Below are 72,089 nucleotides of genomic sequence, written 5' to 3'. Positions count from 1 at the left end.
AATAGATCAAGTCATTGGAAATCCTCAAGATGGAGTATTAACAAGAGCTCAGATTCGTGCGAAGAATGAGGTATTAAATACTCATCAAGAATATTGCATGTTCAATGTTTTCATATCTAAAATTGAACCAAAGACAGTTAAGATGGCAATGGAACACTCGGATTGGGTTGTTGCAATGCAATCAGAACTGGTTGAATTTGAAAGAAACAAGGTTTGGAGATTAATTCCTAAACCTGAAAATGTTTCGATTGTCGGGTTAAAATGGATTTTCAAAAACAAAACCGACAAAGATGGAAATATTGTACGAAATAAAGCACGTTTAGTTGTAAAACGATATTCACAACAAGAAGGAATTGATTATGAAGAAACCTTTTCCCCTGTTGCAAGACTCGAGGCTGTTCGAATATTCTTAGCATATGCAGCTCATAAGGATTTTGATGTCTATCAAATGGATGTGAAATGTGCCTTTCTCAATGGAGAACTTGAAGAAACTGTTTACGTAGAACAACCTCCAGGTTTTGTAAATGAAATGCATCCTGATCATGTATATATTTTAGATAAAGTTGTATATGGGTTAAAACAAGCACCAAGAGCATGGTATGCAACTCTTACCATTTTCTTAAAACAGTCAAAATTTAAGCAAGGATCAGTTGACCCCACATTATTTCGAAAGAAAGTTGGGTGTCATCTGATGCTTGTTCAAATTTATGTTGATGATATTATTTTTGGCTCTACTGACCCTGCTTTGTCTAGAGAATTCAAAAACATGATGAAAAGCCAATTCGAAATGAGCATGATGGGTAAAATCAATAATTTTCTTGGCTTAAACATATGTCAAAACAGAGAAGGCATATTCATCAATCAAGAGAAATATACAAAGAATTTGCTCGAAAAGTTTGGAATGACAAATAGCACGAACTTAAGAGTACCAATGGCTATTGGCACAAGGCTAACACCTTCGTTAGAATCGCCTCCAGTTGATCTTACATTATACAGGAGCATGATAGGTTCATTGCTTTATCTTACTACAAGTAGACCTGATATCATGTTTTCTGTATGTAATTATGCTAGGTATCAAGCAAATCCTCGAGAACGACATTTAACAGCTGTGAAGAATATCTTTCGTTATCTCAAGGGAACAATTTCGTTAGGATTGTGGTATCCTTCGAAAACAGGATTTTTCATTCAAGCATTTTCAGATGCAGATCTAGGAGGGTGTACATTGGATCGAAAAAGTACAAGTGGTGGTTGTCAATTTTTGGATGGAAAGTTGGTTAGTTGGCAGTCGAAGAAGCAAACGTGTGTTTCGATCTCTACTGCTGAAGCCAAATATGTAGTAGCTGCTGCTTGTACATCACAAATTATTTGGATTCAAAGTCGGTTGAGGGATTATGCAGTGAATATGAAAAAGATTCCATTGTACTGTGATTCTCAAAGTGCTATACGCATTTGTCATAATCCAGTACAACATTCGAAAACTAAACATATAGCTCTTCGTTATCACTTTATCAAAGATCATGTGGAAGATGGAAACATTGAAGTTCAGTTTGTAAAAACAACTGATCAGCTTGCTGATATTTTTAGAAAATCGTTGGATGAAAAATCGTTTGTTCGAATTTTGACAGGTTTGGGAATGATTGAAGCGAGTTCAGTTCCAGGACGGATTTCGAATGTATAGAAAAGGCATGTTATACAAATGTGTCGATTCAGAGGCAATAAGACGCCATTCAGCGGTTACTGTTCATAGTCAACGCTTCGACACATTTCGAATTCAACAATTTGCATGTTGGCTGTGTGGTACAAAATTTTCGTTCGTTTGTCAAATTTTTGTAAGGTTGTCCAATTTTCGTTAGTTTGTCAAATTTTCGTAAGAATGGCGAATTGTAGTTTGTTTACAAATTTTCGTTTGTTTGTAAAAATGTTTTTCGTAAGTTTGTATTTTTGTTATCTTTTCGAAAATTCAAAAACTCCAAAAAGATTTTATTTTCGTTTTGTTGTTATCTTTTCGAAAAATCAAAAACTCCAAAAAGATTTTCTTTTGTTAATTGTTTCATTTTTCGAAAAATTCACAAAAACTCAAAAATATTTTTTTAGAAAAATCAGAAATATCAAAAAGATTTTTGTTATTCTCTTTGTTTCTTTTTCATTGTGCAGATAACACGAACATTTTTTCAAGGGTCATGCTTATGTTTCTATGGGAAGGTAAACTTTCGTCAACTATGTACTAGTTAGGTTGTCCCTAGAAGCATGCTGCAACATGTTGACCCAAGCCTCCGTAGACTCAATGTGTGTTTACGAAAGCCTTAATGAATTTTTTCATACGAAAATTTCTTCCCAAGTCAGGCTTATATTCACATTAGTCGATTGAGCTACCTTACTCTTCTCACATGAGTTAAGAGTTATCTGTTTTGTCCGAAAATAACAGAGGTACAATTCGTTCTTCAAAACCAATCTTTTTCATCACAAAATTTCTTACACTTGCACACACGAAGACATATATCCAAGAGATATTTGATTCAACCCATCAAGATTTAGATATATCAAAATTTTGTGTTAGTGATCTGACATCATGAGGCTGTGATGAAAATGAAACCCAACTTCATATCTTAATAAGGAATTGACGGGGAACTATGTTCCAGATTTGACGAAACATTTGTTTCCGTACCATTTTTTGAAACTCAAAATCATATTCTATTCTATGCGTGATCTTGATCAAACTATCGAAACCCACGATGTTTGTTACCCAACAGGATCCAGAATAAATATTTTTTTATGAATATGATTTCTGATCGAGTTTCATTTGCTTTCAAAGTTACTATTAACATATTTCAAAGCATACTTGTCACTGACTACACTGGTCATACAAGTAATTTCTGTTACAATTACTCACCTTATGTTTAGGATGATATGTAATGAAATTTTAAACCACCCAATAAGCCTAACAAAAGAAGCCCTTCGATACTTCTCTACAAGTATTCAATTGTAATTCACGGGAACATACACAAGCAGTTGATTATCTCTCTTGATAATTAATGAAGTAACCTTTGCCCGGGGTTTCTCTGCTTTTGTGTCGAAATGTTTGACATCACATATCCAAATTTTCGTTAATTTGTTTCTTATCTTTTCTTTGGCACACAGCACACACGAAATCCTTGAGGTTCTGAGTACTACCAACTCAGGCTGATGATTTCGATAGTCTAGCAAATGACTTCGTCTCTAAACCCAAAGACGAAAGAGCTTACCCTCCATCCGAGGGTTGATGACGGTTACTATTCCTTGAGGTGACACGAACAGACTGTGTGAGGAGACGTTTCCTGGTTTCAAGGCGATGTGACAGTTACTTTTTGACGCATGGCAACTTTATTGGTAGACTGGTGCGACTTTTAAGGTGCCACGTCAGATCTCAATCAATGCCTATCCCACGTTCAATTCAAATTAAGGGTTACATATAAAAAGGGCATTTACGGGTTCTTTATCTTTTTATGCACACAAAAGAACTCAAATACCCAAATTCTCTCTGTTCTTCAAAGCTTCTAAACCCTAATCATGGCTGGCGTTGATTCTACTTCTCGAACAACTGAAGACATCACTTCTCAACCGATGATGTAGATTCAAAGCACCAATTATCAAGTGGAAGCAGATGTGTGTTTGTATCCAGAAGAATTGAAGATGCTAATTGTCGCATTGAAGAGTTTTGTTCTTTCCAATGCGATGTTCAATTCTTTCTCAGTTCCTCTCTCATGGATTTCTCAGGCAGGATCCACTGCTACTTATAGCAAAGCAATGGATATCATCACCTTTCAACTGGTGAATGACAAGAAAATCCGTTTGTCCAAGAAGATCTTTTATCAGATTCTGGATATTCCCAATTCTCAACTTGTTACTGATCTCTCTTATGCACAAGTTATTCACATGTTTAATGAGATGGGTCATCAACCCCCACTCACGAAGATTAGTGATTTCAAGAAGTTAGCATTGCCAACTGTTTGGAATTTCTTGTTTGGAATTTTTCTTCGATGCTTGACAGGTCGAAGTGTTGGTTTAGACACAGGTCGCATGGAGGTTTATGCGATGGTGGCAGGATTGTATTATGATATCTCTGTCGACTACTCTACTCAACTATGGAAGGAATTCCAAAAGAGTGTCGAAAACACGAATGTGGTTCAAGGAATTTCGTGTGCTAGGTATTGGAGCTTAATCCTTGGTTATTTCTATGATAAAGAAGGAATTGCTGTCCCTGCTGATGAAGAAAAGGCTGAGTTTCTGAAGTATTACTTCCCAAAGGAAGTTTCTGATGATATGGAGGTATTCACACACATTGCTCGGATTCCTGATGCAATGTTAAAGAGGGTTGAGCCAAAAAATTCAGTGTTGGTTGAGTACTTGAAAACCATTAATCCAGATGTTGAGACTGGAAAATTATTGTCGAAAGAAGAAGCTGGTCCTTCCAAGAAGTCTAAACGTTCTAAAAAGGATGCAAAAGCTACACCATAGAAGCCAGTGCACGAATCAAAGAAGTCTCCTGAGAATATTGTGCACGAATCCACGAAGTCTCCAAAGAAGCCTAAGACGACTGAAGTGAATGTTTTGACTGTTGTCATCAAACCGGTGGAACCTGTTGATGATACAGTAGTGGCAGAGAAAATTCCTTCGAAAACTGGTGTTTTTCGACGATTGAAGAAAAGGACTAGGGGTTCACGAAAATCTTCTGATGGTGTGTTAAAATCTTCTCCTTCTAACGTTCGTAAACTACAACTCTTTCATCGAGGAGTTATTTTTCGAGAGGTTCCAGCTCCTGTTTCACCTCTGTCCAAGAAACGTCGAGCTGCAGATATGGCCAAACACATTTCAAAGAAGAAGAAACGGCAACACAAGTTGGTAATCCAAAAGGAGTCTTCCGAAGAATAAGTAGTTCCTGACACACCAGAACCAATTGTTTCTCAATGTGTATCTAGTCCTGAGCAGACTATTGTCATACCACCGAAGTCTCGTTAACTGAATCAAATACTGAGGAGGTTCGAACTTCAGGCATTTCTACACACGTATCTGATACGGATGTCAATGTCAACATGGGTGAGGGAGAGTCGAACAAAGAAGTTGAGGCTACTACTCAAGGTATTCTTGTATCTTCAATGGCAGATACTTTCGTGTCCTTACCTCCTTTTATTATTCCAAATACTACAAGTTCCCCAACCTTTGAAAACATTCTTCATCAACCCTTTACCACTCTTTTTCCATCTCAATCCACTGATTCACCCAAGATTGATTCGCCTGTTAAAACTTCACCTGTTGTTGAAACGGATACTGACAATGAGGGTTTTGGAGGCACATTTGAAGATTTACAGTTTAATGATGAAGAAGATCACTTTCCTGATCATATGTTGATGACAATGAAACAATTCAAGATTCTCAACAAGAAATTGAATTCTATTCTTCAATCTTAAGCAAATTTGGGGAGTAATTCATCTATTTCTAATATGGAAGTTGATAGTATGCTGAAAACTTTTGAAGCAAAGGTGGTGAGTAAAGTGTCTGGAATGGTTCGAGATTCAGAGATTCGACTCTTGGAGAAGATTGATCACAATGATCAGAATGACGAATTAAGAGTGAATTCTCTAATTTTGATGTTTAAAGGGGAGGTGAAAGAATTCAAGAATGTGGTGAAGGAACGACATGTATTATTCGTTTAGGATGTCAAGAAGGTGAGGGAAGATGTAAATTTGCAAATTCAAGAGCTTCGCCAGGATATGCAAAAGGAAATCTCAATTGTGCAACGGGATTATGCTTCGATTAATCAGAAAGTTGACATTATTTGTGATGCTGTTTCCAAATATGTCAAGTTGTACGAAGATTTGAGTCCTCAACTTACTCAATTGTCGACAACGGAAAATCAACGCTTTGTGGAAGTGCTCAATCTGCTGAAGGAGCTCAAAGATTTAACTGTTAAATCAGTTTCACCTCCGTTGATCACTCCAGACTTTTTGTCTCAAAAGTTTGTTCATTTTGAAGCTCTTCTACACAAACAACTTGCTCCTCTTTCTCATATTTCTAGCCTTCTTCCAATGAATGCCCCGCCTGTTTTCACAGGGGTGCAAGGGGGAGAAAAGGAGGTTGGTGGTACGAAGGCTAGTGGTGAAAATTTGCATGCAGATGCAAAGGTTGTTGGAAAGGTGTTTTCTTCGAAGATTCCGATAACAAAACCAATTTTGTCAACTGCTGAGCCAATCATTTCGACTGTTGTGACAACAATGCCAATATCAACGAAGCCAATTTCAAGACCAATTTCCAAGGGAATTGTGATTGCGGAAGTTGGCAGCAGTTCGAAGCCTAAGGAAAGTGTTAATAATTCCTCTGTTAAAGACAAAGGCAAAACTGTTATGGTCAAAAAGTCAAAGGAAGAAAAGAAAGCTGAAGCGGAGGCTGAGGTTGAAAAGCTCCGAATTGTACAAAGCATTATGCGTCTTCATGCCAATGATCCACCTGGGATGAACAAGGGTGATCCTTCAAAGCATTACAATTATGAGTCAATAGAGTCGAAAGTTGCATATAACCATATGTATGCTTTCGAAAAGAAGCCAAAGAAAAGCTACGTTGTTCACAACACTGATATGAGTCAATTGGATTTTCCCATCAATGAGATGATGTTCATCATGGCTCAGTACAAAATTGCTGAGAAATTTGATAATGATGATGAGTACACATACATGAAGATCAAATTTCATGCTGTACTTGGAAAGCTTCCAGATGAGATTTGGTCTCTGGTGAAGATAAAAAAGGTAATAAGCATAAAGCGAGATGTGTTGTTCGAAAATATGATGCTGAATCTTCGCTTTATTGTTTCGAGGGAAAATGGGCAAGTGTGTGGTTTTTTAGTAGCTGATTTTCCTTTAATGAACTTGTATGATCTGATACAAGTTGCATTATTACTAAAGGATAAAGACGCTTCATATCTTCGAGAAACTGATCCTGAAGTTTTTCGACTTGGGTTGGCTCACATCAAAATTTTTATTGACAATTATTATGAGTGTTTAGCACTTACTGATGTTGAGTTAGCTACAACAAAGGGATTGACAGTAAAAGTGCCAATGGAACTTCCTTTAACTCAACCTGAGTTGAAGAAGTATGCAGACGGAGAAATATGTTTGAAGCCATTTGGTATGGTATTTGCTGGGAAAGATAAAAATGGGAAGGCGAAAAGATTCTTGTTTCAAGCTTCCAAAGTGGAAAGATATACAACATCCCAATATACGAATTTCATTGTTCGTATGAATAGCTGCAAGAAGAATAACGAAGGAGATAAGAAGGAACTGAAGAAGGTAATCTCATGGTACACTGAGATTCGAAGGGTTATGATGTATGCTATACAGATACTCTTGAACTGACGAAGGTCGACATGATTACAAAGGGGGAGATTGTTAGGGTCGAATTATGTTGTAATATGTCGAATTATGTTTTACCCTTCGTATGTTTTGTAAAGTTTATTTACTAAGGTGTATTTCGTACGAAGCTTAATTGTCAATGCCTTAGTATTTTTTGTATGCTTTCACTGTTCCTATAAATATGGAACTTTACTAGAGTTAGATAAGAGTCATTTACAGAACCTGTCTATTTTCTCTGTAAAAAAGTTGGAAGCATAAATGAGCAGAAACCAGATCATATTTACATCGTTTCTTCAATCTGCATTCGTTTAACTCTGATTTTGATTAATACTTGATTCTACGATTCTTCAGGTGAGTATCTTAGTATCGAGTTCCACGACTACCTCCCGGAATGTGGAATAGTTTCACAATTGACGCCTCCTAGGACACCACAACTTAATGGTGTGGCTGAGAGGCATAATCGAACCTTGTTGGACATGGTTCGTTCCATGATGAGTCGAGCTTCACTTCCAATCTTTTTCTGGGGGTATGCCTTATAGACTGCCGCTCACATTCTTAATCTTGTCCCGACAAAAGAAGGTTGCCAAAACGCCTCATGAGATGTGGACAGGTAAGTTTCCCTCGTTAGCACATATCAAGGTTTGGGGTTGTGAAGCTTTCGTTATACGAGAGACTCACGACAAGCTTGAACCTCGAATTGAGAGATGTATTTTCATCGGATACCCAGAGAAGTCCTTTGGATATTTGTTTTACAGACCAAGTGACATCGTGGTCTTTGTAGCACGAAGGGGAGTCTTTCGAGAGAGAGATAGCTCATGTGCAAAGAGGATAGTGGGAGTACCATTGATCTTGAAGAAATTCAAGAGTCAATCGATAAAGGAACCTCTGAAAATACTAGCACTCAACCTGAGGAAGAAATTCCAGTTGAACCAATTGACGAGTCATTACCTCTTAGACGTTCTAGTAGAGTTAGAATGCCACCCGAGTTTTATGGTTTCCATATTACTATAAATGGTGATACGTTTATCAGTGACAATACACTTGTTAAATTTGGATGAACCTTCTAACTACAAGGAAGCCATGGCAAGCCCTGAGTCATCCAAGTGGAAAGAGGCAATAGATAATGAGATCAAGAACATGTATGACAATCAAGTTTGGAATTTGGTTTACAATGTATCAGGTCGTATGACATCAGGGTGAAAATGGATCTTTAAGAAGAAGACCGACATGGATGGAAAGGTACACACCTTCAAATATCGACTGTTTGCAAAGGGCTTTACTCAAACCCACCGATTGACTATGATGAGACCTTCTCGCCGGTAGCTAATATTAAATATATTAGGGTAATGCTAACGATAGTTGCGTTTCATGACTATGAAATCTGGCAGATGGATGAACCTAATAACTACAAGGAAGCCATGGCAGGCCCTGAGTCTACCAAGTGGAATGAGGAAATGGGCAGCGAGATCCAATCCATGTATGACAATCAAGTTTGGAACTTGGTTGACAATGTATCAGGTCGTAAGGCAGTTGGGTGCAAGTGGATATTCAAGAAGAAGACCGACATGGATGGAAAGGTGCACACGTTCAAGGCACGACTGGTTGCGAAGGGCTTTACTCAAACCACGGGGTTTGACTATGATGAGACCTTCTCACCAGTGGCCAAGATCAAGTCTATTAGGGTTAAGTTTGCCATCGCTGCGTTTCATGATTATGAAATCTGGCAGATGGATGTTAAAACCGCTTTCCTTAATGGGAAGTTGGCTGAAGATGTTTACATGAGTCAGCCAGAGGGTTTTGTGGATGGAAAGTACCCTGAAAGTTAAAGCGTTTGGCTTATCTAGAGGTGCAGATGAATATTAGGTATATGTTAAAGCTAGTGGGAGTATAGTGACCTTTCTGGTTTTGTATGTTGATTACATACTTCTTATAGGAAACGACATTCCAAATTTGCGGGAGGTTAAGTCTTGGCTTGGAAAGTGTTTTGCTATGAATGATCTAAGAGAGGATGCTTATATTCTAGGGATAAGGATGTTGAGATACAAGAGTAAAAATCTAATTGGACTTAGTCAAAGTACATACTTAATTAAAGTACTAAAACGTTTTTGTACGGAAAACTCCAAGAAGGGAGAACTGCCTATACAGAGTAATTGTAACAGCCCAAAAACCCGAACAAAAATTTTCATTTTGAAAATAGGAATACAATCATAATTTGTTCACAAAATCCATTACATCATATCGTATCAAATATCAGAGTATCAAAAATAGATAATTGCAGAAAAGCTGGAGAGTGAATGTTGCGCAATCAAGTCGGGCCCTTCCCCTTAGTACCGAAAGTACCTGAAAAGACCCAAATAAACCGTAAGCTAGTGCTTAGTGATTTCCCAACATATCACATAACATGCAACCATAGAATACATACAACACACATAAATGTGCCATGGGCTAACCCTATGGTCTTTATCTGGAATGCCATGGGCTACCCCCATGGTCTTCACGCAAGTCAATGCATAATCACTAACAATCCACATATCATATAATGGGCCGACATTGGTGCCTTCGACCCATGGTTATATTAAGAAGACTCACCTCCGTGTGCTAATATAAATATTTCTCGACTACCGGATCGGAAATTCTCACACTGAATGTACACAAATTAACCTAATTAAAATTAGATCACAACTCAAGGAATGGGCCCAAATCCTAGGCCCAAACTCTTCAATAAGGCCCAAAATTTATTCTACATTAATGGGCCTAACATTTATGGTCAAAACAATTATGGGCCACAAGGCCCAAAACGCCTAACCATGCTTCCTTTATCCAATAATAAATTCCAAGGCCTAATTATTCTAATAGGTCCAGGCCCAAGGTCAATTAAGGGCCAAATATCTCTAAGTCCCAACGGAAGCCCGAAGTCCACTGGAAGCGTACGCCTTGGGTACCTCATCTGAACAGTACGTGCATCGTACAATCTTGTACGCCCAACGTATAAGCTGATTTTGCACCAAAAGCCATTAAGTGCTTAATATGCTAATACACTTCATCTAAATCCAGATCTGGGTCATTTCTAAAGTCCTAGGGCATAAAGTTGGCAACTTTATGCCTTTGCATGCCATATGGGAACCCAACACCACATTTAAGCCATTAAGACTTCCTTTAAGACCTTAAACTCTTGCATGGTGCCAAAACAACCATCAAGCTGGCATTTTTATGCTTTTAACATGGGAAAGGAACTCAGATCTCACATTTCTAACATTTGGAGTTGCTCAAACTCACATTAGGAGCCATGAACTAAAAATGGACTCATTACTAAACCCTAACATAAACTAACAAAAGAATGAGCAATATATGAGCTTTTTATTTCCAAAAGCTCCCGAAGATGATCTAGATGAAGGATCCAAAAGCTTTCCCACGTTCAAGGCTTGCTCACCACTTTCTTTATCCATGAAAACACACCAAAAAGGGGGTGTTTAGGCACTTTCAAGCTCAAGAATCACTCACAAAGAAATTAGGGTTTTAGGGACATTTGAAAGCAATGGATGCTGGTAAGGAAGGGAGTCCAAGGTTAGAAATGAGCTTAAATAGGGCTGAAGACCGATAATTAGGGTTTTAGTCTTCGGCCTCGTACGCCCCGCATACATGCTTGTATGCCCTGCATACGAGCCTCAGTCACCCTATGCATGCGCCTGAGTACGCTAAACGTACTTACATGTATGCCCAGCATATGGAGAGTCCTCAATCGCCTAATTAAAATTCATCAAGGGATTAAAATGAAATACTTGGATTTTGGATGTTACAACTCTACCCTACTTGAATTAGACTTCTTCCTTGAAGTCTGCTGAGACGAATAAGTCTGGGTAATGCTCCTACATATCATCCTCCGGCTCCCAGGTCCATCCGGAGCCCCTCCGGTCCTGCCATTGCACCTTCACTAGCTTCACCACTTTGTTACAAAGGGTTTTAGTTTTTCTATCTAGAACTGCAATAGGCTTCTCAATGTAGTTCATGCTCCCGTCTACCTGAATATCATCCAAAGAAATAACTGCAGCCCCATCTGATACATAATTCCTCAACTGAGATACATGGAAGGTGTTATGGATATGGCTGATCTCATCAGGGAGATTTAACCTATAAGCAACCTTGACAAATTGGGCAGAAATCCTGAATGGACCAATGAATCGGGGAACCAGCTTTCCCCTCTTCCGAAAGTGGATGACACCTTTCCAAGGTGACACCTTCAAAAATATGAAATCCCCTACCTGAAACTCGAGGTCCGATCGGCTTCGGTCAGCATAGCTTTTCTGACGACTCTGTGCGAATCTCAGCCTGTCGTGCACCTCTTGAATCAACTCGCTGGTCTTAAGCACCACTTCGGTGCTTCCCATGACTCGCTGGCCAACCTCCCCCCAACAAACTGGAGTCCTACACCTCCTTCCACATAGTATCTCAAATGGGGATCGGTCAATGCTAGCATGATAACTGTTGTTGTAGGAGAACTCTAATAGTGGGAGGCAGGTATCCTAACTCCCTCCGAAGTCTAGAACACACGCTCGAAGCATATCCTAAAGCATCTGGATGTTCTGCTCGCTCTGCCCATCCGTCTGGGGGTGGTAAGCTGTACTGAAATCCAGTTGCGTGCCTAACTCCTCATGAAATTTCCACCAAAACCTGGAGGTGAACCTAACATCGTGGTCCTAGACCATAGATACCGGCACTCCGTGCCTGACTACCACCTCCCCGACGTAGATATCCACTAATTTCTCGGTGGATACACTCTCAGCAATCAAAATAAAATGAGCACTCTTGGTTAGCCTGTCCACAATAACCCAAATAGAATAAACACCCCGCGCCGTCCTTGGTAACTTTGTGATAAAATCCATGATGACCTCCTCCCATTTACACATGGGGATGGGTAACAGCTGGACCTTGCTGTGAGGCCTCTGATGCTCGAACTTGACCTTTCTACAGGTCAAACACCGCTCAATGAACCAAGCAACCTCCCTATTCATGTAGGGTCACAGTAGCTCAATCTCAGGTCTCGGTACATCTTTGTGGCCCCAGATGAATAGAAAACTTGGGCTTATGTGCCTCTTCCAAGATCTTCAGCCTCACCCACCAAATGTTGGAACCCAAACCCTACCACACTGAGTCAACAATCCCCGGCTGTCCCTAACAGACAACGGAATATGCCTTCTAATCCGCTCAGTCTTCCAATTTTCCTTTTCCAATCCTTCTACCAGAGCCTCCTTAATCATATCCATCAGTGGTGAGGTAACCGTCATCCTCAAACAAATACCTAAGATCGAAGTACAGGCCGCCTTACGAATCAAAGCATCGACCGTCACATTGGCCTTCCCTGGGTGATACAAAATCTCACAGTCATAATCCTTCATCACGTCTAACCACCTCCTCTGCCGCATATTCAAGTTCGGTTGATCCATCAAATACTTTAGACTCTTATGATCGGTGCTCCCCATAGGGAACTGCTCGGACGAATAAACCCTTGTCCAACAGCTCCTGCAGCTACGTAGACAACTCCTGCATCTCAGGCGGAGCTAGGAGATACGACGCCTTGGCTATCGGAGACGCACTAGGCATCAAATCAATCCGAAACTCAACCTGCCTCTCCGGAGGCACCCCCGACAGCTCGTTAGAAAAACATCGGGAAAATCCCGTACAATAGGTACCGCTCTCAACTCTACCATGGACTCCACCCTCGAATTCGAAACATAAGCGAGAAACCCATAACAACCATGCTGAAGAAGCCTCCTAGCCCTTGCTGTCGGATAGAGAGCTGGCCCATGCGAAGCTCTCTCACCGGAAATAACTAGTTCTCCCCTACTTGAGGTTCGAACTCCTACCAACTTCCACTCACAATCAATTACGTCCCCATTGGGTCCCAACCATTCCATCGCGATGATCACCTTCCATCCCCTCAAGGGAATCAGTACCAAGTCGATAGGGAACCTCTCGCCAAACATGTTAAGAATACTCCTACGGAATACCCTCGCAATGCTCACAATATGATTATCAATTATCTCTACCTCCAGAAGGGACTCCAAAGTCCCTGGAGCGTCTCGAAACTTCTTGATGAGCGCAAGAGATACAAAAGATCGGGTAGCCCCCTAATCAAAAAGAATGTGAGCCGTCAATCCAATGACTAAAAAGGTCGCTATATGAGATCATAACCACAGAAGCATAATAATAACAACACAATATAGACATAGATAAGTCGCATACATATCACGACATCCGGCGCTGCTCAGACCTCATCTGTGGTCAGCTGAAATGCTCTACTCTTCACCGTAGGAGCCTCCATCTTGACCTGGCGGCCATCCGTAATCCTCATTGTGGCGGGCACAGGTGTCATCACTGCTCCTCCAGACAACTTTGGACAATCGGCCTTTTTATGACCGGTCTGGTTGAAGTGAAAACAAATCAAGCCCTTCTTGGGGCACTCCCTGCTCATGTGGCCCGGATCGCCATAACCATAACATACCGAGCCTGTTACCCGACAGGCTCCACTGTGCAGCTTGTAGAACTTGGCACAACGACCCCGACCCTGCTGGCCTCTGCTGGGAGGATCGAAGGTCTTAGGATTTTTAGCCTGTCCCACTACCGTCTGAACATGCTTTGGCTTCCACTTCGTCCGGAGCTCCAACTGAATTTCCCATTCCCGGGCCTTCTAAACCATGTTATTCAGGGTTTTGCACCCTGAAAAGCTCACAAACTCTAGGATATCATCCCTCAGCATAGCATGATACCTCATCTTCTTCATATCCTCATCCGTAGCATACTACATAACTAATAGTGTCCTCTCCCTGAATCTGGCGGTGATCTCCGCCACAGTTTCCGTGGTCTGGTGAAGGTCCTGAAACTCCCTCACCAACCGCTGTACCTCAATGGCCGATGCAAACTCCCGATTAAACCTCCGCACAAACTCCTCCCATGTCATCTCAGTTACACCCGCCGATCCTACCTCGCGGGTAACCTACTCCCACCAATCTCGCCCTCGGTCCCTCATCATACAGGACGCGAATCCTACCTTTTCCGCATTGGGGCAAAAACTCATGCGCTGAGCCTTCTCCATGTCAACGATCCAGCGGAGACTAGCAATGGGGTCCTTAACCCCCAAAGAACTCGGGCGCTCCGTATGCCTTGAACTCCCGGAATGAGGGAGTTTGAGCCAAGACCTGACCCGCAACAATCTCTGCTCGAAAAGACCGGAGTCGCTCCTCCATAATCTCCATGATCCCCTCCTCCTTGACGGTGCCGAAAATCACCAGGGTAGCGTCAAGAATTCCGCAAGTAACCTCAGTTATGATAAGTTCGCAGAACATTTCCTCAATCGGCTATGCACCAAATCCTGAACCTAATCCTGATCCTGATCCCGAACCTGAACCTCCTCGGGTAGCCATCACCTTCCTCAACTGAAAATACAACATAGAAAACAATTGATAAGAAAGTTCGAAGGCATTCTCCCTACTAGACTCATTAGATTCTCCAGGTCCGTCCTTTCCTCGTGTTGGATTAGGTGTCTAAGCCATAACTATAATTGGTATGTAGTTGATTTGATAGTAGCATGGTCCTTTTGGGTTGCCTTCACCCTAGCAACTTGACAGTAATACTTTTGGAGAAAGAGGTTGAATTTATTATTTGGAATAACAAATTGATTTATTAATGTAATATGAAAATAATATATTCATTAGAAATCATGTTATTTAATTAGTATTTAATTATAAATTAATTTGGAATTAATTTCGGGATTAAAGGAACTGATTAAAGGAACATTGGCTGTTTTGCAAATCATTGATAGTTGTGAAACTGGGCTGATGGACCCCTTAATTCGGAATGGATGAAATCCTATAGGGAGGACATATATATTTCGTCCAAGGCTTCTTAGTGGGAGGTCCATGGATTGCTTAAGCCTTAAGCAGGAAATTAGGGTTTCCTCCAGAAACCCTAACAACCCTCAGCTATATAAAGAACCCCTAGGCATAGGATTTTCGGCCAATGTTTGTATCCAAAGAACCCTAGCCGAAATTCTAAGTGCTTCCCTCGTCTCTCCTCTCATCCTTTTGCTAGTGGTGTTTGTCATCCCTTAGAGGTGCAACATTTGAGGCACTAAGCTTTCAAGAGTCAAGGATCTACAAGGAGTTCTTGTTATTACTTCATAACAAGTAAGGTAATCATCAAAACCCTTTTGATTTGTAATTTTCGAATTATATATGCTAGATCTAGGGTTTTGCTTTGGTATTCAATTTGCATGTTCAACTAGTGAAAAACTTAGATCCAAAGCAATTAGGGTTGCATGATCACATAGGATGTAGTTATGCTCAAAACCCATCAGTGGTATCAGAGCCTAGGATATTTTTCAGTTGAATATGATGCATATGTGAATTGTCCAAATGAAAAGGGAACAGATTCGTCAATCTGTTCATCAGTCTCGACGAGTTCCTCATGGGACTCGACGAGTTCATTGCAATAACTCGACGAGTCGGGCAGTCAGATCCCTGATTTTTCGATTTTGATAGCTTTGTTTTATTAGGATAATTACCAAATTCGTTTTAAATGTCTAAAATTGAATGTTCTGGAAAGGTAAATCTATATCCTTATCAAATTAAGAGATTTGGTAAAAATTTAAGATAAAGAAAAAATTATTTGATTAATTTAAATATTTAAAATTTGATCTAGTATTTTTGAAAAGTTTTAAAAATACCCCTTTTGTTTTGGAATTTAAACTTTAAATAAAAGTTTAATTTTAAAATCTTAAATTCTAAAACCCTTGTATTTTAAAAGTTTAAAATACACCCTTATACTATTATAAAATTAAAAGTTTAATTTATATATGTGTATAAGAAAAGTCAGACTTACCGTTAGTAGGCCTCATTCACGAAGCTGGTCTATAAGGGGTGTTTAACGAAACGGCCTATAAAATGACCGCCATTGGGTATCCATGCTTACCCACCGCACTCTTGACTAGTGGAGGGTCGTTAGCCGAACGGGTAGGATAGGACATTAATATCTCTTTAATAAGTATAATGATGAATATAAAGTAACTGAATGTTTTTATAAATTCCCAATCTTAGTTACTTTAGGAAAATGTGAATTTGATGCTAATCCATGAAATTGCACATTGCACCTTGTCAAGTCGTTAGTTGAGCATGTGTGGTTAACCAGCACACTAACTTGGACTAACAAAGGATGGAAATGGGTAACTCAAAAATTATCATTGATCAATGGAGCATGTGTGGTTAAGCGGCACATTGATTTGGTGGTAAACGACATCGATAGTACCAAGATAATTTACATGATTATTCACACCTTGTTTGTGATCCTCGGTATCTCAGTCGCAAATTTGAAGGGCATAATCGAGATTAAACATGCTATTGAATATTCAATGAATCTCAAAAGATCTAGGAATTTTATTTCATTCAAAACCTAATTCATTTAAAATTTTGTTTTCATGGTGGAATTGGTAAATCGGTATTTACCTACCTTCAAATAATTTACAATTGGATTACGACTTCCCTTTTCTAAATTGTGAATTATTGTGTTGTGTCCTAGCCTTAATATTTGATTTGGGTGTTATATTAAGGATTTTTCCTATCTAATAAAAACTTGTCTCTCTTCTTTTTCAGATGTCTATCTCAAACAACGATTCTGGCTCCAACAACAACAACAACTCCTCCAACTCTTTCTCGCTCTTGAGCATTTGTGCCAAGGTGACATTCGATGGAACCAATTTTAATGAATGGATTTATAACATCAGAATGGCCTTGCGATTCAAGGACAAGGACTACGTCCTCGAAAAACAGCTGAACGAGATAGACGAAACTAAAGCTACTTTTGCAGAAATAGCTGAGTATAGGATGCAAGGACGGTACTAAGGTGTCATGCATTATGGTGGCGACTATGACTCCTGAGCTATAGCGGTTTTATAAGGACTATTGGCCTTACGAGATGTTCCAGGACTTGATGGAGAAGTACCATCAAAGAGCATGTCAAGAAAGGTATGAGAGAGTCATGTCATTCATAACCACCAAGATGAAGGATGGAGAGTCCATCACGACCCACCTGTAACGCATGCTTATATATATGGATCGTTTGCTCAAACTAAATGTGAACTTTGATGAGGAGCTGGCTATTCACATAGTCCTGCACTCATTGCCCCCTTGCTATGAGCAGTTCAAAATGACTTATCATTTGAGCACAGAGGAAGTCACATTGAGCAATCTTCAAGGCTTGCTGAGAACCGCTGAAAGTGGATTGAAAAGAAAGGTCTTTGAATCCACTCCTACTGCTACAGCTCCAGTCCTGGCTACTGGACAAGGAAAGGGGGAAAATAGGAAAGCTCCATCAAAGAAAAACTGGAAGGGAAAGTCTCATGATGGGTGTTCTAGTAGTGGACCCAAATGCAAAACCGGTTCTGCTCCGCCTGCCTCAGATCCAAAGGATGCGACATGCTTCTACTGCCAAGACAAAGGGCATTAGAAACGAAGCTGCCCTAAGTACCTGTAGGACATTAAGGATGGCAAGATCAAGCCTACCTCGGCAGGTATTTACGCTATTTTTTCTAAAAATTCATCGCATTCTAATTCTTGGATCCTTGATACAGGATGTGGTTTTCACATTTTCTATGGCTTGAAGGGATGAAGAGAAAGTAGGAATGTGGAGCTTGGGAAGATGAACCTGGTAATGGGCAATAGGAGATCGTCACATGTTACCAAGATAGGCATTTATTATTTAAATCTTAGTAGTGGATTATGTTTAGACTTGAATAATTGTTGCTACTCGTCAGAAATGACGAGGAATATTATTTCCTTTCATGGTTTATACAGACAATGTTTCAGATATTCTTTTAATAATGAGAATGGATCTATTAATGCTTATTATAATGGTGTATTTTATTTTGATGAATTGCCTTATGATGGTGTATATGAAACTGTGATGGTTTGTCACACCCCCAAACCGAAACAATGGAAACGTTCACGGGTTGACGACGTCATGTATAGTATCACAACAATTGCATCATAGTAATCAAAGTAAACACAACCATTACATTGAATAAGTAAAATATTTACATCTGTTTGATACATAGTTTGTATACAGCAAAAGTATATATATCCAAAAGTATAAAAGATGAGACACTAACCTCCGTCTTCTCAAAAGCCTGCGGGAGTACCTGTCTACTGATTCCCTGAGAATACAAGAGGTTTTGAAAGAATATCAGCATTAAAGCAGGTGAGTTCATAAGCATGTTTTTGTAATGAAATCCTGTCTGTGAATCTATAAAATGTTTACATGTTCTTAAGAGAATCCAATATTTTCTTTAGTAAAAGTATGATAATACTAGTTCCTTCTATGACCAATTAGTTCATACTAGCCACGTATAAACCAATATCGATCAGACAGTTGATTATGTGGATCTTCCCTAAGCCCACAACCAAACAAGGAACATGAAATGAGGCGGAAACCACACATTCCACACTCTATCGGATATTCTTCATACATAACCCAGATGCATGAACTAAGGAATTATAGAATTAACTATGAATGTTTGTTACTGTATCCTGTTGTAGTATATGAAAAATGTTAGTTTGTATGTTTGGTTACTACCAGATGTAATGTATGGTGTGTTCTGTACGAAAACATTTGTGTAGAATGTTCTGTATGAAAAACCCTGGCTACCACCAGTATGTATAGTAGTTTTATTTCTTAAAGTAAAACCATGTATCGAATTCCGTGGAATCGTCCAGTTGTAAAGAATGATAGTTTTATTAATGAAAATAAATCTAATTGAAGAAATGAATATCGTAAACAAATGGTTAGTTTATACTATTTTGAGTTTGGTATAACCATGCTTGATATGACCTAGTGACCCCTACGACGTTCTTCAAGTGTCGGATGTTTATGACATTTGTCACCCCAGGCATGCCTGCCTAACTATAGCTAGGAGTTCAGGTGTGGGATTGTCAGTCCCGAATAGATCTATTCACAAATCTCACGCTCTCCCTCCAGGAGACTCTTGTTATACTGTGTTAGGATTTAGTTCCATACCCCGAAGGGTACATATTGAAGTAGTGCCTCACAACCCTATATTAACTAGTTTACGTGTAGTGTTGAAATGTTCACTTGTACTGGAATCTATACGTATGTCTTGTAGAGTAAAAATAACTATACTTAAATAATTATTTAGTATAGTACTCTTGTGCTCGAAAAACAGTATTGTATGCCATAAACTAATTTTACCATAGTTTATATGTTTGTTACGATGTATGGTTCTTGAATCTTGTAAAACAGTGTATTGAACTCCAAACTATACCTATTATAGTTTTGTATTATCTTTGTAAAAGTTCAGTGATTCTTCCAAAGTATATCCACAAAGTTTGAATGTATAGCATGTATGATACTGAAACCTTGCGATTTGTATATTGAAACTACCCTCATGCTCAGCATGTTACATAAGGGATTAAAATATCTAAATATTTTTGTAAATGTAGTGATTTCTCGGGTTGTTTCGATTGCAAAGGTTTTTAAATCCGTTTGAAATTATTTTGTATAAAAGCACAAAATTCTAGTAATTTACTTGTATTCTCCCCCCTAAAAACAGTAAAAGTAGTAAAATATATGGGTATGAACTCACGGTTAGATGCGTGTATGTGCCGGACAATTGAGGACCCTTGAGTTGTTGTACGCGAAGTTAACGGAATCCTAATAATAATTAAACACGTTTCGTATTTAAATTAGTAAATCCATTAGTTAAAGTGTTATAAAACACTTGTTTTTGGTTAAGTAATGTTAACGAGGCTCGATCGAGGTAGAAAAGTGGGTTTGCAGCCAAGATTCCGGATGGGGATGATTACGGCCGTGAAAGGACTACGGCCGTGAACTATTCTCGGCCGTGAACTGTTCTCGTTCATGAACGGTTCTCTGCCTTTGAAGGGTTTACGGTCTTTTAATGGTTTACGACATGTTCTTAGTGTTCTTGGTGAAATATGAAGATTTGAAGGGTTTACAGCCATGAACTCAAGAATGAGGGGTGTTTGATTTGATGAAAGGATGAATGTTTTATGCTCCAAAACAAGTTCTAGGGAGGATTGAGTGATAGATGAAGAGAAAACTTGAGTTTTCGGTTGATGGTTTTAGAGAGAGAGATACAGTAGTGTTTTTGGCCAGAAAAGTAAAAATGAGGGTGAAACACGTATATATAGGCTGGGTTCATGGTCGGTGGTGGGTTCCACCCAACCGTGCATGGTTTACGGCCGTGAACAGTTTACGGCCGTGAACACGATTGCGGCCGTAAACACGGGGTTGCTCGAGATTTGGCTGATTTTCAAAGAAAAACTTGATTTTTCACACGATTTTTGACCCGACACTTATATAAATTCAATTTATATGATCTAAGTTGCTTTCAACCCTTAAAAGTTTGACAAAATAAATAAAATCCGAAATTTTATTTAACGGGATTTTAACTTTCGTTGACTGAAAAAGGTTCGCGTTGTCTCATCATCCCCCGATAGAGGGAATTTCGTCCCGAAATTCTAAAATGAACACAATTATAGACTAGGGAAAGAGATGTGAATACTTCTATTTCATCTGGTCTTCGCGCTCCCAAGTGAATTCAGGTCCCCGCTTGGCATTTCAGCGAACCTTCACTATCGGGATGCGACTTTGTTTCGTTGGTTTGACTTCCCTATCCATAATTTCGACTGGCTCTTCCATGAAGTTAGGACTCTCATTGACCTCGATTTCATCGAGTGGAATTAGAAGAGTCTCGTCGGATAGAAACTTTTTGAGGGTTGACACGTGGAAGATAGGATGTATGTTGCTAAGCTCGTGGGGTAAACGGAGTTTGTAAGCTACGGGGCCGATCCTGGCGAGGATCTCGAAAGGCCCAATGTATCTTGAATTTAGCTTTCCACACTTTCCGAAGCGTATCATGCCTTTATAGGGTGAGACCTTTAACAGAACGCGGTCACCAACTTGGAACTCCAAAGGTTTTCGTCTTTTATCGGCGTAGCTCTTTTGTCTATCTCTTGAATCCTTTAGTCGTTCCTGGATTTGTACGATCTTTTCTGTGGTTTCTCGGATGATTTCTAGGCCAGTGAGAGTGCTATCAGGGACTTGGCCTTTGGCAAGCTGCGTGTCGCCCACCTCAGCCCAACACAGAGGAGATATGTACTTACGGCCATAGAGGGCTTAGAAAGGAGCAGCCTTGATGCTAGTGTGATAGCTATTGTTATAAGAGAACTCAACCAATTGAAAATGGGTATCCCACGACTTACCAAAGTCGATAATGCACGCTCTCAGCTTGTCTTCTAGAGTTTTAATGGTTCTCTCACTCTGCCCGTCGGTCTTTGGATGGTAAGTTGTGCTCATATCCAACTTAGTTCCAAGAGCCTTCTATAGAGACTGCCAAAATCTCGAGGTGAATCTGCTATCTAGATCAGATATAATGGACACAGGCACACCATGCAGTCGAACTATCTCTTGGATGTAGATTCGGGTCAGTATCTCCATCTTGTATGTTTCTTTGATTGGCAGGAAGTGGGCAGACTTAGTCAATCTGTCGACGATTACCCAGATAGTGTCATGGCCACTCGGGGTCTTGGGCAGTTTGGTCATGAAGTCAATTGTGATCCGTTCCCACTTCTATTCAGGTATTTCTGGCTGTTGAAATAGACATGAGGGTTTTTTGATATTCCCCATTCACCTTGGCGCAAGTCAGGCACTTGCCCATGAAGGTAGCAATTCCCTCTTTCATGTTTGGCCACCAATATAGCTTTTTGAGATCCAAATACATCTTATCTGAACGTGAGTGAACGGAATATCGAGTTACGTGGGCTTCATTCATGACCACGTCTCTGTACCCACTGAACCTTGGTGTCCAGATCCGGTTCATGAAATAACAAACCCCGTCACCCTTGATTTCTAAATTCTTTTCCATTCCTCTCAAGGCTTCATCCATCAAGTTCTCTGGTTTCAAGGCTTCCAGCTGATCCTCTCTGATTTGTACAGACAGATAGGAATGGATGGTCATTGTAAGTGCCTTCACTCCGCGACTTGAATACTCTTTCCAGCTGAGGGCATCTGCTACCACATTGCCCTTGTCGGGATGATAGCGTATTTCGCACTCATAATCGTTGAGTAGCTCTACCCATCACCGTTGCATCATATTAAGTTCCTTTTGGTCAAATATATGTTTTAGGCTTTTGTGGTCGCTGAAGATAGTGCACTTGGTACCGTAAAGGTAATGTCTCCAGATTTTCAGCGCAAAGACCACTGCTCCCAACTCAAGATCGTGAGTAGTATAATTGACTTCGTGTGCTTTCAGCTGTCTCGAGGCATATGCAATGACTTTTCCTCACTGCATGAGCACACAGCCTAGCCCCTGATTGGATGCATCGCAGTAGACCACGAAGTCCTCTGTCCCTTATGGAAGAGAAAAGATAGGTGCGCTGCATAGGGCCTGCTTCAATGTTTGGAATGCAGTGTCTTGATTTTCTCCCCAACTAATGGTTACAACTTTCTGAGTCAGGGTGGTAAGAGGCTTAGCAATCCTGGAGAAATTCTGGATAAACCTGCGATAGTAGACAGCAAGACCTAAGAATTGACGGATTTATGTGGGTGTCTTCGGTGCTGACCAATTATCGATCGCTTTAATTTTGGAAGGGTCCACGTGTATGCCTTCTTTGCTAACCACGTGCCTGAGGAAAGTTACCTTTCTAATCCAAAACTTGCACTTAGAGAATTTCGCGTATAGTTTCTCCGCCCTTAGAGTTTCCAACACTTGCATCAAATGTTGTCCGTGATCTTCCTCACTCCGAGAATAGATAAGTATATCATCTATGAATACTACCACGAACTTGTCTAGGAATGGGCGGCACACCCGATTCATCAGATCCATGAATACCACGGGTGCGTTGGTTAGACCAAAGGGCATTACTACAAACTCGTAGTGACCATATCGAGTTCGAAAAGCTGTTTTCGAAACATCACTCTCCAGGACTCGTAGCTGATGGTACCTTGATCTTAGCTCTATCTTTGAGAAGTAGCTGGCTCCTTGGAGTTGATCGAAGAGGTCGTCGATTCTGGGTAGGGGTAACGGTTCTTGATAGTAAGCTTCTTCAGTTCGCGATAATCTATGCACATCCGAAAGGACCTATCCTTCTTTTTCACAAATAAGACCGGGGCTCCACAAGGTGAGGAACTTGGTCTGATGAATCCCTTGTTGAGTAGTTCATTGAGCTGGCTGGATAACTCTTGCATTTCTGCCGGTGCTAGACGGTAAGGGGATTTGGCTACGGGAGTAGCTCCGGGGATTAAGTCGATTCAGAACTCGACTTGGCGCTCGGGAGGAATTCCGGGAAGATCTTTGGGGAAGACATCAGGAAAGTTGCAGACTTCGGGGATGCTCTCGAGGTCTTTAACTTCTTGTTTTTCGTTAACAACATGGGCTAGGACTGCATGACACTCCTTTCGTAGGTATTTTTGGGCTTTGATGCACGAAATGATACGAAGGCTTGAGCTTAGTTTATCACCAAAGATAATGAGGGCTTCGCCAGATGGCAGATTGAGGCGAATGGATTTTTCATAATAAAGGATATCAACACGATTGAGGCTCAACCAATCCATGCCGATGATGACATCGAAACTTTTTATGGAAACTGAAATGAGGTCGATTGGAAAAGAATGGTCGTTTAGGGTAAGGGTATAGCCTATGAATACGTCGTTAGTGCTCTATTTTTTCCGTTAGCCATCTCGACGGTAAATGTTTCGGTTAAAGTTTTGGATTTATGCTTGAGTAAATGTTTGAATGCATGACTAACAAAACTCCTCTCCGCACCACTATCGAAAAGAATGGATGCATAAGAGTTGTCGAGGAGCAACGTACCTGTAACTACGGTGGAATCAGCGACTGCTTCCTCCTGGCCCATAGCTAGAACCTTCCCTGTATTGCCTGCAGTTGTTGCTTTAGGGCAATTCCTCTTGTAGTGCCCGGTCTCTCCACAACCATAGTAGACTTGGCCTACTCCCGCTCCGGGACCATGATTGGCTGGTTGTGCTGGAGTCTTGGAAAAACGAGTTGTGCATCCCTTCTTGCCACAGTTGTTGCATTGCAATCACGGTAGGGTCCGTGATGATGAAAATTGCACTTGTCGCACCTTGGAAGAGTACCAGCATATCTACTGGCAGGTTTTTGGGCGGTAGGAACAACAGAAGGAGTAGTAGCAGCGTGGACTACCAATATTTGTTGTTTCTTGGAGGACTCTTGCAAAGACTGGTCCTTGCGCTTGTTCCAAAACTTTTTCTTCCCACCACTCGCCTTTGGTGCTTCGGGAACGGCTGTTACGGGTTCATGATCAAACCCGTGATCTATCAGAGTCTACACTAGATACTTGGCGTTGTGAAATGTGAGAGGTTTAGCAGCCAAGACGTTCCCTTGAGTTGGGGGTGTCAATCCCTATATGTACCTCTCAATTTTCTTCCTTTCCGGGGTGACCATCCCGGGACAGAGAAGAGCCAGGTCGCTGAACCTTGCAGTGTATGCAGCAATGTCGGAAACCTTCATCGTCAGGTTCCAGAGCTCGTGCTCCAGCTTTTGCATCCCGGCCCTTGGGAAATACTCTGCAAGCATTAGTTCCTTTAGATTTTCGCAACTCATAGCATTGGCCACCGGAAGAGTTAGGGATTTGACTCGGCTATTCCACCAAGTTAGTGATCTATCGGTGAAGGTGCAGGCAGCAAACTTCACCTTGCTTGCCTCAGGGAACGCACAAATCTCGAAAATGGATTCGATCTTCTCGAACCAGCGAGTTAGGGCAATGACTCCTCCATTGCCGTCAAATGATTTGGTTTTCGCGTTCATAAAGTCTTTGTAGGAACACACCCCCGGGTGTCCCTGGCCACCATCAAGATTAAGGGGATGGGTACCACTTCCCGATCTGCTAGTGCCGTCAGGATTGATATGCGACATTGCGGCAGCGACAACGGTTGTAACTGCTGCATGGAACACAACTGGATCAAACTGAGGAGGTGGCAGATACTTTCGAACAAGATATATCTTAATCCTACAGCTTTAATAAAGATCTACAATAAAGGTTTACTAACATAAACAAGGAATTGTAGGTCTTTCATTTGTGAGGATTAGTACTACTTGTAACAATTCTGTGTAGTGTTATAGAACTATAAAATACTCCTATAGTATTTTACCTATGTGCTTCATTTGTATCGGATTTGGTGAGTTTTAGACTTGTCGTAACACCACAGTCACTCCCAAACACATGTTGGTCATATCTCAGACAAATATAGTTGATCAGGTTATATTGGCCCCACATATGATTACATAACTATTCAGGTTTAACCGTAGTGCCCAACTCGTCCTAAATACTTTTGTGTAGGTCTTACTATGTTACCGGTTCTAGTATGTATGTATACTTGTATACTTCTTGTATAATACTTAAATTTTAAAAGTATACTTTTAGTTTTAGAGCGCTTCGGCCCCTTTTAGTGTTTATAGTTGTATACATGTAAGGTTCAGTATACTTAGTTCACTATAAACAATAGCTCTGATACCAATCTGTCACACCCCCAAACCGAAACGACGGAAACGTTCAAAGGTGGAGGACGTCATGTATAGTATCACAACAATTTCATCATAGTAATCAAAGTAAACATAACCATTACATTGAATAAGTAAAATATTTACATCTGTTTGATACATAGTTTGTATACAGCAAAAGTATATATAACCAAAAGTATAAAAGACGAGACACTAAGCTCCGTCTTCTCAAAAGCCTGCGGGAGTACCTGTCTACTGATTCCTTGAGAATACAAGCGGTTTTGAATGAGTATCAGCATTAAAGCTAGTGAGTTCATAAGCATGTTTTTGTAATGAAATCATGTCTCTGAATCTATAAAATGTTTACATGTTCTCAAGAAAATCCAATATATTCTTTAGTAAAAGTGTGATAATACCAGTTCCTTATATAACCACTTAGTTCATACTAGCCATGTATAAACCAATATCGATCAGACAGTTGATTATGTGGATCTTCCCTAAGCCCACAACCAAACAAGGAACAGGAAATGAGGGGGAAACCACACATTCCACAATCTATCGGATATTCTTCATACATAACCCCGATGCATGAATTAAGGAATTATAGTATTAACTATGAATGTTTGTTATTGTATCATGTTGTAGTCAATGAAAAATATTAGTTTGTATGCTTGGTTACAACTAGATGTATTGTATGGTGTGTTCTGTATGAAAACCTTTGTGTAGAATGTTATATATGAAAAACCCTGGCTACCACCAGTATGTATAGTAGTTTAATTTCTTAAAGTAAAACCATATATTCGAATTCCCTGAATCCTCCAGTTGTCATGTATGATAGTTTTATTAGTGAAAATAAATCTAACTGAAGAAATGAATCCTGTAAACAAATGGTTAGTTTATACTATTGTGAGTTTGGTATAACCATGCTTGATATGACCTAGTGACCCCTACGACGTTCTTCAAGTGTCGGATGTTTATCACATTTGTCACCCCAGCCATGCTTGCCTAACTGTAGCTAGGAGTTAAGGTGTGGGATTGTCAGTCACGAATAGATCTATTCACAAATCTCACAACCCTGTATTAACTAGTTTACGTGTAGTGTTGAAATGTTCACTTGTACTGGAATCTATACGTATGTCTTGTAGAGTAAAAATACTTGTACTTAAATAATTATTTCGTATAGTACTCTTGTGCTCGAAAAACAGTATTGTATGCCATAAACTAATTTTACCATAGTTTATATGTTTGTTATGATGTACGGTTATTGAATCTTGTAAAACGGTGTATTGAACTCCAAACTATACCTATTATAGATTTGTGTTATGTTTGTAAAAGTTCAGTGATTCTTTCAAAGCATATCCAAAAAGTTTGAATGTATAGCATGTGTGATACTGAAACCTTGCAATTTGTATATTGAAACTACCCTTATGCTCAGCATTTTACATAAGGGATTAAAATATCAAAATAGTTTTATAAATGTAGTGATTTTTCGGTTTGTTTCGAATGCAAAGGTTTTTAAATCCGTTTGAAATTATTTTGTATAAAAGCACAAAATTCTAGTAATTTACTTGTATTCTCCCCGTGAAAACAATAAAAGTAGTAAATTGTAGGGGTATGAAGTCACAGTTAGATGCGTGTATGTGCCGGACAATGAGACTGGAAATGAGGACCCTCGACTTGTTGTACGCGAAGTTAACGGAATCCTAATAATAGTTAAACACATATTCGTATTTAAAATAGCAAATTCATTAGTTAAAGTGTTATAAAACACTTGTTTTTGGTTAAGGAATCTTACCGAGGCTCGATCGAGGTAGAAAAGTGGGTTTGCAGCCAAGATTCCGGATGGGGCTGATTGCGGCCATGAAAGGACTACGGCCGTGAATTGTTCTCGGCCGTGAACGGTTCTATGCCTTTGAAGGGTTTATGGTCTTTGAATGGTTTACGGCCTGTTCTTGGTGAAATATGAAGATTTGAATGGTTTACGGCCGTGAAATCAAGAATAAGCGGTGTTTGATTTGATGAAAGGATGAATGTTTGATGCTCCAAAACAAGTTCTAGGGAGGATTGAGTGATAGATGAAGAGAAAACTTGAGTTTTTGGTTGATGGTTTTAGAGAGAGAGAGAGAGAGAGAGAGTAGTGTTTTCGGTCAGAAAAGTAAAAATGAGGGTGAAACACGTATATATAGGTTGGGTTCATGGTCGGTGTTGGGGTCCACCCAACCGTGAACGGTTTACGGCCGTGAACACGATTGCGGCCGTAAACACTGGGTTGCTCGAGATTTGGCTGATTTTAGAAGAAAAACTTGATTTTTCACACGATTTTTGACCCGACACTTATATAAATTCAATTTATATGATCTAAGTTGCTTTCAACCCTAAAAAGTTTGACAAAAATACATAAAATCCGTAATTTTATTTAACGGGATTTTGACTTTCGTTGACTGAAAAAGGTTCGGGTTGTCACATGGTTGTAGACAATTTAGGAAATAGTGTGTTACAAATTGATGCGTCTAATGATTTAGACAAAGCATGCTTGTGGCATTGTCGTCTTGGACATGTCAACAAGAAGCGCATTGTCGAACTCCAAAAGGATGGAGTGTTGGAATCATTTGACCTAAGGTTCGATGATACATGCGAATCTTCTTTGCTTGGAAAGATGACTAAATGACCTTTCACTGGTTCTTGTGAAAGAGGTGAAGGATTGTTGGATCTCATACACACATATTTGCGTAGGCCCTTTAGATCCACCACAAGGGATGCAAATCGATTTTATGTGACTTTTACTAATGATTATAGCAGATATGGATATATCTACTTAATCAAGGACAAGTTAGAAACCTTTGAAAAGTATCTTAGTATCTTAGTATCGAGTTCCACGACTACCTCAAGGAATGTGGAATTGTTTCACAATTGACACCTCCTAGGACACCACAACTTAATGGTGCGGATGAGAGGCGTAATTGAACCTTGTTGGACATGGTTCGTTCCATGAGGAGTCGAGCTTCGCTACGAATCTCATTATGTGGGTATGCCTTAGAGACTGCTGCCCATATCCTTAATCTAGTACCAACTAAGAATGTTGCAAAACACCTCACGAGATGTGCACATGGAAGATTGCCTCGTTGGCACATATCAAGGTTTGGGGTTGTGAAGCTTTCGTTAGACGAGAGACTCACGACAAGCTTGAACCTTGAAGTGAGAGATGTATTTTCATCGGTTACCCTTAGAAGTCCTTTAGATACTTGTTCTACAGACCAAGTGAGAACGTCGTCTTCGTAGCACGAAGGGGAGTCTTCCCGCGGGAGGGAACTCATAAGCAAAGAGGATAGTGGGAGTACAATTGATCTTGAAGAATATCAAGAGTCAAGAGATGAAGGAACCTCTAACACTAGCACTCACCCTAAGGAAGAAATTATTGTAGAACCTATTGACGAGTCATTACCTCTTAGACATTCCAATCGAGTTAGAATGACACCTAAGTTTATGGTTTCCATATTACTATAGATGGTGATATGTATATCAGTGATAGTACAGTGATAAATTTGGATGAGCCATCTCACAACAAGGAAGCCATGGCGGGCCCTGAGTCAGCTAAATGGAAAGAGGCAATGGACAGCGAGATCTAGTCCATGTATAACAATCAAGTTTGGAACTTGGTTGACAATATACCAGGTCGTAAGACCATTGGGTGCAAATAGATATTCAAGAAGAAGACCGACATGGATGGAAAGATGCACACGTTCAAGGCACGACTGGTTGCGAAGGGCTTGACTAAGATGAGACCTTCTCACCAGTGGGCAAGATCAAATCTATTAGAGTTATGTTAGCAATATCTGTGTTTCATGATTATGAAATCTGGCAAATGGATGTCAAAATTGCCTTCCTTAATGGGAAGCTGGCTGAAGATGCTTACATGTGTTAGCCAGAGGTTTTTATGGATGCTAAATACCCCAAAGAGTGTGTAAGCTTGAGAAATCAATCTATGGATTGAATCAAGCTTCTCGCAGATGGAATCTTTGCTTCGATGAGAAAGTTAAAGAGTTTGGTTTCTCTAAGAGTAAAGATGAGTCCTATGTATATGTCAAATCTAGTGGGAGTATAGTTACCTTTCTAGTTTTGTATGTTGATGACATACTACTCATAGGAAATAACGTTCCAACCTTGCAGAAAGTAAAGTCTTGGCTTGGAAAGTGTTTCGCTATGAAGGATCTAGGAGAGGTTGCTTATATTCTGGGAATAAGGATCTTGAGAAATAGGAGTAGAAGACTAATTGTACTTAGTCAAAGTACTTATTTGGATAAAGTGCTAAAGCGTTTTAGCATGGAGAATTCCAAGAAAGGAGAATTGCCTATCCAGAGCAATACCAAGCTGAGTAAGACTCAGAGTCCGAGTACCGATGCAAAGATAGCAGAAATGAGTCGAGTACCATATGCTTCCTCCGTTGGCTCGATAATGTACGCTATGACATGTACTCGCCTTGATGTAGCTTTTGCTTTGAGCATGGTCAGTCGATATCAAGGGAACCCGGGTAAAGCTCACTGGATAGCTGTTAAGAACAATCTTAAGTATCTGCAAAGGACTAAGGACTGGGTCCTTGTACTTGGTGGCAGTGATGATTTGAGAGTTACTGGTTATAGTGACGCCAATTTTCAGACAGACTGAGACAACTTCCGTTCTCAGTCTGTTTGGGTGTCTACACTCAATGGAGGAGCAGTAACTTGGAAAAGTTCCAAGCAGGAGACTGTGGCTGATTCAAAGTATGAGTCAGAGTGTATATCCATGAGCGAAGAGTAAAAGGAGGCTATATTGTTGAAGAACTTCCTTGGAGACCTTGGAGTTGTGCCAGCCATAAAGGAGCCCATGGAGATTTTCTGCGATAATGAAGGGGCGGTTGCCTTAACCAAAGAACCAAGGGATCATGGAAGATCTAGACATATCGATAGAAAATACCACTTCATCAGACATCGGGTAGAAGAAGGACTCCTCGTCGTCAAGAGGGTATCATCAGATGAGAATCTTGCAGATCCCCTATCAAAGGGTCTGAGTAGGATTAAGCACGTTCAGCATGCGAGGACCATTGGTGTGAAGGATGATATTAGTTTTAGGTATTAGATAGATATTTTAGAAACTTGTAATAGATAATTGTAATTAACATTTGATGATTAATTAATGGAGATTTATTTATGAGTATTGTTTATTATCTTTTGTCAATTGTTTATCTTGTGTTTCAACCTTTGCATGTTTTACTTCCAAAATAATTGGATTGTTCAAATTATCCACAGTCGATCATACTTTGGAAGTAAGTAATGAATTAAGACTATCATGAATTGGCTTGTAGATTGTCTAACTGTTTAGACATAGCAAATGTTTGCTGCAACGTTCATGAGTACTCCTGAAATGGGGGTTTGAGTACTGGATTAAACCCACGCTCATAGAATTACTTCATGGAACTTATCACTAGCAATTATGAGACGATAATATCGTATAATCTTTAAACCGAGATATATGGGTTGTTTTTTACGAGTTGGTTGTATATTGATAATGTGTAAACGCATCAGTAACTTGACTTATAAAACGTATTGTTGTGTATGATTTGATTAGTAAATAGTACAAGCATATAAGTCAAAGTTTATCTGTTCCTTTAATCCCAAGGGGTAAAAGCGATATCTTGGGCCCCTCAATGATTTTGTGTCGACTTTTGTGTCGGTCCCGGTCAGGACTGAATTCATGTGTTCAATTAAGTTCATTGTCATACAAATCGGAAATCGGGAAACAAACTGTTGGACATTGAGAATGATTCTATTTCATGTCTTTGTCCGCATTATATCTTGCAGAACGGAGGATTATATGATCCCTTATCTAAGGACACACAACTGACTAGGTGAGTGTTCGACACGGCTTTTGAGAGCTACGCTTGCTAGTCAAATTTTGAGGTCACACTTGCAACTATAGTTATTAGACTTATCCAAGTGGGAGACTATTGGATTATGTGTCTAAGCCCATAACTATAATTGGTATGTACTTGATTAGATAATAGCATGGTTCTTTTGGGTTGCCTTCACCCTAGCAACTTGACAGGATGACTTTTGGAGAAAGAGGTTGGATTTATTATTTGAAATAATAAATTGATTTATTAATGTATTATGAAAATAATATATAAATTAGAAATCATGTTATTTAATTAGTATTTAATCAGAAAATAATTTCGGGATTAAAGGAACTGATTAAAGGAACATGGGCTGTGTTGCAAATCATTGATACTTGTGAAACTGGGCTGATGGACTCCTTAATTAGGAGTGGACAAAATCCTATAGGGAGGCGCTATTGATTTCGTCCAAGGCTTCTTAGTGGGAGGTCCATGGATTGATTAAGCCTTAAGTAGGAAATTAGGGTTTCCTCCAGAAACCCTAGCAACCCTCAGCTATATAAGGAACCCTCAGCTATATATTAATTAGTGGGAGGTCCATGGATTGCTTAAGCCTTAGGATTTTCGGCCAATGCTTGCATCCAGAAAACCCCAGCTGAAGTTCTAAGTGCTTCCCTCCTTTCTCCTGTCATCATTTTCCTAGTGGTGTTTGTAAGCCATTAGAGGTGCAAAATTTGAGGCACTAAGCTTTCAAGAGTCAAGGATCTACAAGGAGTTGTTGTTATTCAAATTATATATGCTAGATGTAGGGTTTTGCTTTGGTATTTAATTTTCATGTTCAACTAGTGAAAAACTTTGATCCAAAGCAATTAGGGTTCCATGGTCATATAGGATGTAGTTATGCTCAAAACCGATCACCTCGGGTACAGGTCGTGTGATTTCAGTAGTACGGGCGCAATACTACCTTCCACACCTATGTGTACCTTCCTCAAGGCCATACCCGATACCTCTCAATCCCCATTGAACCCGAAACCTCTACCAACACCGCATGTTGCCTTTTGCATGCAATTTATACACAAATAAAAATGTAACATCCCGACTCCCAAGTATAAATTTTAACGCGTTATATTCATTTTATTTTGGGAACTCGATGAGTTGGAGGCCCCAACTTGTCGTGTAGAACCTAGTCAGCCCGCGTAGATTTTAGAATCTACTCGACGAGTTGGAGGACCCCAACTCGATGAGTAGAGCCTGTTCATGGAAACCCTAATTTGAAGGGTTTGCACCCTATTTAAAGGACCTTAAGTCCTTTCCCCCAGCCACCCTTGCCACTCTTGACGTCACGAAGCAAACCCTAAAAGATCTAACCCAGCCACCCTTGCGAAGCGTGATCTTTCACCTCCTTATGTTTTTATGATTTGATTTCTGGGATACTCTGACATGAAACCATTTTGGAAACGATTTGTAATAATTATTGGCTTTTAAATGTTTTAAAAAGTTTTAAATTGGCATGGTTTTTGTGAATGTTACAAGTTGGTATCAGAGCCTTGGTTTGAGTGAATTGGAGGAACGCTCGTGTGTATCCAGTCTCAAACTAAGGACAAGATTTTAAAATGATTTTCAAATGGTTTCCAAAATACTAAAGGAGGATGCAAGTGTACGATCAGCCGGAGCCAGTAAGTAGACCCCAAAATAATTTACGAATTATTTGATTTTGTGATATGTTATAACAGCATGCAAGTACTAGGCCAGGGATCTTCAGGAATTGCATTATATAATTGCATGATTATATGATGTCTAATAGCGTAGGGTTTTCCTTTTATGAAATTGACATCATTACTGTAGTTTCTTAGTGTATGCATCACGGTCATACATAACTAAGATCTTATAGCCTGAGAATGTTTGGTTTGACCTTATTTCATGTTCTTTTTTTTATGAAGGGCTTAGGGTAGGATCGGGTATTCGAAAGTCTATAGGGTCCAATATTATGTAGGACTAGCATACACGACTGTTGCAGGGTTGGTGAAAGTTTCATGGATGACTTGTGCGGGGTCAGTCGACCAGTTATGAGATATTTAGCCTTATTGTAGGAGTGAGGATTGAGCGATCGCCTATGCTTATGTGTATTGTTATGGCGTTGTGATAATACTTGCGATAAATATGGGTAGTTGTGGAAGGTAATATGGGCCCGTACTACTGAAAGCACAGGACCCATACGCATGGAAAGGAAGTCACAACCCCTAGGGCTTTGTTGGGAGTTGGTTCCCTGATTGTTATATGAAGTATCTGATATCATCCTGGTATATTTTAAGTATTGAGGTTAAGAGGCGATTCATGACTGGATCCGAATCAGGATCAGGACAGGGCAGTCAGGGTGCATCGGCAGTGCCCGAGTCTATCAACCAGATGAGGCCAGATGAGATGGACGCTAGGATTTGGGAGATCCCGCATGATGAGATTCATATGTTGTTCCAGGCTCAGCAGCCGGAGATGTTTAGGTCTATTAAGACCGCCATGGTGGAGTAATTTGATGAGCGATATGCAGCCATCGCTGAGGCAGCTGCCGCTACAGCTTCTACAGCTGTAGCAGCTGCAGACAGTGGGGCCAATCAGGTTTCCAGTACTGGGACTTCGATAACACGAAGCCCCGGACTTTTGATGGGATTCAGGACCTGATCGTAGCCATGAGGTGGCTATCTAATGTGGAGGGATGTTTCTTCACATGTTCATGTCCTACTGACCAGAAGGTCAGATGTGCCCTGAACCTACTGAGGTCCGGGGAAAAGGACTGTGGAGGTTGATGACAGGGTCGTATACTGATGAGCGGAGAGCTGCAGTGACATGGGATCAGTTCAGGGAGATGTTATGCTCTCGCTACATTCCGTGGGTCGAGCGAGATCGGTTAGCTCAGGAGTTTTTGGAGTTGAGACAGGATGCTGAGTCGGTGACGGAGACCACCCATATGTTCACTGAAAGGGCGATGTTTTTCCTGGAGTTTTCTTCCGAGAAGGCTCAGATGACATGTTAACTAAGGATGCTCAAGACTGACATCCAACAGTTTGTGGCCACCCAAGGTTGTGATACACTTTTGGAGTTGCAGGAGGCCGCTAGGCGGTATGAGCTAGAGATTGAGTTGCAGTTGAGGGAGTAGCGGTAGGCCCCAACACAGTCACATACGACACCAAAGCGGTCTAAGACCGCTGATTCGAGGTCTGGGGCCAGCGTGACTGCACTTGTGGGAAGTACGGGAAGGGCCATTCGAGATATTGTAGATCTGGTAATGCGTGTTGGAAATGCGGCAAGGAGGGGCACTTAGCGAGGGATTGCTGCCAGCCATCCCCGGTTCAGGATATGAGGATTTGCTACCACTGCAATCATGTTGGTCACGTGAAGACCAACTGTCCGGTGCTCGCTGCCAGGCCGGCGCAAGCTCCAACGCTGGCTATACTGAGGATTACTGACGGGAGTCAGGGTAGAGCAGGGTCCTTAAGGGATCAGGAACGCGCCTTCCAGCTTACAGCTGAGGAGGCCAGGGCAGCACCAGATGTGCTTGCTGGTATGTTTCTGTCCCTTATCTTGTTGATTATATTTATTTTCTGCTTATATGTGTTATACCATGTTAGGTACATTCTTAGTGAACTCCTTACCTCAATTTGTATTATTTGACTCCGGGGCGAGTCGGTCATTTGTCTCTCGGTCGTTCAGTAGGGATTTCAGTTTGCCTATAGGAGAGCTAGAGTGTCTGTTGCGAGTCTCCGTCGCCAACAAACACAAGATTTCTGCTTCTTCAGTCTATAGGGGCTGCGTTTTGTCGATCTTCGGGATATCCTTCCCGATAGACCAGATTCTGATTCCTATGGGGGATGTATGTGTGATTGTAGGTATGGACTGGTTGAGTCGCTTCGGTGCCATGATCGACTGCGAGTGTCAGCGGTTGGTACTTCGAACCCTAAGTGGGGGAGAACTGGTTATCTACGGCGAGGGCACCAGGTTGGGTTCAGGGTTCTGCTCAGCCGCCAGGGCTCGACAGTATATTCAGCACGGGAGTGCGGGTTATCTAGCCGCTAGATTCTAGCGTATGTGGTGGCAACTGTCGACCCAACCCGTAACCCGACACTGACCAAACCCAAAAATAGACGGGTTTGGGTTGAGATTTTTGACCCGCCAACCCATTTATTTCAAGGGTTGGGTTGGGTTACATGTTTGGGTTATGGGCCAACCCGCCAACCCGTATATATATATATATATATATATATATATATATATATATATATATATATATATATATATATATATATATATATATATATATATATATATATATATATATATATATATATATTAGTGAAATCTGATTTCCTTCCGTATTCGTAATATTTCGTATCATTGTATTCCTTCCGTGTTTATATGTGGTTAGTCCGCGTTTGTGGTGGCCTAATAAAAAAAGAAAAAAAACATGTCATTTTTAGATATTCACGAGTCACGAACGAATAACGCATTCCACTTTGTACGAATGTTTTCAATTTTTTTGGATGTTAATGACCTTATGAACTTATGTTAAAAACCTCTTTTTTATGTTAATTAGAGTAACCACTTTATGACTTTATGTTGAAAAAAACTCATTTTTAAAAATGCATTGCGTATATATTAAACGGGTTATATGGGTTGAGTTCAACTCATTTACTTGTGAACCCGCTAACCCATATACTTAAATGGGTTATATCGGTTGGGTTGGGTTGAAGTTTCCAACCCACCAACCCGTGACCCGGCAACCCGCCAACCCATATATTATATGGGTTGGGTTGAGTTTATGTTTTATGACCCGGCAACCCGTCAACCCGTGACCCGCCAACCCGAACCCAACCCAATTTCCAGGCCTAATCTAGCGTATGTGGTGGATACGCAGGTAAGGGAGTTCGCTGACGTGTTTCCGGAGGAGTTACCCAGAGTGCCTCAAGAGGCATGTCGAGTTCAGGATCGACCTTGTGCCAGGTGCGGTCCTTATCGCCAAGGCGTCATACCGATTGGCACCACCTGAGATGCAGGAGCTATCGTCTCAGCTGCTAGGCAAGCAGTTCATTCGTCCGAGAAGTTCTTTTTGGGGAGCACCGATGCTCTTCGTGAAGAATAAGGATGGTTCACACCGGATGTGCATTGACTACCGGGAGTTGAACAAGCTGACAGTGAAGAACCGTTAGCCACTACCACGGATCAATGATGTCTTCAATCACTTGCAGGGAGCATATTTGTTCTCCAAGATAGATTTGAGGTTCGGGTACCATCTGGTAGGAGTACGGGAAGAGGATGTGGAGAAGACTGCGTTCCAAACTCGTTATGGACACTACGAGTTCGTGGTGATGCCGTTTGGGATCACCAACGCGCTAGCTATATTTATGGACTTGATGAATTGGGTATGCAGACCGATGCTCGATCGCTCAGTCATTGTGTTTATAGATGACATCTTGGTGTATTCCAAGACCAGAGAGCAGCAAAAGGAGCACCTTCGGGAGCTATTGGGAGTCTTGAGACGAGAACGACTTTATGCCAAGTTCTCGAAGTGTGAGTTTTGGTTACGAGAGGTTTAGTTACTTGGGCACCTCGTTAACCAGGAGGGGATTTTGGTCGATCCGGCCAAGATCGAGGCGGTTATGCAGTGGGAGTTTCCGAAATCTCCCTCGGATATCAGGAACTTCTTGGGATTGGCAGGGTACTATCGAAGATTCATACAGTATTTCTCCAAGATTGCAGTACCCCTCACTCGGTTGACGAGGAAGGGGGTGGATTTCCGGTGGGGTCCTGAGCAGCAGAGGGTATTCGAGACCCTCAGACAGCGACTTTGCAAGGGTCCAATATTGACTCTCCCAGAGGGAGTTAAGGATTTTGTAGTGCTTTGTGATTCATCCATCACATGACTGGGAGTTGTCCTTATGCAGAGAGGACGAGTGATAGCCTACGCGTCGCGGCAGCTGAAGCCGCATGAGACGAGATACCCTACGCATGATTTGGAGTTGGGAGCGGTGGTATTCGCTCTCAAGATTTGGAGACATTATCTCTACGGGGTCCGCTGCACCATACACACAGACCACAAGAGTTTAAGACACATCATGAATCAGCCAAACCTGAACATGAGGCAACGCAGGTGGCTGGACGTAGTCAAGGATTATGACTACGAGATCCTTTACCATCCGGGTAAAGCGAATGTTGTGGCGGACGCCTTGAGCCGCAAGTCGGTTGGATCTTCTACTCTAGCAACATGTATGAGGATATCAGTGGATTCTCCACCTATGAGCTTGATCAGGGAAGTTTAGGCCAAGGGTGTACGGCAGGAGAACTGGAAGCTTGAGAGGATTATGGGCGAGATCACCAAATTCGTGAAGCATAGTCGGGGAATGTTGACCCGTTGCGGTCGGGTCTGGGTTCTGATGTCTGGTGGGGTCAAACAAGTTGTACTGGAGGAGGCTCATAAGTCTCGCTTCTCTATTCACTCGGGGGCCACCAAGATGTACCAGGATCTGAGTTTGAGTTACTGGTGGCCGTGCATGAAGCGAGCGATCTCTTGGTACGTTGAGAGGTGCTTGACCTGTAGGATGGTCAAGGCCGAGCTCAGAGGTCGCATGACAAGCTGCAGCCTCTAGAGATTCCCATGTGGAACTGGGACCAGATCACGGTGGACTTCATCACCAAATTTCCTAGAACGACAAAGGGTTTCGACGCTATATGGGTCATCGTGGATCGATTGACCAAGAGTGCCCATTTTCTGCCCATTCGGGAGAGCTCATCCGCCGAGAAGCTGGCCGATGTGTATATATGCGAGATTCACGCTCGCCATAGGGTTACAATCTCTATCGTCTTAGACCGTGATGTTAGGTTCACCTCCCGTTTCTGGCAGAAGTTCCACGAGGAACTGGGCATGCGGCTGCATTTTAGTACCATATACCATCCGCAGACAGGCGGCCAGAGCGAGCAAACCATTCAGACCCTTGAGGATATGTTGAGGGCCTGCGTCATTGATTTCGGTGGGAGCTAGGACTCCTATGTACCCCTTGCAGAGTTTTCCTACAAAAACAACTATCACTCCAACATTGGTGCTCCACCCTATGAGTTGTTGTATGGACGGAGATGCCATACGCTAGTTTGCTGGGGCGAGGTTGGTCACAGGGTGATGGGTTGAACCGAGGTAGTTCTGCAGACTACCGAGATAATTCAACAAATCAGACAGTGGCTGCAGACCGCTCAGAGTCGGCAGAAGAGCTTGTTGGGTTTTGAGCATTCTAACACACCTAAGGTGTACATGCAACCCTAAATACCTTGGATCTATGTTTTCTCTATTATACATGCAAATATCAATTATCCAAGGTATTACCCTAACTAGCATTCAATCATATGTAATAGGATAACAAAAACTAGATAGAATACATACCTCTTTGTTGTAGCTTGATTCCATGGAGCTTAGGAGCCTAGTGCCCCAAGTGTGACATCTCAAATGCTTCACACAACATCATCAACATCTTGGCATAACCATGAGAAGAAGATACTAGTCTTGTTACTCTATGAAATCGGCTTGCCCTCCTTGTGTATGAACGAGTGCCGATTTAACCAACCAATGGGGTCTTTATATAGTGTGCACATTAGGGTTACACCATGTAACCCATGACTTTACCCATTCCTTATGCTCCATGGGTTTTAACCTCCATGGAGTATTCATGGGTCATCACATGGGTTAAACCCAACATAAGGAATCATGGATCATAAGCCCACATATATAAGAATGAATGATTTACACAATCAATCCCCATATATTTAATTAGTCTCTTTTGATCACTAAATTAATTCCAAATTAATTCTTGATCAATACTAATTAAATAATATGACTTCATATTAATATATTAGAACTTATAATATATTAATATGTCACAAATATCCTCTTCTCACAAAAGGTCTATCCAAATGTCCCGATGTCATGCAACCCAAATGGACCATGCCGAGTCGGGTCAAGTATATACCAATTATAGTTATGGACTCAGTCACTAATCCAATAGTCTCCCACTTGGATAAGTCTAATAACTATTATTGCAAGTACGACTTCATAACCCGACTAGCAATTGTAGCTCTTAAAAGCCGCTGTCGAACTCTGAACAAATCAATGCCGCGTCCATTAGATAAGTGATCATATATTCCTCCATTCTAGTTATCATATGGACCGAGACATGGATTATAATCATTCTCTCTGTCCATTTGTTGTTTCCCGATTTCCGATTTATGACGACCGAGTAACTGAACAAATCAAATCAGTCCAGGCTTGGCCAAGCACTTAAGGTGACATCACTAAATCATCGAGGGCCTCACAAATATCGCTTTTATCCCTTTAAGGGTAAAAGGAATAGATAAACTTTGACTCATATGCTTGTACTAACTACTTGTTGAATCATACACAAAGGCACGTTTTATAACATCGAGTTACCAATGCGTTTTCGTGCAATCAATGTATAAACAACTCATAGTCAACAACTCATATCTCTAGGTTTGAAGAATATAAGATATTATCGTCCCATGATTCACTTGTGATAAAATCCATGAAGTGATTCAAATGAGGGTGGGTTTAATCCAATACTCAGAACTTATGAGCACTCATGAATGTTGCAGCAACTCTTGCTATGTCCACTACCTTGGACATCTACAAACCAGCTTCATGACAGTCTTGATTCATATCTACTTCCAACATATGACCGACTATGGACGGTTTGAATAACTTACTCATTGGGTAAGAATGACCTAGTTATTCTGGAAGTCAAAACATGCAAAGTGAAACACAAGAATAATACTAATCCTATATGGCCCCAACACTTTGAGTGTAAATAAAACACCTTTTATCTAAGCACCATATTGATTAATCATTATTCATTGTATAATGTTTCGATTTATCAACTTAATACTTGAATAAAAACAATAGTCATGCCATGCTCCAAGCATGCACACTATGTTTGTCTAAACAATAGCTATGCCATACTCCAAGTATGCACACTATATTTGTCTTATGATCCTTACTTTGTCAAACAAATCAATTGACAATATATTTCAATGATGCTCATTTCACAATCCCAATCCTTATTGTAAATGTAAGAATACCAAACTCTTGCCATTTACTATAATCTATTAGATTCTAAACTTAAATGAAATGATCCCCTTGCAATGAATATGCACACAAGTCACAAAGACTTGGCAACAGACATTACAAAGTATTCCATTGGAGAGCAATTCCATGGAAACAAAGTCTCACATTCAAAGTACATTCCTTTGAACACCCTTCTTGCATTACGTTCTCTAATCTTACACAGATTCAAAGAATAACTTCCACCTATGGAGATAATTCCATATTCCCATTTTGACTATCACTTCTGAACAAGAGTTGCCTCCTTTCAGAATATGTCAATATGGTCCTATCTCTATACTGCAATTGTCCATGAGCAACCAATCTTTGGCAAACCTCAGATTGTCCTCGACAATTGCTTAATCATTTTAGTCAAATCCAGTTCTATTCCTTTTTCCCTCTTAACGCCCTAGGCATTTGGAAAATTTAGAATGGATAAATATTATAGCACATGTAATCGATCCTATACCCGAAGCATACGGGACCCGATTCATGCTATAAAAATTTTTATTTTCCATGTTCTCAAAATTCGAACTATGAAGAGGGATGCCGTAATCATAATCGAATTTTGAGAATGCAACATATATATAATTTCCTTATGTTGAACCATTCCAACATAACATTCATATATATCCTTGACTAAAGTTGATTAAAATCTCAATCTAAGCTTTTAGAATTGGAATGAAGTATAAATCCTCTCCCTTAATTATAGAAAAACAATTTTTCAAAGCGAATTGAACCTTTTGTTTTCTATAATTAACATTGCTAACTTGCAACACTAACATAATAATCATGCTCCCACTATCACAATGATTATTATCTCACTAGCACAACACTTATGCTCCCACTAGCTTTGACATGTACTCAGAAATCAACTGGACTTCTAGAAATCAATACTTTATTGACTTTCTTGCCAATGTTCAGATTTCTGATACAAGATTGCTTTGATAAGACTTTATCAAAATCATACACCTTTCCTTATATAGCTCACATGTTTGCCTAAACAATTATGAAGAGGGATGCCGTAATCATAATGTTTAGACCTTTTTGCCGTTCTCACAAGTCCATGTTAGTGTGTCGGTTAACCACACGCGCTCCACTAATGACTTTGAGAATGCAAAAATCACAATTACTATCTACTTAAAATCTTCTTAGTGAAAGCGTTTCCTCACCATCATTTTCATGAATCGGAGAGAAACCTTATGACACTTAGATTTTTATGGTGTATGTTATTCCTATCCATGTGAATTTGTCAAAAACATAATCACAAGATAGGGTTAGTGACAAACCCAAATTCATATGGACTGAACTTGTTCAATCTTAATTTCTTGCCACTTGGTAGCTCAAGGGCCTACCATTGCTTCCACATTGTTATGCAAACAATTGAGAACTCATAGAACTCATAAGCATAGTCAACTTTAACTGGAATAGGCACAGAAATAAGAATATGTCAACACGATAGGTTACAAACCTCAAGTCGTGGGCTAGTGATTAACAATAGTCTTGATTAGTTCTTGAAACTATCTCAAGATCTTTTAAAACTCCCAATGACCTCTTGACATATAAGATTCTCTTTTGTCAAGAATCATTCCTTCACAAAACAAATATTCAAGAGTTAGTGCGGATTCTTATCGAGTTAAACACTTCTCACAATTGGTCTTAGTTGGTCTTTGTCTTATCCAAAACATCACAACTTACCAATCTCAAATGTACAAGAGTAGATAACATTTTACTCTACATTTGACAAGTGTTTTAAACATTTTCTGAAGATTATGTCACTCAAGGCTCAATCTTGGAGTATGACTCTAAGACTTGATTTTGGGACGCAGTATGATTCATCTTTAGATTTAATTAATTCAACAATTCACGATTCCTCTTCTTAGTCAAACAAATGCACTAAGATTTCTTTAGAGAATCAATTGTGATATGGTTTCATAATCATTAAGATGATCATAACCATGATACTAAAGTACTCTCCCATCTTTTCAGATTTGAGAAACTTTTTATCTTTCTGCCTAATTTGATTTTTTTTCATCGTTCTGCCATACACTGAAACTTTTCCAATGTTACAGAATTATACTTAAACTTGTAAGTATAACCATACTTACTAAACTTTAGTAAATCATGACTAATAGTCTTATCGATCTTTGTGGTGGACTTGACCAGTGCACAAGAATGTGTACTCGATCCCTTAGTCCTTCACTTGACTCACATATACATGTGAACAAGGAATTAGTCTTAATTTTCCAAAGATGAAAATTCTCATTCATCACACAATACAACTTGCATGATTCCAAGTTTCTATCCAACTGAAACTTGGGTGATGAGAAGCTTTCCTTATTTGGTAAATTATGATACTACCACAAATGAAAGAATCAAATCCATTTTCCAATATTGCTAGCAATGGAAACATATAAACAACAATTTTCCACAAATGCCATTGTAAGGATACTTAAAATAAATAAAATCAAAAAATTTCTTTTGTTTTTAAAACTTGCGGAAAACTTATCCTTATAATGCAAATGGATATGAAAACTATGGTGTTATCTTTTTCCTAAGCAATCTATCACAACTCTTAAGCAGCAGCTCAAAAATTTTGATCATCGAACCATGCGATCGAAATCCGTCTTCGCGATCAGAATCGGCACACTCTTTCTTTATGCTTCCTTTGATTCTTCCAAAACATCAAAATGTAATTACATTACATCATGTATTAAGAATCTCCAAAAGAGACTTCATAGAGTTAGATAATGGACTTTAACTTGAAGCAAAGTCAAACCTTTTTGACTTTTACCATCCTTATGAACTTTCAGGTAAATTCGGCAGCTTCGCAACCAATGCCCCTTCTTTTGGCAAAAGAAACATGGACTCTTTGGAAATCGTACACTTGATTGTCTCAGACTTATCCTTTCTCTTTACCATTGGTCAAATGACTTGACCATGGCCAATCCCTTTCTATTGGGAAGAGAAAGCATTTCTGGACTTCCAATGTCACCATTGTCAATGTCCAAATAGGTTTGGGAAGTAGATATTCCAATCTAATTTGCTTTACCAATGCTCCAAATCATTGCTTATTTAGCAGCATCAAGCAAATAGGTAAGATCACTAAGGGTCATGTCATGATCTGTCATCAGGGAATGACTAAAGAACCAAGTCAACAGCCAGCTACCTCGAGACTTCGACACCCGACTCTCTCGGCTTGCCAATATGTGACTTAACCTCCAAGATGTAAGAACATATAGTCTTTGCTTGCCAATAGGGATTGAGTGACTTAGAACTTTTCAAGTCCTGAAACTTGTGGGATAAGGAGAATTATTGGAGGAGGTGGAGGAAGTGAAGCATCATTTCCAGTCTCATTAATGCACAACAAAGGGATTAATCTTTCACCTTGATTGCCATGTGGGATATCATCTTCAATAGGAAAGCTTGTTCCTAAAGATTTGGGAGGAGCATAGTTGTCTTAACTAGACATCTATAATGGGAAAAATTCAAGTTTAGTTGATTTAAAGTCCTTAATATAACACCCAATATGAAATATTAATGCTAGGATCCAGCAACGTATTTATAACTGTAAGAGGGATGCCGTAATCCAAGCTATAAAATAGTTGAAGGTAGCTAAATGACGATTTATCAATTTCCACCATGAAAACGAAATATAATTAAGTTTTAATTGGATTTGAAACTCTTAGATCTTTTGAGATACATTGAACATTCAATGGCATGTTTGAATCTCGATTGTGCCCTCTCAAGTTTGTGACTGGGATGCCGAGGATCACAAACAAGGTGTGAATAACCATGCAAATTGACTTGGTACCCTCAACTTTATCACCTAATTGATGTGCCGGTTAACCACACACGCTCCACCAATCTATGATAAACTTAAGTTACCCTTCGCCACACATTCTCAGTCCCATGTTAGTGTGCTGGTTAACCACACACGCTCCACTAACGACTTAACAAAGGTGTAAAGTGCAATTTCATGGGTTAGCACCATTTCACATTTTTCCTAAGTAACTAAGATTGGGAATTTATAAGTGTTTAGTTACTTAGTATTTATCATTATACTTTTAATGAAGGGAGAATTCTAGTCCTTATCCTACCCGTTCGGCTAACGACCCTCCACCAGTCAAGGAAGCGGTGGATGAGAGTGGACACCCATTAAACTGTCATTTTATAGGCAGTAACCTTATACCCCCCTTATAGACCGGCTTCGTGAATGAGGCCTACGAACGGTAAGATTGACTTTATCTTATACATATCTATATAATTAAAATTATAATAATAGTATAAGGGTTGAATTTTAAACTTTTAAAATTCTAGGGTTTGATTTGGAATTAAAGTATACATAAGGGGTAAACTTTACAAATTTCAAAACTTGAGGGCAAGTATTGAAACTATTCAAAACTCTTGGATTTTCATAACTTATGTGTTTAAAGTAGTTTTAATGAAAAACTCTTCAACTTCCATAACTTGAGAACAAGTTATGGAAGACTTTAAAACATTTAAAAAATTGAGACTCTCCATTTTTCATAACTCATGGAAATCTTATGAGTTTTAATAATCATAAATGTGACTTTTCATATAACTTGAGGACAAGTTAGAAAAACACATTTTATGAATGACTCTTAGATCAATATGGATTGAAAACACATTATCTCATAACTTTTCTATTAATCTAAATTAACTCATAAAACAAGGTAACACACAAGAACTTTTGGTAATCCATAACTTGAGGACAAGTTATGGAGTCCATACAATGTCATTAAGATCAAGAATTACACTAACAATTTGCACATAATTCCTATGATCTACCAAAACTCATAAGCATGAACAATCCATATCAACAATTTTCAAGAATCATATAACATATATAAAACTTGAAACTTTGATAATGACTTTGAAATTAGTTTACCATAATCATTACCACATCAAAAATAGGTTTTATAAGACCAAAACAGTTTAAGGTAATGATTCTAGACCAATTCCAGCCTTAAAAGTCGAAAATATGCTGTCAGGGGCTTCTACTCGTCGAGTGTATGAACCAACTCGACGAGTAGGATGAATTTCTTCATGGACTCGGCGATTCCATCAGTGGAGTCGGCGAGTCCAGTGCCCAGACAGCCAGAAAATCGATGTTTTTTAGCTTTTTCAGCAATTTGCATCAAGTATAATTGAAAACAAGCCAAGGCTCTGATACCACTGTTGGGTTTTGAGCATTCTAACACTCCTAAGGAGTACATGCAACCCTAAATTCCTTGGATCTATATTTTCTCTATTATACATGCAAATATCAATTATCCAAGGTATTACCCTAACTAGCATTCAATCATATGTAATAGGATAACAAAAACTAGATAGAATACATACCTCTTTGTTGTAGCTTGATTCCATGGAGCTTAAGAGCCTAGTGCCTCAAGTGTGACACCTCAAATGGTTCACACAACATCAGCAACATCTTGGAATAAACAGGAGAAGAAGATACTAGTCTCGTTACTCTATGAAATCGACTTGCCCTGCTTGTGTATGCCCTAGTGCCGATTTCACCAACCAATGGGGTCTTTATATAGTGTGCATATTAGGGTTACACCATGTAACCCATGACTTTACCCATTCCTTATGCTCCATGGGTTTTAACCTCCATGGAGTATTCATGGGTCATCACATGGGTTAAACCCAACCTAAGGAATCATGGATCATAAGCCCACATATATAAGAATGAATGATTTACACAATCAATCCCCATATATTTAATTAGTCTATTTTGATTACTAAATTAATTCCAAATTAATTCTTGATCAATACTAATTAAATAATATGACTTCATATTAATATATTAGAACTTATAATATATTAATATGTCACAAATATCCTCTTCTCACAAAAGCTCTATCCAAATGTCCCTATGCCATGCAACCCAAATGGACCATGCCGGGTCGCGTCAACTATCTACCAATTATAGTTATGGACTTAGACACTAATCCAACAGAGCTACGCCGACCGGCACCGATCGGACTTCAATTTTCAGGTTGGTGACATGGTACTCCTGAAGGTCTCACCCTGGAAGGGTGTGATTAGCTTCAGGAAGAGGGGGAAGTTGGGTCGCCGATACATTGGGCCATTAGGATCATTGCCAGGGTTGGCAAGGTGGCATATCGATTAGATCTTCCGGAGGAGCTTAGTCAGATCCACAACACTTTCCATGTTTCACAATTGCAGAAGTGCATATTAGCTGAGGAGGCAGTGGTTTCATTGGATGATATATAGGTAGATGAGCATTTGAATTACATGGAGAGGCCAGTGGCCGTTCTGGAGAGGAAAGTGAAGGTTCTATGGAACAAGCAAGTACCTATGGTAAAGGTACAATGGGAGCATCGGAGGGGATCCGAGTGGACTTGGAAGCCGGAGGCAGGGATGCGGGAGCATTATCCGGAGTTATTCACTGCGACAGACTTCGAGGATGAAGTCTAGTCCTAGTGGAGGAGAATTGTAACATCCCGACTCCCAGGTATAAATTTTAAAGCTTTATATTCATTTTATTGTGGGAACTTGACGAGTTGGAGGCCCCAAATCGTCGTGTAGAACCTAGTTAGCCCGCGTGGATTTTAGAATCTACTCGACGAGTTGGAGGACCCCAACTCGACGAGTAGAGACTGTGCATGGAAACCCTAATTTTAAGGGTTTGCACCCTATTTAAAGGAACTTAAGTCCTTTCCCCCAGTCACCCTTGCCTCTCTTGACGTCCAGAAGCAAACCCTAATAGATCTAACCCTATTTTTGAGTGCGTGTGAGACTAAAGTGTGTATATGGTGCATTCCTTGAAAAGGCTTGAAGATTTAGAGGATTGGAAAGAGAAGAAGCTTGTAGATCCAGTATCTACATCGTGTTGGCATCCAGTTGAAGGTGAAAAGTCTTTACCTTGGCCTTCCATTTCTTAGATCTCTTCTTATGTTGTATATGGGCATTTTGGTGCAAAATAGAGTCACTTTCGGATTTGAGCTTGTCAGAAGGACATGGTTTCAGATCTAGACTCCTCTAGGCCCTTTTGGACATAAAGCCTCAAGCTTTATGAAGCTTTAGCCCTCCTTCATGTCCAAAACCTTTTCCTAAGGCTAGTTTTGAGTGTTTTAGCTTCTTGGAGCCTTGCATGCACGTAAAGTTAGCTACTTTACATGATAACTACACCCTAGGAGCCTAGATCTATAGTTTGGAGCTTTGGTTTCGCTAAAAAGCGTATGAATGAGAAATGGACAGAAGGAACTCGACAAGTTGCATAGTCAACTCGAAGAGTTGGATGAGGATTTCCCGCTTTCTAGATTATGCATGAAATTGGAGAGTTAGAGAGGTAACTCGACGAGTTGGTTAGGATTTTCCCGACATTCTGGACAATGCATGGACTTGACGAGTTGTCTGGTAACTCGGTGAGTCAACTGGGGTTTTCACGATTTATTGAGTTCTGAAGGAACTCGACGAGTTAGTAAGCTACACTCGATGAGTTGGGTCAACATGGACTGTTGACCTTGATTGTTGACTTTGGCTTAGACCAAGGGTTGACCAGTTTGACTGCTGGAGGTATTTTAGTAATTTGGGAATTTATGGAAGTGGATCATTGGTGGATGTAGGTGTCGGTGTTTGGAGCCGTGTTTCGGGGTCTAAGGCACCAAGGATGGACCTTTAGGATTTGTATCCTGCTAATAGGATTATGTTGTGTTATTGATTTGTTAGATCTGTATCCTGGTTATCAGATTATGCTATGTTATTGATCTGTTAGATCTGTATCTTGGTTATACGATGATGCTATGTTAGTGATCTATTAGATCGGTATCCTGGTATATAGGATGATGCTATGAATAGTGATCTGTTATATATGTATGACTATCTGTACATGCTAGCTAGCGTATGATATTTATGTGCACATGATTCTTTGATTAGGGGTTGGTTTGAGGCGGTCCTGCATTGTGCTTTGTGCCAACATACCCAGGGGGCCTGGATAGATTGCAGACCTGGTAAGGGCGTACTAGTCAGGTCGAAGGTCCGACGAGCGGTCTGGATAGGTTGTAGGCCTTGTGAGGCGGTCCAGACATGTCGATGGCTCGGAGATCGGTCTAGATAGGTTGCAGACCCTGAGAGGCGGTTCAGTTAGGCTGATGGCTCATTATGCATGTTGTTTATATGATATTGTTATGGTATGTATGGCGTTGGTATTTTGGGGGAACTCACTAAGCTTCGGGCTTACAGTTGTTGATTTTGTTTTAGGTACTTCAGATGATCACGGGAAGGTGAAGGTGTGATCGTGCACCTCCTTATGTTTTTATGATTTGATTTATGGGATACTCTGACATGAAACCATTTTGGAAACAATTTGTAATAATTATTGGTTTTTAAATGTTTTAAAAAGTTTTAAATTGGCATGATTTTTATGGATGTTACACAAAATCACACAGATTGTCAAATAAAGCTTCTACCTTAAGACCACAACCAAACAAAGAACAAGAAATAAGGCAGAATCCATCATTCTAAGGCTATGCAATGCTAAACATATACAACTTTGAAAGCATTCACTTAGCAAATCACAAAATCAACATCAATTCCAAGAAATGTATTTCTTGCATGGTTTATTCATTAGGAAAACACTTACTTGAGCTCAGCCGATTCCATGTATTGCACTCTCCTTTTACCTAGAAAACCGTTTTCAGAAAAACTTGAATTTTTTTTCTTTTGAAAAGGTTTAACATTTCCTCAGTTTGAGTTCAGATACACCCGAGGGTATGCCCAAATCCCTCAAACCAAGGCTATGATACCAACTTGTAACAACCCAAAAGCCCGAACCAAAATTTTCATTTTTGAAAATAGGAATTCAATCATAATTTGTTCTCAAAATCCATTACATCATATCGTATCAAATATCAGAGTATCAAAAATAGATAATTGCGGAAAAGCTGGAGAGTGAATGATGTGCCATCAAGTTGGGCCCTTCCCCTTAGTAACAGAAGTACCTGAAAACACCCAAATAAACTGTAAGCTAGTGCTTAGTGCTTTCCCAACATATCACATAACATGCAACCATAGAATACCATAAACACACATAAAGTTTCCATGGGCTACCCCCATGGTCTTTATCTAGAATGCCATGGGCTACCCTCATGGTCTGATATCCATGTGCCATGGGCTACACCCATGGTCTTTACCTGGAATGCCATGGGCTACCCCCATGGTCTGATATCCAAGTGCCATGGGCTACCCCCATGGTCTTCACGCAAGTCAATGCATAACCACTAACAATCCACATATCAGATAACGGGTCGGCATTACTTCCTTCGACCCATGGTTATAGTGAGAAGACTCACCTGAGTTTGCTAATATAAATACTGCTCGACAACTGGTTCGGAAAGTCTCACACTAAATATAAACAAATTAACCTAATTAGAATTTAGATCACAACTCAAGGCATGGGCTCAAACCCTAGGCCAAAAACTCTTCAATAAGGCCCAAACGACTTTCTACATTAATGGGCCTAACATCCAAGGTCCAAACAATTATGGGCCATAAGGCCCAAAAGGCCCAACCATGCTACCTATGGTCCAATAATAAATTACAAGGCCCAATTATTCTAATAGGTCCAGGCCGAATGCCAATTAGGTCCCAAATATCTCTAAGGCCCAACGGAAGCCTGAAGACCACTGGAAGCTTACGCCATGCGTACCTCATCAGTACGCTTAGCATACTAATCACCTGGCCAGTACGCGCAACGTACAATCTAGTAAACCCAACATTCAAGCTGATTTTGCACCAAAAGCCATTAAGTGCTTAATACGCTAAGACACTTTGTCTAAATCCAGATCTGGGTTATTTCTAATGTCCCAAGGCATAAAGTTGGCAACTTTATGCCTTTGCATGCCATATGGGAACCCAACACCACATTTAAGCCATTACGACTTCCTTTAAGACCATAAACTCTTGCATGGTTCCAAAACAACCATCAAGCTAGCATTTTTATGCTTTTACCATGGGAAAGGAACTCAGATCTAACATTTCTAACCGCTGGAGTTGCTCAACCTCACATGAGAGGACCCATGGACCAAAAATGGACTCATTACTAAACCCTAATTTAAACTAGCAAAAGAATGATCAAGATATGAGCTTTTTACCTCCAAAAGCTCTTGAAGATGATCTAGATGCAGGACCCAAAAGCTTTCCCATGTTTAAGGCTTGCTCACCACTTCCTTCTACTTGCTAACACACTAAAAAGGGGTTGTTTTAGGCAATTTCAAGCTCAAGAATCACTCACAAAGGAATTAGGGTTTTAGGGACGTTTGAAAGCAATGAAGGCTGGTAAGCAAGGGATTCCAAGGTTATAAATGAGATTACATAGGGCTCAAGACCGATAATTAGCGTTTTGGTGTTCGGCCACATACGCCCTACATACATGCTTGTACGCCTCGCGTACGTGCCTCAGTCACTCGATGCATGTGCATGAGTATGCTAAGCGTACTCACATGTACGCCCAACGCACAGAGGGTCCTCAATCGCGAAATTAAAATTCATCAAGCGCTTAAACTGAAATAATTGGATTTTGGATGTCACAGTAATACTAAACCGAGTAAGACTCAGAGTTTGAGTACCAAAGCAGACATAGCAGAAATGAGTAGAGTTCCATATGCTTCCGCCGTTGGATCTATCATGTATGCTATGACATGTACTCGCCCTGATGTGGCTTTTTCTTTGAGTATGGTTAGTCATTATCAGGGGAATCCAGTAGATCGCATTGGATAGCAGTCAAGAATATTCTTAAATATTTGCGAAGAACTAAGGACTAGGTCCTTGTGCTTGGTGGCAGTGACAACTTAAGAGTAACCGGGTATAGTGACGCCATCTTTCAGACAGATAGAGACAACTTTCATTCTCAATCTGGCTGGGTGTTTACCCTTAATGGAGGAACGGTAACCTAGGAAAGTTCCAAACAGGAAACTATGGCTGATTCTACCTATGAATCGGAATACATAACAGTGAGCGAAGCATCAAATGAGGCTATCTGGTTGAAGAAATTCATCAGAGACCTTGGAGTTGTTCCAGCCATAAAGGAGCCAATGGAGATTTTATGTGATAATGAAGGAGCGGTTGCCTTAACTAAGGAACCAAGAGATCATGGCAGATCAAGGCATATCCACAAAAAAATACCATTTCATTAGACGTAGAGTAAAAGAAGGTCACCTCGTCATGAAGAGGGTATCGTCTGAAGAGAATCCAGCAGATCCCCTCACAAAGGGTGTAAGCACGATTACCCACATTCATCATGCAAGGAGCATTGGTTTGAAGGATGATATTAGTTTTAGTAGTTAGATAGATATCTAGAAACTTGTAACAAAGTAAATGTAATTGACATTTGATGATTAAGTAATGGAGATTTATTTATGAGTATAGTTTGCTATCTTTTGTCAAGTTTTTATTATTGTGTTTCATTTTGCATGTTTTACTTCCCGAATAACTGGACTATTTAAACATCCACAACCGATCATACTTTTGGAAGTAAGTTTTGAATCAAGACAATCATGAATTGGGTTGTAGATTGTCTAAGGGTTTAGACATAGCAATGGTTTGATGTGATATTCATGAGTTCTTTAAAATGGAGATTTAAGTATTGGATTAACCCACACTCAGATAATTACTTCATGAAATTTATCATATGAGTTGTTGTTTACGAGTTGTTTGTGCATTGATAATACGTAAACGCATCAGTAACTTGATGTTATAAAACGTATCGTGGTGCCTGATTTGATGAGTAAATAGTGAAAGCATATAAGTCAAAGTTTATCAGGTCATTTTTTCCTTTAAGGGGAAAAAGCGATATCTTGGGCCCCTCTATGATTTGATGTTAACTTATAGTGTCGGCCCTGGCCATGACTAAATTGATGTGTTTGGTTAGTAGTTCTTTGTCATTACAAATAATAAATCGGGAAACAAGTATTGGAAAATGAGATTGATTATGTTCCATTTCATTTGTCCATATGATATCTTGCATAACGGAGGATTATATGATCATTTATCTTAGGAAACGTAACTGAATAGGTCAGAGTACGACATCAGTTTTGAGAGCTACAATTTTCTAATCAATTTTTGAAGGATATACTGGCAACTATAGTTATCAGACTTATCCAAGTGTGATACTGTTAGATTAGGTGTCTAAGCTCATAACTATAATTGGTATATACTTGAATTGATTTTAGCACAGTCCTTTTGGGTTGACCTCAAGACTAGCAACAGGGAAGGATGATTTTGGAGAAGGAAGTTGATTTATCAATTTGATTAATAAATTAGTAATTTGTTAATATATTATGAGAAAAATATATTAATTACAAAGAGTGATATTTAATCAGAAATTAATTAGAACTAATTTTAGGATTAAAAGAATTAACTAAAAGTTCAGGGACTGAATTGTAACTGTTCAATAGTTGAACAAGAGGCAATCTAGAACTCTCCACAGAGCCTTGGACGATTTCTTAAGGGTTAAGGGATTCTCGAATAGTCTTTATTGGATAATGAGGAAAGTGGATAATTACCCGGTTTAAGATTATCTTGGACTTGGGCTTATCTAGGGTTTCCTATGTGCACTATAAATATGGACATAACCCTAGCATTTTTGGCCACTTGTTCTTTAGGAGACCTAGCCGAAAATTTGCAACCTCTCTCCTCCTCCTTGATCATTCTTCATTGCTAGTGTTGGGTGTGAGTCAATAGAGGCATAACAATTGTGACACTTGTTTTCAAAACCTCTACAACACTAAGGATTTGATTGTTATTACAATGTAGAAATTAAAGGTATGTTCTATAACCATATTTGTGTATTTTTTTTATTATATACTAGTGTTCTAGGGTTTCTACATTATTGTTCATATTGTATGTTCATTTAGAGAGAATGTAGATCAAATTACGGTTGCATGCACACATTGGATTGTTTGTTATGCTCAATGCCCATCCGTGTTAACCCCTGTATAGGTCTATATATATCTTTCTAGCTCTTGCAAGATTTATGATTATAGGTTCGGAGTTGCTGAATTTAATCAGGCTAAAGATGAATAATAAAGCTCACTAACACATTAACCTTAGGTATTTTATCTTTTCTTTAACTCTTTTACTTAGTAATTCCTATAATTATCACAATATAATTCTTTTACTTTATATTGATAATTATATTTTGTATCACAATATAAATAAATATATATATATATATATATATATATATATATATATATATATATATATATATATATATATATATATATATATATATGTTGGTTTGTATATGTTACAAAAATCTTATTTTGGCGGAAAAACATAAACCCTAAGTTCACATTCACCCTAAAGGATCTATGTCCTCACTATGATTTGCAAACAACTATTGAATATCAAGAACCCTAAAAGTACATATTTTCGAAATTAAGAAAGGGTTATAAGAAAATCATACCCTTAAGAGGTACGCGAGGCGTACTAGCCCGGAAGGCGACCATGGATAATGTGTCGATTGTACCGGATTATCCCGATGTGTTTCCAGAGGATTTTGTTGGGGTGCCTCCGAAGAGGTAGGTTAACTTCAGGCTTGATCTGGTTCCAGGTGCAGCTCCGATAGCCAAAACACCGTATCGGTTGGCTCATCCCGAGATGCAGGAGTTGTCTACATAGCTACAGGAGCTGTTAGAGTAGGGATTTATCCGACCGAGCAGTTCGCCATGTGGAGCGCCAATCTTGTTTCTGAAGAAGAAGGATGGGTCCCATCATATGTGCATTGACTACAGGGAGCTGAATAAGGTAACGGTGAAGAACTGTTATCCACTCCCCAGGATTGATGATCTGTTTGACCAGCTATCGGGTGCATCTTGGTTCTCCAAGATTGATTTGCGATCGGGTTACGATCAGATGAGGGTCAGAGATGAGAATGTGCAGAAGACAACTTTCTGGACTCGTTATGGTCATTACGAGTTTGTGGTGATGCCTTTCGGGCCCACCAATGCTCCATTCGCGTTCATAGATCTCATGAACCGCGTGTGCAGCGTAATTTTGGATTGGTCTGTGATTTTGTTCATTGATGATATTTTGGTCTACTCCAAGACCTAGGAGCAGCACAATGAGCCTCTGAGGGTGGTGCTGGAAACTTTGATGATGGAGCGACTTTTTGCAAAGTTCTCCAAATGTGAGTTTTGGTTGCGCGAGGTGCAGTTTTTGGGGCACTTTGTCAACCAGAATGGTATTCTGGTCGATCTGGCCAAGGTCGAGGCCGTCATGTAGTGGGAGATTTCGAGGTCTCCATCTGAGAGTCGGAGTTTCCTTGGGCTAGCAGGTTACTAGAGGACATTTATCCAGGATTTCTCCATGATTGCTATTCGTTTGACTAGGTTGACAAAGAAGACGGTTAGTTTTCGCTAGGGCATGAGCAGCAGACAACTTTTGAGAGCTTAACATAACGGTTGTGTGAGGCTCCTATTTTGACCCTGTCGCAGGGTGTCGAGGATTTTGTGGTTTATTGTGATGTGTCGATCATGGGTTTGGGGGAAGTGTTGATGCAGAGGGGTCGGTTGATCGCTTACGCTTGAAGGCAGCTGAAGCCTCATGAGGCGAAATATCCGACACATGATTTGGAGATGAGGGCTGTGGTTTTCGCCATAAAGATTAGGCGGTATTACCTCTATGGGGTCCGTTGTACTATTTCAAAGGACCGTAAGAGCCTAAGGTACTTGATGGACCAGCCAAATCTGAATATGAGACGGCGCCGATGGTTGGACGTGGTAAAGGATTATGACTATGAGATCCTTTATCACCCGGGAAAGCCAATGTGGTGGTCGATGCTCTCAGCCGCAAGGCAGTCGCGGCTCCGATCAGGGATATTTGTTTGAGGATGACCGTGATTACTCCGCTTTTGGAGCAGATTCATAAGGCTCAGTTCGAGGCTATGAAGGTGAGAATCGGAAGAGTGAGCGTATTGTGGGTCAGGTGCCTTCCTTTGACTATGATAGTTGTTGGTTATTGACTCTTCATCAGCAGGTTTGGGTTTCGTATTGGGGCGGTGTGTGTCAGATTCTGATGGAGGAGGCGCACAATTCTAACTTCTTCATTCATCCCGGGGCGACGAAGATGTATAGGGATCTTCGCCCTGACTATTGGTGGCCCTGCATGAAGAGGGATGTGGCTTTGTATGTGGAGCGGTGCTTGACTTGCAAGAATGTCAAGGGCGAGCCTCAGCGACCTCATGGGAAAATGCAACCATTGGAGATTCCTGTATGGAAATGGGAGGATATTACCATGGATTTCATCACGAAGTTACCCCGGACTGCACGCGGAGTGGATTCGATTTGGGTGATATTGGATCGTTTGACCAAGAGCGCACATTTTATTTCGAATTCAGGAGAGTATTTCTGCATAGATATTAGCTAAGGTTTATATCAGGGAGATTGTGGTACGTCATGGGGTGCCGGTTTCAGACAGAGATGTCTGGTTTACTTCCAGGTTCTGGAAGAAGTTTCATGACGATTTGGGTACTCGTCTCCATTTTAGCAATGCATTCCAACTGTACACCGATGGTGAGAGCGAGCGGACGATTTAGACATCAGAGGATATGTTGCGGGCGTGTGTTTTGGACTTTGGTGGGAGTTGGGAGACGTATCTTCCGTTAGTGGAATTTTCGTATAACAACAATTATCACGCCAGCATTGATCGACCTCCTTTTGAGATGCTCTATGGGAGGAAATACAGGACCCCGATTTGTTGGGGCGAGGTCATTCAACGGGTTATAGGGAGTACCGAGGTGGTACTCAAGACCACCGAGTTGATCCAACAAGTACGGAGTATGCTTCATACAGCTCAGAGTCGACATAAAAGTTATTCCGATAGGCGCCGATCAAACTTAGAGTTCCATATGGGGGATATGCTTCTCATGAAGGTGTCACCTTGGAAAGTTGTCATCCGATTTAGGAAGAGGGGAAAGTTGGGCCCCAGGTACATTGGTCCTTTCATGTTTTTGGCACGGGTGGGCCGGGTTGCTTACCTCTTGGATCTTCCAGATGAGCTCATTCAGATCCACAGCACGTTTAATGTCTCTTAGTTGGGTAAATTTTAGTAGATGATTCTGCAGTGGTTCCATTGGAGCATATTTAGGTGGATGACTGCCTGAATTACATTGAGAGACCGGTGGTGATTCTCGTCCGGAAGATGAAACCTTGAGGAACAAGGTTTTTGAGTTGGTGAAGGTGCAATGGCAGCACCACAAAGGTTCAGAGTGGACTTGGGAGCCAGAAAATGAGATGAGGGAGCACTATCCGGAGTTATTCGGTGCAGCGGACTTCGAGGACGAAATCTTATTCAAGTAGGGGAGAATTGTAACACTTGGAACTTTGTAAGTTTAATATTTCACCCTTGTTAATTAAAAAGCTTGGAAAATTAGTCCCTGAGCAAGTACGTGGGGCGTACTAGGAGGTACGCTTGGCGTACTAGCCCGGAGTGATCGCGTCCTTGGTCCACGTACTTTGGGCGTACGTTTGTATGTTGGGCATGCGTGTGGTTAATTAAACCCTAATTTTTACGGTATTACACCCTATTTAATCTTTATGTTAGCCCCCATTAGGTCATGTTTAGATAGCCTCCATCCCATATTGTCCAGAAATCGATACCCTAGTGAGTTCTTGAGAGATTTGAGCCATAAAGTGTGATTGTTGGTGCTTTGTGAAGGAGAAGAAGAAGTGAAGCATTTGGAGTGGTGCTTGGATCTTGAGGATCTGAGATTTTTTCATCATTTGCCACCCTTTTGAGGTAAAAAGCTCCCATATTTCTAATCTATGATGTTGGATCTAGTTTTGGTACCATTTTGTGCTTTGTGAGTTCATGGATCGATTCTTGAGCCTCTTGATTCACGCCAAAAAGTGATTGATGGTAGATCTAGGGTTCTTTTTGTCCCTTTGTCCATAAAAAGGCAAGCTTTGGGGTGTTTATGGACTCATGCATGTGTTAAGACCCTTTATTAAGTTCTTTTGAGCTATAGAACTCCATTAAGCCATGCATGCACGTAAAGTTGCCAACTTTACATGATAAATCACCTTAAAGAAGTCAGATATGGGTTTTGGGTTGAAGTCTTAATAAATGAGGAGCTTAATGAAGAAAGTTGGTCAAACTGGGGGTACGTTGGGCGTACAACCAGGTATGTTGCGCGTACTAGCCCCAAAGCGAGTACGCAAAGCGTACGAGGTGAGTACGCCCCACGTACTCATTAGTAGGGTTCGGAACTTTGGGCCTTTTCAGTATTGGGCCCATGTTGGACCTTAGTAGTCTTGGGCCTTATTGGGCCATCAGAATTCTAGTTTAGGATTGATGTTACTTTGATGGACTCTTTGGTTGAAGGCCCAAGAATGGATTCGTGCCCAATTTGGAAAATTGGGCCATATTTGGGCTTTGGGTGATTATATTGGATTTTGGGCCTTTGGATAGTTGGTTTGGGCCTTGGCCTTGGGTCAAGTTAGGGAAAGGGTAGAAAGGTCTTTTACCCTAATTTGGACTCTTAGTGTGAGTCGCATCCAATTATTAATTGGATCTTATTTTATAATTATAGCGTAGGGATTTTAGCGGACCAACAGCCATAGACTTCTATGTGATATTCAGTAGTCTGAGATGAGTTTCCTCACTGGGTTTTTTGATAATGTTTGGATTATAGTTTTACTTAATTTAGAAATGAAAATTTTGGGTCATATTTTTGGGACGTTGCAAGGTAAATGACGATTTACCAATTTCACCATCGAATAACGAAATTTGAAAGAAATTAAGTTAAGTGAAATTCACTGATCTTTTGAGATTCATTGAAACTATTCAATGGCATGTGTAATATCAGATTATCCTCTTCCATTTGTTATTGAGATACCGAGGATCACAAACAACATGTAAATAACGATGCAAATTAGCTTCGCAGTCTCGATGTCATTTATCGTCTCATTTTAATGTGTCAGTTAACCACACGCGCTCCATTAATTAACGATAACTTTTTAGATCCCCATTATTACTCTTTATTGTCAATATTAGTGTGCCGGTTAACCACACACGCTCCACTAACTACTATAAAGTATAATGTGCAATTTCATGGGTTAGCATACAAATTCACATTTTTCCTAAAGTAACTAAGATTGGGATTTAAATAAAATAGTTTAGTTACTTTTTAATCGCATTATACTTATTAATAAGAATTAATTTTCTTATCAAAACCGTTCGGCGAACGACCCTCCACTAATCAAGGAAACGGTGGGTGAGAGTGGACACCCAATCAACTACCATTTTATAGGCAGTTTTCTTATACCCCCTTTGTAGACTAGCTTCGTGAATAAGGCGTACTAGAGGTTCGACTGACTTAGTCTTATACATATATTAATAACTAAACTTTTAATTTTACATATAGTATAAGGTGTATTTAAAAAAAAAATCAAAATACTAGGATTTATATTTTAAATTTCGAAATTAATATTCAATTAATTAAATTTACAATAAATGATTTAATTATTAATAATTATATAATTTAAATCAAATAAGCATTCAAAATTTGTAATTATTCCTTTTAATCAAATAAACTACTATTATCAAATAAGGAAACTCTCAAAACCCTTGCCAATTTCAAGATGATGGGGAGGAAGGCTAAGGTTTCCAAACCCTAGCCCTTATTTTCAAAAACAAGTGGGTAGAGGCTAGGATTCTTAAAACCCTAGCCCTTTGTCCAAATTTGAGGCAAGAAACCCTTGCCCAAAATCGATTACTTGGTAGGCAAGGTAAGGGTTTCATCTCTTACCAAAATTTCGAAATTAGGGTCCAATAAACCCTAATTTCGAAATTCTTGGCATAGAGGCTTTAATTTCCATAAACCCTAACTTGATCGATTCAACCATTATAGCATATTCAATTAAAACAACTCAAGCTATGATACCACTGATGGATTTTATGCAAAATCAAACAAACTTAAACTCTTATGTGTGAATGCAACCCTAATATGGATATATGTTTTCTCAATTGAATCTATAACTAAAAACATCAAAAGAAACCTGCAAACCTTAGGAAATTTTTGAAAATTTGTATAAAGGGTTTTAGGATTACATACCTTTTAGTTGTTTTAGTAAACAACTACAATTCCTCTTGAAGATCTCTTGGAAGCAAGCACCACAATTGTCGTGCCTCGAATGGAATCACACCCAAGCTAGTAAGAGAATGAATTAGGAGAGGGAAGAGAATTTTGTCCAAGGCTATGGAGAAGATGGCATGGAACGAAATAAGGAGTAAGAGGCTCCTTATATAGTTGAGGAAACATGGTGCCAAAGTTAGGGTAAAAAGGGAAATCCCTTATATCCTTTGCTTGGTGACCAAGCAGCCCATAACCCATTGTCCAAGGGGCCATGGACGAAATCTCCTAGGGATGCCCTAGAGATTTTCATCCACCTCCTCCAAGTGGTTCTAGAGGCTTCTTTTCTCAACTATTAGTAATTAACAAAACAATCCATGTACTTTTAATTAATCCAATTAATCCCAAAGATAATTTCAATTAATTTCTGATTAATTATTAATTAAATAATATGATTTCTAATTAATATATTATTTTCATAACACATTGATTAACCATTTATTTAATTTATTATTAACATAATAAATTAATCTTTCTCTCTCTCTCTCTCTATAAAATCATTTTGTACAATTGCTAGGTTTGAGGGCAACCCAAAAGGATTGTGCTACTATCAATTCAAGTTTATACCAATTATAGTTATGGGCTTAGACACCTAATACAACATATTTATCAATCCAATTGATGTGTTGGTAAACCACACATGCTCCTTCAATAATGATAATTTATGAGATACCCATTAAAACTCTTTATTAGTCCATATTAGTGTGTTGGTTAACCACACATACTCCACTAACGACATATAAAGTGTAATGTGTAATTTCATGTGTAACGCCCCGATTCTCAGGTATTGATTTTTATAAGATTTTCTTGATTTCAAGGTCTACTCGACGAGTTGGTTGCCCTACTCGTCGAGTAGCGGCGGGTTGGTCCACGTGTTTTAGTGACCTACTCGTCGAGTCCAAGAAGGGACTCGACGAGTAGGAGCTGGAAGATGAAACCCTAAATTCCGAGGTTTTGCACCCTATTTAAAGGATCATTGGCCTCCCCCAGCCTCCCCTTTACATCTTCTTGACACCCTTAAACCCTAAATCGTGTGTGCGTGTTTCTTTGGTGTGTTAAAGCTTGGAAAAGGGATCTTGGGGAGGAAACTCTTGGGAAAACAAGTAAATTGAAGCAAGGAACTCGTGGGGAAGCAAAGGTCCACTTCAGTTAACACTCTCTTGAAGGTATTAGGCTGTTTCCTTGGCTCATTTCATCTTTAATCTCTTTTGGGTGGGTTTTAGGAAAAGTTTCTTGTGTTTAAGCCAAGATCTGAAGTTGTAACTTTAGATCTGGACTCCCTTTGGCATCTAGATCCATAAAGTTATCAGTTTTAACAAGTATGCGCCTTCCCTTCAAGTGTGAGACTTCTTTACAAGCTTCGTGTTGTCATTTTAAGACTTTAGAGCTTTGCATGCACGTAAATTTTACAACTTTACGTGATAAACATGACTTAGGAAGCTGGATCTACAATTTGAAGCCTTAGCTTGGCTAAAAAAGCCTCTGTATGGATGAAGGAATGAAGGGACTCAGTGAGTCGCATGGACGACTCGGCGAGTCCAATGAAGAGGACCGTGGGCTCAGCGAGTTAGATGAGTGACTCGTCGACTCGGCTAGGGTTTTCCCAACCTTTAGACACGTATGAACGCGACGAGTGTTAAGGGGAAAACTAGGCGAGTTGGCCACGAAGTTACGGCCACTAGCACTAGGAACTCGACGAGTCACTGTGAAACATCCCAAAAATACTAGCCAAAAATTTCGTTTTCAAAATCATTTAACAAACATAAATATCATCGCCATAGCATAAGATCATAAAACATGTATCTTAAAATCTTATAAAATCTGTCATCATAACACAATCTCATATAAAATATCAGAGTAAACTCCCAGGCTAAGAAAACTGTGGTGTGTGCCATGCCATCATCCCGAGCCCTTTCCCTTGCTAGCTGAAGTACCTGAAACCAAAACTGAAACTGTAAGCACGAAGCTTAGTGAACTCCCCCAAACTACCACATACCATACAATAACACATATAACAAATACTGGGCCTTTCCCACTGCATCGGGCCCCGCCCGGCATCGGACCGAAGTCCGGCATAAATTGGGCCCCGCCCACTGCATCGGGCCCCGTCCGGCATCGGACCGAAGTCCAGAATAGCTTGGGGCCCGAGCCCTTTCCCTTGCTAGCTGAAGTACCTGAAACGAAAACTAAAACTGTAAGCATGAAGCTTAGTGAGCTCCCCTAAACTACCACATACCATAAAATAACACATATAACAAATACAGGGCCTTTCCCACTGCATCGGGCCCCACCCGGCATCGGACCGAAGTCCGGCATAAATTGGGCCCCGCCCACTGCATTGGGCCCCGCCCGGCATCGGACCGAAGTCCGGAATAACTTGGGCCCCGCCCACTGCATTGGGCCCCGCCTGGCATCGGACTGAAGTCCGGAATAAACTTAACATAACATAAGCATGAACATATAACATAATCACATATACTACATCGGGCTTATCCGGCATCGGACCGGAGTCCGGAACATATACACATAACATAAACATGCATGAATCACGAAGACATCAAGCATACATAACTACTTCTCAGGACCACCCTATCATCTAAACGGGTCGGCATTGTGGCCGTAGACCCGTTCCTACTGGAAGGAAACTCACCTCGTGCGACTGACTGCTGCAACTCTGGGTGAGAAATCTCTGTCTGCTGCTCCGGCGACTCTCCGTCTATAAATTTCAATAAAGTACGTAGTCAAAACTGATAATTACTCTTAGGGTAAAATGACCATTTTACCCCTGGATAAAGTCAACATCCTGGTCAAAGTCGACACCCAATTGACCTGACTCCCCGAGTTGGTTCACCAACTCGTCGAGCCCCTACTCTTTCATATGTTCCCAACCCCGACTCTACTCATCGAGTCTAGCAAGAACTCGACGAGTTCTCCTTCTATCATAACATTGGGGCTATCTTCATATGGCTCGCCGAGTTCGTCCTTGAACTCGTTGAGTCCATCTTCATGATATGAGTGTGATAAGTCTGTGACTCGCCGAGTTGTATGAACAACTCGTCGAGTCCGTCTTCAAAGGTTGGGAGATTTCCTTGGACTCGCCGAGTGTGTTCATACACTTGCCGACTCCCATGGTTCCCAGGTCCATAGCTACATCTATTTTGTTGAGTCGCCCCTCCAGGATTCATCTAGGTCCCTTCAAATCAGAAAAGGTTGGGGAACCCAAACCCCTGACTTGCCGAGTCCCTTGAGAGACTCGTCAATTCGACTTATGTCCAAACCCATAACTCGATTTCTGTTGTGCAAAACTCATCCAAAAGGTAAATCTGGGCTCCTAATGCCGATATAACACGTAAAGTCATGAAATTTTCGTTCATGCCTGGGTCCTTAGGCTCAGAAGACTCAAAAATGAGATCTACAAGATGCATGGGGGTTCTAATGGTCATAATGTTGCATCTTTATGCCATGAAACTCTTCCTAGGACCTAGATCTGAGATATGAACCACTTGGGACATCCCAACACCAAGGACCAAGATTTTTGTGCCAAAACCTTCTTAATATGCGAGCAAATAGATCTAAGAGAAAGAAGATCAAGTTGGAAGCTTTATTACCAAAAATGATGGCAAATGGGGTGTAGTTTCTGGATCTACTCCTTTTCCCTTGAGTCTTCTATCTTCCACTTCTTCCACTAGCTTCAAAACACACCAAAAAACACTCAAAATAACCAAGAAAGATCAAATTCACTTATGAAGGATTAGGGTTTTGGGATTTATGCTCTGGATGTGATGGAGGCTGGAATAGACGCCCATAATGTTGCTTAATTAGGGTGCAAACCCTAAATATTAGGGTTTCACTCAACAGCTCCTACTCGCCAAGTCGGTACTCCGACTCGTCGAGTAGGTCACTTAATCTCGCGACCCGGAGTCGATCCTACTCGACGAGTTGAACTTCCAACTCACTGAATCCAAGAGTAAAAATATGAAATTTGATTTGAATTTAAATATGTACCTGAGGCCGGGTGTTACAATTCTCTCCCACTTGTCTTAGACTTCGTCCTCGAAGTCCGTTGCCTCTGAAAACAACTCTGGGTAATGCTCCCTCATTTCCTCCTCGGGCTGCCACATCCACTCCGAACCCTAGCGGTGCTGCCACTGCACCTTCACTAATTCTACCCTCTTGTTTCTCAGCTCCTTCGTCTTGTGATCTAAAATCGCCACGGGTCTCTCGATGTAGTTCAGGCTATCGTCAACCTGAATGTCCTCCAGGGATACCACTTCTGAATCATCCACTAAGCACTTCCGCAACTGAGAAACATGGAACGTGCTATGGATCTGGCGAGCTCTGCTGGAAGATCTAACCGATAGGCAACCCGACCCACCCGGGCCAAAACCCTAAATGGACCAATAAATCGGGGACCAAGCTTACCCCGCTTCCGAAATCTGATAACACCCTTCCAGGGTGACACTTTCAGGAGGACCATATCGCCCACCTGTAACTCCAAGTCCGAACGCCGCTTGTCAACGTAACTCTTCTGCCGACTCTGAGCAGTTTGGAGCCTGCTTCGGACTTGCTAAATCTGCTCCATGGTCTTGAGTACTACCTTTGTACTCCCCATGACTCTCTGACCAACCTCACCCAAACAGATTGGGGTCCTACACTTCCTCCGGTAGAGCATCTCGAAGAGAGGTTGCTCTATACTGGAGTGATAGATGTGGTTATACAAAAATTCCGCTAACGGAAGATACGTATCCCAACTGCCACCGAAATCTAGCACACATGCCCGAAGCATGTCCTCGAGATTCTAAATCGTCCTCTTGCTCTGCCCGTCCGTCTGGGGTTGGAAATCGATGCTGAAATGGAGACGAGTACCCATCTCGTCATGAAACCGCTTCCAAAACCTGGAAGTAAACAGGACATCTCGGTCTGAGACCACTGAGACAGGCACTCCATGACGTGCCACTACCTCTCGTACATAAATCTCAGCCAACTTCTCAACCGAGATGCTCTCCTGGATCGGTATAAAATAGGCGCTCTTGGTCAACCGATCCACGATGACCCATATTGAATCAACCCCACGTGCGGTCCTAGGAAGCTTAGTAATGAAGTCCATCATGTTATCCTCCCATTTCGACACAGGAATGTCTAACGGATGTATCTTGCCATGACGTCTCTAGTGCTCTGCCTTGACCTTCCTGCACGTCAGGCATCTCTCCACATACCAGGCTACGTCCCGCTTCATGCAGGGCCACCAGTAATCGTGTCGAAGATCTTTGTACATCTTCGTCGCCCCTGGGTGGATGGAGAATCGAGACTTGTGGGCCTCGACATCAACAAATGCCGTACTACGCCCCAGTACGGCACCCAGACCATCCCATGCAGGGTCAACAATCCTCGACTATCGTAATCAAACGAAGCTACTGGGCCCACTATCCTCTCGCACTTCTGGCGCTCCTCCTTTAGGCCCTCAACTTGCGCCTCCTTAATATGCTCCAACATTAGAGTAATCACTGTCATCCTCAGACAGATATCTCGAATCGGAGCCGCTACCGCCTTACGTCTTAAGGCGTCGGCCACTACGTTGGCCTTGCCCGGGTGATAAAGGATCTCACAGTCGTAATCCTTTACCACGTCTAACCACCGACGCTGCCTCATGTTCAGATTCGGCTGGTCCATGAGGTACCTCAAACTCTTGTGGTCCGTGTAGATAGTACATCGGACCCCATAGAGGTAATGCCGCCAAATCTTAAGGGAGAACACCACCGCCCCCAAATCATGCGTCGGGTAGTTAGCCTCGTGAGGCTTCAACTGTCTCGAGGCATAAGCTATCACATGCCCCCACTGCATCAACACTGCTCCCATACCTGTGATCGAAGCGTCACAGTAGACTACAAAGTCATCTAATCCCTCTGGCAGGGTAAGAATCAGCGCCTCGCACAGTCGCTGCCTGAGCGTCACAAAGGTTGTCTACTGCTCAGGACCCCAACGAAACACCACCAACTTCATGGTCAGTCGGGTCAGCGGAACTGCTATCTTGGAGAAATCCTGGATGAATCTCCTGTAGTACCCTGCCAAACCCCGGAAGCTCCGAATCTCGGATGGAGACCTCGAGACCTCCCACTGCATCACGGCCTCGATCTTGGCCGGATCTACTAATATACCCTTCTGGTTGACAAGGTGCCCTAGAAACTGCACCTCGCGCAACCAGAACTCGCACTTGGAGAACTTTGCGAAAAGTCTCTCCCTCCTCAAGGTCTCAAGCATCTCCCTCAGGTGTTCCTCGTGCTGCTCCTCAGTCTTGGAATAAACCAAGATATCATCAATGAATACTATTACAGACTATCCAGCATCGGTCTGCACACGCGGTTCATGAGATCCATGAACGCGGCTGGAGCATTGGTGAGCCTAAACAGCATCACCACAAACTCATAATGACCATAGTGGGTCCTAAAAGCGGTCATCTGCACATCATCATCTCTGACTCGCATCTGGTGATATCTGGACCGTAGATCAATCTTGGAAAACCAAGATGCTACCTGAAGCTGGTCGAACAAATCATCTATCCTTGGGAGTGGGTAACGGTTCTTTACCGTTACCTTATTCAGCTCCCGGTAATCAATGTACATACGGTGCGACCCGTCCTTCTTCTTCACAAACAGGATCGGGGCTCCCCATGGCGAGCTGCTCGGCCTGATAAAACCCTTGTCTAGCAGCTCCTGCAGCTGCGTAGACAACTCCTGCATCTCGGGAGGAGCCAACCGATATGGTGTCTTGGCTATCGGAGCCGCACTAGGGACCAGGTCAATCCGGAACTCAACCTGTCTCTCTGGAGGTATCCCAGGCAAATCCTCCGGGAATACGTCCGAGTACTCTCCCACTACTGGTACATCATCGACCGTCGCCTTAACCTTATCCCGGGTATCCATGACGTAAGCAACATATCTCGTGCAACCCTGCTGAAAGTAACGTCTCGCTCTCGCTGCTGAACAGAGAATCGTTCCGCGCTATGGTCTCTCACCCTGAATCACTAAGTCTCCCCCAATAGAAGTGCGAACCCTCACTAGCTGCAGCTCACAATTAATCATCTCCCTGTTGGGGCTCAACCAATCCATACCCACTATAACCTTATTCCCTCGCAGGGGAATAGGAACTAAGTCCACCGAAAACTGCTCATCAAATAACCGAAGTGTACATCCTCTATGAACTCTCGCGACCCTGACGGTCCTATTATCTGCTATCTCAACGTCAAGTGGGCAATCTAGCTCCCCCGGAGCTCTGCTAAATCACTTGCTAAGTGGAAGCGACACAAACGATCGACTAGCCCCCGAATCAAACAATACCATAGCTGAAATTTCATTCACTAGGAACGATCCTATAAACAACATATAAACATGAGTAATAGTCAAAAGTAATAAAGAGAAGATGGAGAAAATACATACCAGCAACCACATAAGGATTCGCTCGTGCCTCCTCTGCTGTCAACTGGAAAGCTCTACTCTTTGCCACCGGCGCCTCAGTGTGGTAGGAGCAGGTACCACCACCTGTCCTGCTGATGCTAAACTCGGATATTGGGACTTCTTGTGTCCCCTCTGATTACAATGGAAGCAAATCAGATGAGATGTTGTTGTGGTGGTAGTGGTAGTAGTTGTATAATCTCTACTCATATGCCCAGTCCGAGTGCACTTGAAGCAGCCGAAACTCCCCGCCTTACATACCCCATCGTGCAACCTGCCACACTTGCCACACCGACTGTGGCTCTGCTGTCCCCTGGACCTGTGATCAGACACCTTGGGCTTCTTGCCCGAGCCCGCTGCGCCAGACGTCACCTCTGGCTTCCTCTTCCTCTCCATCTCTAGATCAATTTCCCTCTCACGAGCCCTCGTAATCATGTCCTCCAACGTCTTGCAGCTGGAGCAGCTCACAAACAGGCGGATATCACTCCGCAACATCTCATGATATCGGGCCTTCTTCATCTCCTCGTCGGCCACATACTGCGGAACGAGAAGGGCCCTCTCCCTAAATTTGGCGGTAATCTCTGCCACAGTCTCTGTCGTCTGCTGGAGGTCCTGAAACTCCCTAGCAAGCTGATGCACCTCAAGGACAGGTGCAAACTCGGCCCTGAACCGGGTCGTGAAATCACTCCAGGTCATCGCATCCAACACAGTGTCATCTCTAATGGCTCTCCCGACCTCCTCCCACCAATCTCGTGCCCTGTCCTTCAGAAGACAGGATGCTAGTCTGACCTTGTCCCCCTCGGGACATCTGCTGGTGCGGAATGCGTTGGAGACATCCGCCGTGGGGTCCCGAGCCCCATGATAGTCAGGAGCTCCACAAGCTCTGAACTCCCTGAAAGTCAATGTGCGCGATCCCATCATGGCTGCTATCTCAGTACGGAACGTGCCTAACTTCACATCCAGAAGCTCTAAGATACCCTCCTTGACCGATCCAAAAATCATAGGAGTCTGGTCTAATATGCTGCGTGTGCCCTCCGAGGAGATGAACTCCCTGGTCTGCTCGTCTAACTATCCGGCTCCAAAGCCTGAGCCTGATCCCTCTCCTGCACCTGAACTACCAACTGCTGGTCTAGGGCATAAAACCACCATTCTGAAAACACATCATAACAAGAGTCAAAATACTAATATAACTGGAGGGATCACACATACTACAAGTTCCCTTGTCTTGTCTTAGCCTTTCTTGACTTGAGTACGGATCCTCTGCTTTCAGTAGTACGGGCCCATACTACCTTCCACATCTATCCGTACTTTCCTCAAGAACTGCCTTGACTCCACCAAGTCCCTTCTACAACTACTGCTCCAAGTCCCTTCTACAACTACTGCTCTCTGCTACTCTCATCCTAGGCTTGCCCTAGGGTAATCACCAACCCATTCTCCGCTATCAGCTGCATAAGAAGTCCCTGATTTCTTCCCCTAACTAGCTCGCTAATACTATTACATATTACTCATACTAGATAATTCTTCGAATGAGAGATCCTACCCTACAACAGTTGGACTCAAACAAGAGCTGCGAAATAGAGCTAGACCTAACCTTCTGAAAATATTTAGTCCTTGCAATATGTAACTTAACGTATTCGTTTACTAGTTAGTGAAAGACAAATAGAACTCCTAAAAGCAGAGAGCAAGCAACATTCGGGCATTGAGTACACATAATCAAGCATCTACTACTCTGGCTATCATATTGACTAATCTGTACTAGCATGCAGTTCTCATAAAGTTGAACACATATAATAGGCACATAAGGCATCCTTCCTAGATCCTTAGTCCTAATCTAGCATGTTGTTCTAATAAAGCTGATAACATAACATAAACTTGTATGGGTAATTTGGGAGTACTTACTTGAGCTCGGCTGATTGCATGCACCACACCCTTTTTTTTCTCTTTTAAAAGTTCTTTTCTATTTTCAAAATCCTTTTGTAAAAATGATTTTCTTTTGAAAATTTTCATACCCCTTCCTTAGTTTGAGTTCAGACACACCCGAAAGTGTGCCCGAATCCCTCAAACCAAGGCTCTGATACCAACTTGAAACATCCCAAAAATAGTAGCCAAAAATTTCATTTTCACAATCATTTAACAAACATAAATATCATCGCCATAGCATTAGATCATAAAACATGTATCTCAAAATCTCATAAAATTTGTCATCATAACGCAATCTCATATAAAATATCAGAGTAAACTCCCAGGCAAAGAAAACTGTGGTGTGTGCCATGCCATCATCCCGAGCCCTTTCCCTTGCCAGCTGAAGTACCTGAAACCAAAACTAAAACTGTAAGCACGAAGCTTAGTGAGCTCCCCCAAACTACCACATACCATACAATAACACATATAACAAATACTGGGCCTTGCTCACTACATCGGGCCCCGCCCAAGATCGGACCGAAGTCCGTCATAAATTTGGCCCCGCCCACACCATCGGGCCCCGCCCGACATCGGAAAGAAGTCCGGAATAACTTGGGCCCCGCCCACTGCATCGGGCCCCGCCCGGCATCAGACCGAAGTCCAGAATAAACTGAACATAAAATAAGCATAAACATATAACATAATCACATATACTACGTCGGGCTTGCCCGGCATCGGACCGGAGTCCGGAACATATACACATAACATAAACATGCATGAATCACGAAGACATCAAGCATACATAACTACTTCTCGGGACCACCCCGACATCGGACCGAAGTCCGGAACTACTATCATCTAAACGGGTCGGCATTGTGGTCGTAGACCCATTCCTACTGGAAGGAAACTCACCTCGTGCGACTGACTGTTACAAGTCTAGGTGAGAAATCATTGTCTGCTGCTCCGGCGACTCTCCGGCTATAAATTTCAATAAAGTACTTAGTCAAAACTGATAATTACTCTTAGGGTAAAATGACCATTTTACCTCTGGCTAAAGTCAACATTCTGGTTAAAGTCAACACCAGTTGACCTGACTCTCCGAGTTGGTTCACCAACTCGTCGAGTCCCTACTCTTTCATCTGTTCATCCTTGAACTCGTCGAGTCCATCTTCATGATATGAGTGTGACAAGTCTGTGACTCGCCGAGTTGTATGAACAACTCGTCGAGTCCGTCTTCAAAGGTTGGGAGATTGCCTTGGACTCGCCGAGTGTGTTCATACACTCGCCGAGTCCCATGGTTCCCAGGTCCATAACTACATCTATTTTATTGAGTCCCCCGTACAGGACTCATCTAGGTCCCTTCGAATCAGAAAAGGTTGGGGAACCCAAACCCCTGACTCGCCGAGTCCCTTGAGAGACTCGTCGATTCGACTTATATCCAAACCCATAACTCGATTTCTGTTGTGCAAAACTCATAGAAAAAGTAGATCTGGGCTCCTAATGTCGCTATAACACATAAAGTCATGAACTTTACGTTCATGCATGGGTCCTTAGGCTCAAAAGACTCAAAAATGAGATCTACAAGATGCATGGGGGTTCTAATGGTCATAATGTTGCACCTTTATGCCATGAAACTCTTCCTAGGACCTAGATCTGAGATATGAACCACTTGGGACGTCCCAACACCAACGACCAAGGTTTTTGAACCAAAAACTTCTTAATATGGGAGAAAATAGATCTAAGAGAATGAAGATCAAGTTGGAAGCTTTATTACCAGAAAAGATGGGAAATGGGGTGTAGTTCCTGGATCTACTCCTTTTTCCTTGAGTCTTCTATCTTCCACTTCTTCCACTAGCTTCAAGACACACCAAAAAACACTCAAAATAACCAATAAAGCTCAAATTCACTTATGAAGGATTAGGGTTTCGGGATTTATGCTCTGGAGGCGATGGAGGCTGGAATAGAGGCCCATATTATTGCATAAATAGGGTGCAAACCCTAAATATTAGGGTTTCACTCAACAGCTCCTACTCGCCGAGTCGGTACTCCGACTCGTCGAGTAGGTCACTTAATCCCGCGACCCGGAATCGATCCTACTCGACGAGTTGAACTTCCAACTCGCTGAGTCCAAGAATAAAAATATGAAATCTGCCTTGAATTTAAATACGTACCTGAGGCCAGGTGTTACACACTCAAGTGACTCGGCGAGTTGGCGAGTTATGCCAAGAACTTTGGCGAGCAGCTGAGGGTACTCGACGAGTTGAGGTCAACATGGACTGTTGACCTTGATAGTTGACTTTGACTTTGACTAAGGGTTGACTATTGGACTTCTGGGGTGTTTGGGAAAATATGAGCATGTTAGGGACATTTAGTCAAGAAGGTCATGATGGGAATTAACTTATTATTTATGGTGTGGTAGTGTGGGATTTCCGGGGAGACAATAGTCAGAGATTTGCAGTACTTCAACACTACTTGCGAGGTGAGTTATCATCACTCTATCAATAGGGTCTAAGGCACCAAGGCCGGCCCTTTATGGATTTTATTCGGTTATGGCATGATATGTTTATTGATTACATCCTCGTAGTTAGGATGGTG

The sequence above is a fragment of the Lactuca virosa genome, chromosome 7 (genome assembly GCF_052849685.1).
Source record: "Lactuca virosa cultivar CGN04683 chromosome 7, Lactuca_virosa_CGN04683_v6, whole genome shotgun sequence".
NCBI classification, from domain to species: Eukaryota; Viridiplantae; Streptophyta; class Magnoliopsida; order Asterales; family Asteraceae; genus Lactuca; species Lactuca virosa.
Note: the sequence above shows the minus strand (reverse complement) of the source record.